This window comes from Bombyx mori, chromosome 26 (assembly GCF_030269925.1).
Source record: "Bombyx mori chromosome 26, ASM3026992v2".
Classification (NCBI taxonomy): domain Eukaryota; kingdom Metazoa; phylum Arthropoda; class Insecta; order Lepidoptera; family Bombycidae; genus Bombyx; species Bombyx mori.
In genome coordinates this window covers 5,591,708-5,663,796 of record NC_085132.1, presented here as the reverse complement: position 1 = coordinate 5,663,796, position 72,089 = coordinate 5,591,708, and the positions used below count along the sequence as shown (strand labels likewise).

The 72,089-nt window shown below is 41.2% G+C and overlaps 4 protein-coding genes across 6 annotated transcripts; all 4 read right to left on the bottom strand.

Moving 5' to 3' along the window:
* Positions 1-32,847: 32,847 nt before the first annotated feature.
* On the bottom strand, positions 32,848-39,409 carry CTL19 (C-type lectin 19). 2 transcript variants are annotated; one of them, XM_062676235.1, is made up of 7 exons: positions 39,255-39,409; positions 38,552-38,734; positions 37,047-37,163; positions 36,580-36,717; positions 35,349-35,543; positions 34,094-34,348; positions 32,848-33,135 (listed from the first exon to the last, which is right to left on the bottom strand). In XM_062676235.1, exons 2-7 carry the CDS (start codon positions 38,601-38,603, stop codon positions 32,948-32,950), a joined length of 945 nt encoding a protein of 314 aa, XP_062532219.1. In that variant the 5' UTR covers positions 38,604-38,734; positions 39,255-39,409; the 3' UTR covers positions 32,848-32,947.
* A 4,536-nt stretch (positions 39,410-43,945) lies between these two features.
* Positions 43,946-50,936, bottom strand: LOC101736745 (macrophage mannose receptor 1). The gene is made up of 6 exons (XM_004922011.5): positions 50,215-50,936; positions 47,991-48,104; positions 47,354-47,488; positions 46,245-46,439; positions 45,652-45,906; positions 43,946-44,235 (listed from the first exon to the last, which is right to left on the bottom strand). Exons 1-6 carry the CDS (start codon positions 50,264-50,266, stop codon positions 44,048-44,050), a joined length of 939 nt encoding a protein of 312 aa, XP_004922068.1. The 5' UTR covers positions 50,267-50,936; the 3' UTR covers positions 43,946-44,047.
* Positions 50,937-51,020: 84 nt separating this feature from the next.
* On the bottom strand, positions 51,021-55,828 carry LOC101736606 (macrophage mannose receptor 1). Of its 2 annotated transcripts, none has more exons than XM_004922010.5 (6): positions 55,690-55,828; positions 53,783-53,896; positions 53,495-53,632; positions 52,443-52,637; positions 51,828-52,082; positions 51,021-51,307 (listed from the first exon to the last, which is right to left on the bottom strand). In XM_004922010.5, exons 1-6 carry the CDS (start codon positions 55,739-55,741, stop codon positions 51,120-51,122), a joined length of 942 nt encoding a protein of 313 aa, XP_004922067.1. In that variant the 5' UTR covers positions 55,742-55,828; the 3' UTR covers positions 51,021-51,119. The 2 variants fall into 2 exon arrangements, with proteins under 2 accessions (XP_004922067.1, XP_062532310.1); XM_062676326.1 differs by having other exon boundaries at positions 51,824-52,082; positions 55,690-55,821.
* Positions 55,829-61,820: 5,992 nt separating this feature from the next.
* LOC119630621 (uncharacterized) lies at positions 61,821-68,536 on the bottom strand. Its single transcript, XM_038020544.1, has 2 exons — positions 63,048-68,536; positions 61,821-62,268 (listed from the first exon to the last, which is right to left on the bottom strand). The coding sequence occupies exons 1-2, from the start codon at positions 68,534-68,536 to the stop codon at positions 61,821-61,823; spliced, it is 5,937 nt and encodes a 1,978-aa protein (XP_037876472.1).
* Between the last annotated feature and the right edge of the window lie 3,553 nt (positions 68,537-72,089).

Genomic DNA, 72,089 nt, shown 5'->3' with positions numbered 1-72,089 from the left:
CGAACACTTAAATCCATCTAAAACTTGAACAAAACAAATTCGCCAACGTAATCTTGCAATAAATTTGCTTAAATAACTTTACACATTGATAAATTGTATTGTGTGTGTGTGCATGTGCGTGTGTGTGTGTGTGTGTGTGTGTGCGTGTGTGTGTGTGCGTGTGTGTGTGTCTTCGTCATGAAATAAGAGTTGATTTATAAAGAATTTTCTCGCATATATTAGTACAGCGGTGAGTTTATCGTAATATGTGAATTTGTGAGTGCTTCATACGATTATCGCTTTCAATTATTCATAAGATTATAGAACTTGGATCAATCGAGTGGTCGAAGTGACAACCCTTCCAGTGATGAAACTAGTAACGGTAATTTATATCGAGCAAAAATATTTTTCAAATATTCCCACGTCGGCTCGTTATCGAGAAACTATGGTTGCGTAAATCAACACTATTTCAGAATGGGTTAATTTAGTAAGAATTTTTTTTGGTAACAAACACCCTAATATTTATATGTTTCTTGGTTCGTATTTTATTCGGTCGCGTGACATTTATCCGATTGAATTTGAAACCTTGTACTTGTACTTTGGTTCTCACATAGCACCGAGTTGAGACTAAAATAGTTATGGGCGAATTAAACGAATTTGTGTATTTTTTATACGCATATAACTAGGTATAACGAGAATCATAACGTTATAGGCAGCTATTGGTTTCAAAATTGACGTTGCCATTTAAGCCTTAGATTTTTTTGTGAATAAACTATATACTTTAACGGCCTTAAAAGATTTTTTTGCCCAATGTTCTAGATACCGAAAATATACGGAACAAGTATAACTAGTGGTGTTGGGGGTAATTTGAGTTCGCGCGGACTCACAAGAGGTTACATCACCTTGTGTGTGTTGCAGCGAAGCAGTAATGTATACCGGTTTGAACTATGCGCTTCTGTAACGTCAGTATGACTATATAGCGGGAGTTTTTTAACGTTCTCGATAGCGTAAAAGTTAACTCAAATTTGGAGATGGAACGTTTGCCTACGTTTGCCGTTAGGAGCGCTGTTGCGAGGGCATACAAAATTGAGTTAACTTTTACGCTATCGAGCACATTAAAAAACGTCGTAGTACAGAGACGTTAGAAACTTAATCAATGAAGGAATTATATTATTTATCGTTGTCTTCTTTAATTCCATTAGAAATATGAATTATTTAGTACGAATACTGCCCTTTATCAAATTTATTTTTATTTTTGTTAATACTGAAACTTAGCGTATTTCTGGAAAGATCTATGCTATAAGCGGCAATCGATAACGACAAAGCAAATTGCACTTAATAAAACTACTTCTACGGTTTAATATCGCGTCTATAATTTACATTATAAATTAACATTAACTAATTTACAAGAGAACTCAAAATTATATATCAATCCACAAGGTCTCTCGGGTACTCAATTCCAAAAACAGCAATAACGGTTTTCGTTCTTTTAATTAGCCAATAAATAATTAAAAAAGATCTTGCGGTTGGTAGAATTTCATAGTTGTATATTTCACCATTGCATCGTTAGGTTGAATGTTTCTGACGTGACTCCAGACTTTGTACGAGCGTCTAGGATAGTGAGAGAGTTTTGATTCAGATTCAAAACTTTAACAATAACTCTTAGATCTTGCATTATACTTTGAAAGGGTTGTTTTGAAAAGGATGATTCATTTTTTATATATTACACAATACTTCTAAACTTTTTTTTATTTTTTTTTATTTTTAATATGTACAACAATGTTCTAAGTCATAATTAATTTATTTATTAAAAAAAAAAGAACACAACATTCCTAACCTAAAAGTGCATGTTATTATCCGCAACACGCTTTGTCAGATTACAGAAATAAAGTTATCAGCAACATGCTTCGTCAAAAAGTACAATACTTACGAGGGCTGCACTAAAAGTATCGGGAATGGAATATTTCCACTGTTCCTGTCATATTAAAATCTTTTTAATTGAAAACTCCTTGGTTTTAAAAATCGAATACCATTTATTTATTTAAAAAAAGATCCTCGGTCTTGTCACGAGGTTTTGTCAAACTTGTTTAGTCGTTGAGAAAATGGAATTGACTCGAGAAAATTCAAGAGCGATGATTTATTATGACTTTCGAAGTGGTTTAACACAAAAACAGTGTGTTGACCGGATGATTTCTGCATTTGGTGATGAAGCCCCATCCAAAACCACAATTTATCGCTGGTTTGCTGAGTTTCAACGTGGACAAGCTCAGTGATGATCCCCGTCAAGGTCGTCCAAAAACTGCAGTCACCCAAGAAAACGTTGATGCTGTGCGTAAGCTGATTGAGGAAGATCGACATGTGACATACCGCGAAATTCAGGCAACTTTAGACATTGGCATGGGTCAAATACAAATAATCTTGCATGAACAATTAGGTGTAAAAAAGTTGTTTTCCCGATGGATACCGCATTCGCTCTGTGAAAAGCAAAAAGCGGCTCGTGTTACTTGGTGCGTCAGAACTCTCGAAAGATTCCACGCAGGATCCTCAAATGCTGTATACAACATTGTATCAGGTGACGAATCCTGGATATACGCATACGAACCCGAAACAAAAAACCAGTCACGAGTTTGGGTGTTCGAAAATGAGTTAAAGCCAACAAAAATTGTTCGTTCACGGAGTGTTGCAAAAAAATGGTGGCCACGTTTGTCTCCAAAACCGGCTATGTTACGACTATTCCTCTTGAGGGATAAAGAACGGTTAATGCAGAATGGTATGCTAGCATTTGTTTGCCACAGGTCGTTTCTGAACTCCGTAAAGAGAACTGCAACCGCCGCATCATCCTCCATCAAGACAATGCGAGTTCTCACACCGCGCACAGAACAAAACGGTCGTCGTGCCGGAGTCGGAGACCGGAGTGGATCCCGGCGATCGTACGCAGGGTGGACTGGGGGCCCTTCCATGCCCTGCGTCGGACTCTCACGGAACCCGTGATCGACCGCACACTATGTTCCGCGCTTTATTCAGGTGTTGTCATGTTTTCACTCCGAACATCCTACCTCACCTTATCCCACTCTCCAAAAAACAAAATGAAAATAAGAAAAAGAAAAAGGGCTATATCGGCGATCCCCTATTCCACATTTAATGTGGATTTCAGCAATGTCAGGGGCCTACATAGCAACCTTGACGCCGTACACCACCACCTTGAGACGGCGCAGCCTGCCCTACTGTTTCTGACGGAGACACAGATATCTGCTCCGGATGATACCTCTTACCTTGAATACCCCGGCTACGTATTGGAGCACAACTTCCTGCGTAAAGCCGGGGTGTGTGTATTCGTCCGGGCTGATGTTTGTTGTCGCCGTCTACGAGGCCTCGAACAACGGGACCTGTCCCTCCTGTGGCTGCGCGTAGATCACGGGGGTTGTACCCGAGTCTACGCGTGCCTGTACAGGTCCCACAGCAGTGATGCAGGTGCAGCTCTGATAGAGCATGTGCAAGAGGGGACTAACCGCGTGCTTGAGCAGTACCCATCTGCGGAGGTGGTGGTTCTTGGAGACTTTAACGCTCACCACCAAGAGTGGTTGGGGTCCAGAACCACTGACCTCCCGGGTCGGACTGCCTACGATTTCGCCTTGGCCTACGGCTTCTCCCAGCTGGTGACACAGCCCACCCGTGTCCCAGATATCGAGGGGCACGAGCCTTCTCTGTTGGACCTTCTGCTGACCACGGATCCGGCCGGATACAGTGTGGTGGTCGACGCTCCGCTTGGATCGTCCGATCACTGCCTTATCCGTGCTGCCGTACCACTCTCTCGTCCTGGTCGTCGAACGACGACCGGGTATCGAAGAGTTTGGCGGTATATGTCAGCAGATTGGGATGGATTGCGTGAATTTTACGCATCCTACCCATGGGGGCGGTTCTGCTTTTCCTCTGCTGATCCTGACGTCTGTGCGGACCGTCTTAAAGACGTGGTGCTCCAGGGGATGGAATTGTTTGTTCCCTCTTCTGAAGTGCCCGTTGGGGGTCGCAGCAGACCCTGGTATAACAATGCCAGCAGGGATGCTGCACACCTCAAGCGGTCCGCATACGTGGCACGGGATGATGCCAGGAGGCGTCGGGATCCTAACATCTCAGAGGAAAGGCGGAAATATAACGCCGCCTCCAGGTCCTACAAGAAGGTAATTGCCAAGGCGAAGTCGGAGCACGTTGCTAGAGTTGGCGAGCGACTAAAGAGCTATCCCTCTGGGAGCCGTGCTTTTTGGTCGCTCGCCAAAGCTGCAGAAGGAAACTTTTGCAGGTCTAGTCTCCCACCACTGCGCAAGTCCGATGACACTCTGGCCCACAGTGCGAAAGAGAAGGCTGACCTTCTGGTCAAACTCTTCGCCTCGAACTCGACTGTGGACGACAGGGGTGCCACACCACCGAATATCCCCCGGTGTGATAGCTCCCTGCCGGAAATCTGCTTCACACAGTGTGCAGTCAGGCGGGAGCTCCGACTCCTGGACGTCCATAAGTCGAGTGGGCCAGACGGCATCCCCGCAGTGGTTCTGAAAAAGTGCGCCCCTGAGCTGACGCCTGCGCTAACGCGTTTGTATCGCCTCTCTTATTGCACTAACAGGGTTCCGTCTTCATGGAAGACCGCCCACGTCCACCCTATCCCCAAGAAGGGTGACCGGTCGGACCCATCGAGCTATAGGCCTATCGCGATAACTTCCTTGCTTTCCAAGGTGATGGAGCGAATAATAAACACACAACTCCTGAAGTATCTTGAAGATCGCCAGCTGATCAGTGACCGACAGTACGGTTTCCGTCACGGTCGTTCAGCTGGCGATCTTCTTGTATACCTTACTCACAGGTGGGCTGAAGCCTTGGAGAGCAAGGGCGAGGCTCTTGCTGTGAGCCTTGATATCGCGAAGGCCTTCGACAGGGTCTGGCATAGGGCGCTTCTGTCGAAGCTACCATCTTACGGAATCCCCGAGGGTCTCTGCAAGTGGATCGCTAGCTTTCTGGATGGGCGGAGCATCACGGTGGTGTAGGACGGTGATTGTTCTGATACCATGACCATTAATGCTGGCGTTCCACAAGGTTCGGTGCTCTCCCCCACGCTTTTCATCCTGTATATCAATGACATGCTGTCTATTGATGGCATGCATTGCTATGCGGATGACAGCACGGGGGATGCGCGATATATCGGCCATCAGAGTCTTTCTCGGAGCGTGGTGCAAGAGAGACGATCAAAACTTGTGTCTGAAGTGGAGAACTCTCTGGGGCGAGTCTCCGAGTGGGGTGAATCGAACTTAGTTCAATTCAACCCGTTGAAGACACAAGTTTGCGCGTTCACTGCGAAGAAGGACCCCTTTGTCATGGCGCCGCAATTCCAAGGAGTATCCCTACAACCTTCCGCGAGCATCGGGATACTTGGGGTCGACATTTCGAGTGATGTCCAATTTCGGAGTCATTTGGAAGGCAAAGCCAAGTTGGCGTCCAAAATGCTGGGAGTCCTCAACAGAGCGAAGCGGTATTTCACGCCTGGACAAAGACTTTTGCTTTATAAAGCACAAGTCCGGCCTCGCGTGGAGTACTGTTCCCATCTCTGGGCCGGGGCTCCCAAATACCAACTTCTTCCATTTGACTCCATACAGAGGAGGGCCGTTCGAATCGTCGATAATCCCATTCTCGCGGATCGTTTGGAACCTTTGGGTCTGCGGAGGGACTTCGGTTCCTTCTGTATTTTGTACCGAATGTTCCATGGGGAGTGCTCTGAGGAATTGTTCGAGATGATACCGGCATCTCGTTTTTACCATCGCACCGCCCGCCACCGGAGTAGAGTTCATCCATACTACCTGGAGCCACTGCGGTCATCGACAGTGCGTTTCCAGAGGTCTTTTCTGCCACGTACCATCCGGCTATGGAATGAGCTCCCCTCCACGGTGTTTCCCGAGCGCTATGACATGTCCTTCTTTAAAAGAGGTTTGTGGAGAGTATTAAGCGATAGGCAGCGGCTTGGCTCTGCCCCTGGCATTGCTGAAGTCCATGAGCGACGGTAACCACTCACCATCAGGTGGGCCGTATGCTCGTCTGCCTACAAGGGCAATAAAAAAAAAAAAACAGTTTTTAGAGCAAGAAAACATAGAATTATTAGACCATCCGCCGTACAGCCCCGACCTAAGCCCTAATGATTTCTATACTTTCCCTAAAATAAAGAATAAATTGCGTGGACAGATATTTTCATCACCTGAAGAAGCTGTGGACGCCTACAAAACGGCCATTTTGGAGACTCCAACTTCCGAATGGAATGGTTGCTTCAATGATTGGTTCCATCGTATGGAAAAATGTGTCAAATTTCGCGGAGAATACTTCGAAAAGCAATTAATACATTTTTAAATAGTAACGTTGTGTCGCTTCGTTAATTCCCGAAATTTTCAGTGCCGCCTAGTACTTTCAGCTGCAAGCGTCGTCATAAGTAACATAAAGGTCCACGCTAACAGCAATGCGCGCGTAGGCATCGGCTAGTCAAACAAGCCACTCTGGATCGCACCCGGCCCGAAAGTACCCATTACGCTAGCAGCATTGCCACGCTGTATGGCAATGGATAATCTCTGAACCAGGTACAACCCAGACCGAGGAACGTGGCCTTGCCCTCTGAGGCGGTGGCCAATTGCGGCAATTAACTTTTTGGCCTCCGAACTCCACACACCCGTCGTTTCCACTGCCACTGGAACAAGCTTCTAAACTATGTGAGTAAATAATAAGACTTTACCTATGAAGTTGGCGTAACAAATACTGGCAATATGAAACGTAATTTAATGAAAAATAATAACATAAAATTAAAAACGTGTGGCTGGCGATAATTCGCAATAAAAATGAATTTTATTTAAAAAACTAGATGACCCGGCAGACTTCGTAGTGCCTCAATCGATAAATAAAAGACCTACACTTTTGTTTACAATAAACTTAAAACCAACAAAAGGAATCCGTCCGACGGGGGATACATCAAAGGGAAAACAAAAAAAACAAAATAGATAGATATATAGATGAACTGCATTTCATTAAGCTCCATTTTTAATTTATTATAGATATTCATAGATTCTATAAATTCGTTACTTTCAATAATAGCATCGCAAGCAGCCAATTGCCATACTATAAAAGAGAAGAATAAGAAATTAAGCATTTAGTTAAACGTAAAATAAAGATGCAGTTCTCAAAAATAAAACTATATTTTCTGCTAAACGACAAAAAACCTTATAGCTTCAACACAAAAGTGAACTTAAATAAATTGGCGAGATTAACAAAGTTTGTTTTAACGTGCGAAACTCAGTCTTGCCTGGAAACATTATCTATATATTAATACATGAAGCAAAAACTTTGTATCCCTTTTTACGAAAATTGCGCGGACAGAGGAGTATGAAATTTTCCATCCTTATAGAGAATATAGAGAAGAAGTGCACAATGCTAATATTTTTTTTAAATAATGCATAAAAGATACATTAAATCAATAAAGAAAACATTACACACACTACATATCATATATTTGACGCACACACGCATGCATACTATTTATTGTCAATCTTTTGTTCTTGACGTATGTTGTCAAATTGAGAATAGATTAAATATTGTTTGCCTTTGTTAATATTTTTTATAGTGTAATCTTGGCGAAATTTGTGATTATAGAAGTATAAAATACAATCATAATAGTGTACAAACTAACAATTCCAATTAATTATAGTCGAATTTCGACTACTGCGGGACCTCTAGTTTTAATAAGTACGCCTTTATTTTCAAGGAACCAACTTCGCTACACACATTTGCTTCTCGCATTCGCCCTGATTAATGTAAGCGAAACAATGATAAATTACAAGGCGACTGTAGCTTATGTTGGTTCGTAGGTTGGTGGTATGCATTAACAGAGGTTTTTTGTGAGAAATATATTTATTTTCTATAGTGGCGTCGGATGACAAAATAAAGGCTTCGTCAAACAGAACGCGTAATTAGCGCGCGTCAGAGCGCTACGCTATGACGCCGAGATGAGATGTACTACTGTGGTAACATACCATCACACAGAGCGCGAGACGGTTTGTTACCATAGTATTACAACACATTTCGGCGTCATAGCGCGTCGTTAGTTTAGCGCTCTGACGCGCGCTAAGTACGCGTTCTGTTTGACGAAGCCTTTAGTGGTTAGGAAGCGCGCGGCGTTCGTTGTTTTGGTAACAGCACTGACTTCGCTCGCCTCAGGTCACCGGTCCGAGGACCCCTCACCTCTCGTTGAATCCCACGCACTCCCTCTTACAAATCTTATTAATTTAAAAACTAAGCTAAAAGTTTTGTTAACTTCTTTTAACGAAACGAATCCACCACACAAACATACACCAAATATAACAGTCACAGCTCCAAACCCATATTCAACGCATCGCTAACAGCGATGTTTTCTTCTTTACTTACTAATTGCGACTGACCCGGTGGTGCAGTGATTAGTGCCCTTAACTGTTGAGCCGAGGGTCGTGGGTTCGATTCTCATATCGGGAAACCATTCGTGTCATGAACTTGAATTTGATTGTTCTGCTTGTTTGTACTAATGTGTTCTATTTAAACCTATTTAAGTATTTATCTTAGTTTCTAGTACCTATAACACTGGGAACCCTAATTTGGGATCGGGTGACCGAGCGTGATTTGTTCTCATTTATTTATTATTATTATGTATAATTTTTGGAACGAAGTCCCTTATCGCGCGTTGTGAAAGGGGGCTAGACGGAAAAAATTCTTACGAAAAGTTGTCACGACACTTTTTATTTTTAGAGATACTACTGCCATCTATCAATTTTTATGGGAACAACTTAGACTGTTGAAATTATGGAATGAGTGCAACAGTTACTAACGCATCTAACATCTGTATTATATTATAATATGAATGTCACACAATATTAATAGAGAAGTAATGAAATGTTTAGCAATTATAAAATTTGGTGAGCCACAAAAAAACAGCATTGAAATCATTTGGTCGGCGTACAAAGATTTTGTTTGCAATTAAAAAAATCAAGCAGCAATCCTTGTTGGAAAGAACAGCAGAAGATTTTTATTATTTATGTATAGTCTTAGTATAATTAATGGCTATAGTGTCTAATGTATAGTCTACATGCTGACGGTCATTATTATTATTCACATAAATAGCTGTTTCTTTGTATATTATTTATATTTATTTTTGATAAATCATTGTGTATAAAATGAAGTTGATGATGTAGTTTTTTTATTGTTATCAATAAAAAATGTATACCCGAATAATTATTTTCTTTATACCTCGAATATAACTTAAAATTAATATTTTTATAATAAGGAAATTCGTTCCTGTCCGGTGTCCCATGACACCACACATCTTTTTTATTCGTTTATGTGCTTCGAAATAAAAATAGAATTGCAAAAACTTTAATATCTTTTTTTAATTTGTCTATAGATCAGCCAAAATTCGGAAAAGGGTTAGCGGCCCATTTGTGATGTGTCAGTACACATCAAAACACCGTGAAAGTTCAAACCGTGAAAAATCATGATTAAATCTCAAGAGTGTTGTAATAAATAAAATGAAAAGGGCACGAAACGGTACAGTGCAACAATTGCAGACCAATAAAAGTAATTTTGTTACATTAGCTGGAATGTTCTCTACTTTATCTTAAAATGTAAGCTCTCAGTCGACAGAAGAAACTCTCCGATTTCTACTTTTATTCCTCCGAGAAATTCTTCATTGGGTTTGATTGTTTTTAAATAAAAACTTAAAATACGAAAAAAGTTAACAATGTTATGTAAATTTTGAGGTTTTTGAAGTTATACTTCTTTAGGCGCGTTATGAAAAATTGATGAGAGTGAAATTTTACGATGCGCGCGCACCGTGACACAAAATTAACAGAAATGAAGTTGCCCACTAAATCGCTCATTACAATAGGTGAACTTTCGCGCATGTACACTCGTAAAAAAAGTGTTATTAGCATTCATTTTTTAGTAATATAAATGACAAAATTATTATTTAATATAATTCATACTAAATATTATTAAATTATAAACGTTAAATATTTATTATTAATTATTTAATATTAAAAAAAAAAGAAATAAATTTAATAAAAATAAAGTATAACTTCTTACGCGCGTACATAAGTACACACACCCTTTTTTTTATTGCTTGGATGGGTGGACGAGCTCACAGCCCACCTGGTGTAAAGTGGTTACTGAAGCCCATAGACATCTACAACGTAAATGCGCCACCCACCTTGAGATATAAGTTCTAGGGTCTCAAGTACAGTTACAACGGCTGCCCCACCCTTTAAACCGAAACGCATTACTGCTTCACGGTCCGTCAGGTGGCCCGTGACCTCGTCCACCCAAAGAAGCATTTTTTTTTTAATATTGTTATATTGCCAACACGATTACCCGTTCGCAGCTATCACAAATAATATTTTGCTGATCTCGTCTGATCGTTGAAATTGAATCTAACAACTTCCTTGTTTTTTTTTTGTTTTTAAGAAAACACCCGTGCCGACATCCGCGTTAAATGTCGCTGTAGGCAGTGACAGCGTGTCAACAAACTCCCCCGGCTCGGGATCCATCAATCATTTAATATTAGTGATTTTATTCCTTCATTTTCACCAGTATACTTGAACCGAACATTGGAACACTTTTAGGTTTTGTCATCTGTTCTTTTGTGAAGCTAAAATGTTATACATGGGACTTTTTGGCGGGAACGCGAGGAGTGAAGTTGTGTGATTTGTTTTATTTTGCTTATCATCTTCATTTCATTTCACTCCATATTATCATTTTTCATAAAAATAAGAATATAAATTAAAATAAGATATGACTTAAAAGTCTTAGTTACCAGGTTATAAAATGACGTAAAAATATTTTAAAAAGTTATATTTCTTTATTGCTGTACATTTAGTAATGAACAATAAAACAATGTTATTAGCATCGCTAACAATAATTACTAAGTTATCTAAAATAAAGTAAATTAAAGAAATACTTCAAAGGCTTATTTAAGTTATGAAGTGATTTTTCTATACTCTCGAAAGGTAATTTTATAAACGTTAGAAAAAAAGAGGTGTTTTAGTGATATTGAAAACGAAAAAACATTTAATGAAATGTACAACGTACGAAGACCGTAACAAAAATTATTTAATTTCAACCAAAAAAAGCAAAACGGTCGGGGTGACTGAACTTTTCAAGTGTCGCGATCGCGGTGCTGAAGCATGAATAATAATTAACGCTTTGGAGAAATAATTCGTAATGGCGAAACTAAGTGAAGAGGCTACTGGATAAGTTCAATCAACTATAAGAGGTGGCTAGGTTCACGTACCGATATCATATAATGAATAACCGAACAAGCCTATCAACAGTATAGAACCTTCTGATCTAAGGCCTTTTAAGCCGCAATTCATGATTACTTCACGCAGCAATAGACCGCCAATACCTACCCACGCCTACTAACTAACTTAATACGATTTAGGTTTTTTGAACTGTTCCAATATTTATTCGAATTTTATAAATGCATTTAGAAATAAAAGTACTTTAAAGGTTACATTTTTAAGACCTGAGTCTCATCTGTGCCCACGAAAACTCGAATCATTCGAAATGTCCGAAATCTTAATATATATAAATTACGTGTCACGTTGTTTGTCCGTGATGGACACCTAAACTACTGAACCGATTTTAACTTTTTTTTTTTTAAATATGTGTTTTGTTCCAGCTTAGGCCATAGGATAGTTTTTATTTCGATTAATGGTCGCAATATTTATTAATTAGCAATAAAATGATTTCTTATATTGATTACTATTATTAATTGTAAGTTTCATAAGTCTAAAATAGATGGCGCCTTAAATCAGTTTTTTCAGACAACTGTAGTACTGTCTGATATTAATATCTCATAGATGGCGCTGTGTTAAAAATACCAACGTTTCACATAAGCTACAATTTAATGTCATGAACACCACGTGTTGCTGAGGCTAAAGTATAAGTGAAATTTCTTTCGTAGTAAACGCAATACAGTGAAATCCAATTATTGTTCTTACTTTGTTCATCATTGTAAATCTAACATTTAAAAAAAAAAAAAAAGACATGCCCGCTGAGTTTCTTGCCAATTCTTCTCAGGACGGAGGCTAATTCTTGTGAATTGGCGGTAGTTCTTTTGACATTCAACAAGTATGTACTTTCATTTATGTTGAATAAAACTTTTTGGATTTGATTTGATTTGATTTGTTAATTTTTGGTATTAGCATAGCCGGCCACGTGTTATTTAGGAACAAAAACCTTAGCCACAGCAACGTGTGGCCGTGTCTGCTAGTAATATTATAGTATAATAAGAGTAAAAAACGCCAGATTATAATGTAAAGGTACTCTTAATTATATCTACCGTTCGCGAAAACGTAAAGAAAATACTGTACATACCTATAGATATCTCTTCTGTGCAAGGATCAAAGACGACACCCTTTTCCAAACAAGTTGAGTAACGCTCAAGCCATTATCTCTAATTTCGTTCTATCATTAATTAATCACAAAACTGTCTCTCGTAGTGAGATTAAAAATAAAATTCTGTTATTACTTTGGGCAAGTCATCGCGGTTGAAGGGTTAGATTTAGTGTTTAAGCGAACTTTTATAAAATGCTTTTACGTGTATAGTTATTCTATTTGAATTGGAGTGACGTATAAAATTTTATCGGTGAAAGCTTATGACGGGCTTAACGTTGATCTTAACGATAATTAGAGTAATATAAAAATTTTAACAAAAAAAAAGTATTGAACAAATTAAAATGATTTTTTTTTATTGCTTAGATGGGTGGAAGAGCTCACAGCCTACCTGGTATTAAGTGGTTACTGGAGCCCATAGACATCTACAACGTAAATGCGCCACCCACCTTGAGACGTCAGTTCTCAGGTCTCAAGTATAGTTAAACGGCTGCCCCACCCTTCAAACCGAAACGCATTACTGCTTCACGGCAGAAATAGGCAGGGTGGTGGTACCTACCCGCGCGGACTCACAAGAAGTCCTACCACCAGTAATTACGCAAATAAACACCGGTGCAACACGAATGCACCGGTCGTCTTATCCTTTAGGCCACGTCGACTGTCATTAATAGAATCAGAAACATTTAAACATTTATTACTGATGATGATAACACAAAAACTACTGGTCAGATCTTGGTAAAATTTAAATGGGACAACATGAAATGCACCGGCTTTAAAATGAAATCGTCAAAATCGGTTAATCTAAAGAAGAGTTCTGACTGGCTTTTGACAGTCGAGCTTATACATTTCTGTGCGTCGTCCCATTTTGATGGGACAACTAAATCAAAAACATTAAATCATATTTCATCTCTTCCAGTCCCAAATTGCTCTCCATTTGTTTTTAATCACCTAACGGCTTGTGATGTTAAGCGGAGCATATTATCTATAACTTCCAATGCAGTTGGAAGTGACTGTGTCGCCCGTAATATGATCCTTCCTATACTGGACCAAATCCTTCCCGTTCTCTGTCATATCCTCAATCACTCATTATCTAGCGGCATCTTTCCAAAGGCTTGGAAAGAAGCACAAATTACACCACTGCCAAAAAAGTCGAATCCTATATCCTTTTCAGAATACCGTCCAATTTCCATTTTACCGTTCCTTTCAAAGGTTTTAGAACGCTTGATTCACAACCAGCTCAATGAGTTTCTTACAAGGAACCAGCTTTTAAACCCTTACCAATCCGGCTTTCGTCCTGGTCATAGCACAGTCACAGCCCTGGTGAATATTACGGATGCCATCAGACTTGGCATGGAGAGTGGGAAACTGACGGTGTTGGCATTGCTGGATTTCAGTAATGCATTTGGCACCGTTGATTTCGACATACTTCTAGCCATCCTTAGCTCCATTAACATATCTCCGACCGTGGTTGATTGGTTTCGAAGTTACCTGTCTGGTCGCCGACAGCGTATTCACTGTGAGGATGCCTATTCTTCATTGTGTGAAACGCACGTAGGTGTACCGCAGGGTGGCGTTTTATCCCCTTTACTTCAGTTCTTACTACTCTACTACTTTACTTCATTCAATTTTTATAAATTCTATTTCTATACATCTTACTTCTTCCTACCACCTGTACGCAGATGATCTACAGATCTATACACAAACTTCTTTGTCAGAACTGACCAACGCGATGAAGACGCTGAATAATGACTTATCAATATTATCCCGTTGGAGTAATTCGTATGGATTGAGGGTGAACCCGTCGAAGACACAGGTCATTGTTGTCGGCAGTTCAAGATTGTGCTCGAAAGTGAAATGGTCGCAGCTTCCGTCTATTTTATTTGATGGCGTACCAATTCCTATCAGCGATACTGTGAAAAATTTAGGAATCTTAATTGATAAAAACCTTTCATGGAACGCTCAGATAAAAGAGGTTAGCCGGAAGGTGTTTGCAACAGCTGGATCTTTGAGACGGTTACGAAATTTTCTTCCAACTGCCATTAAAATTGCGCTTGCACAATCTCTCCTTCTTCCAATTCTTGACTACGCCGATGCCAGCTATACTGATTTAACTGAACAACAACTTGATAAACTTGAGCGGCTACAAAATTTCTGCATAAGATTCATATTTGGTTTACGGAAATATGATCATGTATGTGAATTTCGCACTAAACTCAAGTGGTTACCAATTCGCCTTCGCCGCAATACTCATGTCCTTTCATTACTATACTGTACTCTCTTTAACCCATATATCTCAAAGAACGTTTCGAGTTCCTACGTGATACGCATAATTTTTCCCTGAGATCATCGGATAGCCTGAGACTGAAAATGCCGGCGCATGCATCATCATTCTTTGATCATTCATTCACCGTCCAGGCGGTTCGATTGTGGAATGCTCTGCCGGATGCAGTGAGAAGTGCTCAAACTTTAAACTGTTTTAAAAGAATGGTGAAGGAACACTACTTATCTTCTTAGTGCTGTTTGTTTGCATCATCATTTATTATTTCCATACTGTTGATGTATTATGTGTATGTAAGTATATTAGTATGTATTGTATGTAAGTATGTATATTGGTATATAATTTGTATATAAATATAGGTATATATTCCATATTATATGTAAACGGTATATATTTTGTTTATTGTATGTATATATTTTCTATAATGTATTATCTATAGTACACCGCAACATACCTGCTATATATTTTTTTATATTTTCCAGAATTTCTATAAATTAAACGGTTGTCTGGAAGAGATCGCTTTTAGCGATAAGACCGCCTATTGTACAAATGTATCTGTTTTTTTTAATTGTTTTTTTGAATGTAAATTGTGTTTTGGTGTGCAATAAAGTGTATCTCTCTCTCTCTCTCTTATATCGTCAATGTATGAGACTCGATGACCATTTTGAGGTGAACGCCCAATCCCGAACCCTAAACTGCCAAACCAAAGCTTAAAAAAACAACTCTCCCGTAACGAGAAATAAAAGAAAATTGAAAAAGTAATCCTCAATGAAAATACGAACGGACGAATCCCAGATATTATCATTACTCAAGTGTGCTGCTGAAATATGAATCCTATTTGACTAATGGACCAGTGAACTCCAATACAGCCTCGGATTCCGAATTCATTGACGATAGTGATTGGAATATTGGTGATTCGATTCAAAGTATATAGATATGGTATCGATTAAAAGATGTATTAAATCGTTTGCCACAGATTATAATTAGCAGTCTTTTGAATATGGCGTTGACAAAAGTATAGTATAAGTTTTATATTATTTTAAAGTTGCAGCCATCGCTTATAGACAACAATATAAACAACCATTTCACGATAAATTGTATTTGCTTTATATCATATTTTTTTTTTTTGTTTAGGTAGTTAACAAAATTTATTAAATACTCGTATAGTAGTAATAACGGAAAATTTCAACATACGAATATTTTTAAAGTACCTAATAATCGTGGAGCGTCCGCGTCTCCCGTCACCGCGCTCTAGAGAGACGACCGCCGCCGCGCGGCAGCAAGCACTCGCGGGGCCACGGATGCTGGCTCCGCCAGAACCGAAGACCTTCAGCCTGGACGAGGTCATCAACCGCACCGTCCAGGCTGTAGTAGAAAAGCTGGGCGGGAGGCTAGCGGCTCTCGAGGCGAGAGTGACTGTTTCGGCCGACGTTAGGCAACCGGCGGTGACGGGTGCTTTGGCCACCCGTTCCGCTCCCGTACGGGCTCCGGCCACCAGGTCGGGCCCGGGACGGGATCGAACTAAGCGAGGGGGCGGCGCTAACGCCAAGCCTCCATCACAAGCACCCCAGTCCCGTCCGCTGCCTCCGCCCCCGTCAGACATGGACGAGGGGTGGAACGTGGTGGCCCGGCGGGGTGCCAAAAAGGCCTCACTGGCAGCTCCCCAAATGGGTAGAGCGCCAGTGGCCATGGCGGTTCAGGCTGCACCCCAACAGGGTCGAGCACCTGTAGCCGCCAAGAAAAACAAAAAAACAAAAAAAGGGAAGAAGTCGTCGCGGGCGCCGCGATCAGCGGCAGTGGTTCTAAATTTACTGCCTGCCGCTGAGGCCAAGGGCATCACATATAATGATGTGATGGCCCGGGCGCGTGAAGCAGTCAACCTGGACGAGATTGGGGCGGAGGAGGGCCTCCGCAGCAGGCAGACGGCCAATGGGGCCAAGCTGTTAGAGTGTCCCGGTGCCGATAGTCCCGGCATCGCGGAGCGTCTGGCGGCGAAGCTCCGTATGGTCTTGCCTGAGGAGGAGGTGCGGGTGCACAGGCCGGTAAAAATGGCGGAATTAAGAGTGACCGGCCTGGACGACTGCACCACCAGGGATGAGGTGAGAGCGGCCGTCGCTACCCAGGGCAACTGTGCACCGGAGAATGTAACCGTGGGTGAGCTGCGCCGTGGTTATAACGGGGCCAGCTCAGTGTGGGTGCGTTGCCCGTTGGAGACGGCTGCCTCCCTGGCTGCTCCTCCGCCCGGGGGACCGTCGGGGAATCCGGGCAGGCTGCGCGTGGGCTGGATAGCGGCCCACGTGCGCCTGCTTGAACCACGCGCCTGGCGATGCCTCCGGTGCTTTAGCACCGGACACGGTCTCGCCAGGTGCACTAGCTCGGTTGACCGCAGCGGTCTGTGTTTCCGCTGCGGCCAGCCGGGCCATAAAGCGGCGTCCTGCGCGGCCGCCCCGCACTGCGCTCTGTGCGCTGCGGCCGGGCGCGGGGCTAACCACCGGGCGGGAGGAAAGGCGTGCCTCCCGTCCGGTGATAACACCGAACGCAACCGGCACCGGAAGTCAAAGCGCCGGCAGAGGAGAAAGTTGGCCAGAGGAGCACTGGCCAACGCTGTAATCCCCGCTGCGGCACCGGTGCCGGAGGGTGGGGGCAGCGGTGAAGGGGAGGGAGCGATGGATGTGGTCCAACAGTAATGGACCGCACCTATCGCTTCCTCCAAGGAAACCTGAACCACTCCGCCAGAGCTCAGGACATGCTGTCTCAGAGTATGGCGGAGTGGTCTATAGATGTGGCTGTGGTCGCCGAGCCATATTTCGTTCCCCCGGCAAATGATTGCTGGTTCGGGGACGATGGCGGCCTGGCGGCCATAGCCATAAGAAGAGACGCGGCGATCCCCCCCCTGGCGATGGTGACCAGGGGCCAAGGGTTCGTCGCGGTGCAGTTGGAAGGGACCGTCGTGATCGGGGCGTACTTCTCTCCGAACAGGCCTACTGTCGAGTTCGGGCATTTCCTGGGCGGGATCGGGGCGATTGCTCGCCGCCTCGCTCCCCGTCCAGTGATTCTCGCGGGGGATCTCAATGCGAAGTCTGTCGCATGGGGCTCCCCCCGCTCGGACGCTCGTGGTAGGCTACTGGAGAGGTGGGCGAACGCGGCCGGCCTCTGTTTGTTGAATAGAGGTTCGGTTGCGACGTGCGTGCGGTGGCAGGGCGAGTCTATTGTGGACGTTACGTTCGCAAGCCCGGCCATCGCACGCCGTATCCGCGACTGGAGAGTTTTGGAGGGGGCGGAGACACTGTCAGATCACCGATATATTCGGTTTGATCTCTCCGCCCGCTCCACAGTCGCGGACGTCCACGGGGACCATCCCCGTGGTGCGTCCCGGTCATTCCCCAAGTGGGCACTGAAGCGCCTGAATAAGGAGCTCCTGATGGAAGCCTCTACGGTGGCGGCGTGGGCGCCCATGCGTCCACACCCGGTCGAGGTCGAGGGAGAGGCAGGGTGGTTCCGGGACACGATGCGTCGCATCTGTGATGCGTCGATGCCCCGGATCGGCCCTCGACTTCCTAATCGCCAGGCGTACTGGTGGTCGCCCGAAATTGCGCAACTCCGCGTGGAGTGCGTTCGGGCAAGGCGCGAGTGCGCCAGGCATCGCCGCCGCCGCCTGCCGCGGCGCAACGATCCGATTGCGTTCGCGGCAGCAGAGGCCCGGCTGCACGGCGCATTCCGCGTCGCGCAGAGGGCATTGCAGCTGGCCATCAGAAGAGCCAAGAACCAACACATGGAGGGTCTCTTGGAGACGCTGGATGAGGATCCGTGGGGGCGGCCCTATCATATGGTGCGCAATAAAATGCGCCCATGGGCCCCCCCGATCACGGAGCGTCTCCAGCCTCAGCAGCTGCGGGACATCGTCTCGGTGCTTTTCCCGCAGGAGCGGGAGAGATTTGTCGCTCCCGCTATGGACGCGCCGCCGGACTACGACGGCGAAGTCCCTGCTGAGGTGCCCCATATAACGGGGGCGGAGCTCCGTGTGGCCGTTCGCAAAATGTGCGCGAAGGACACTGCACCCGGGCCGGATGGCGTCCATGGCCGGGTTTGGGCCTTGGCTCTTGGTGCCCTAGGGGACCGACTCTTGAGACTTTACAACTCCTGCCTCGAGTCGGGACGGTTTCCTTCATCGTGGAGGACGGGCAGACTCGTGCTGTTGAGAAAGGAGGGGCGCCCGGCGGATACTGCCGCCGGGTACCGTCCCATCGTGTTGCTGGATGAGGTGGGCAAGCTGCTGGAACGCATTCTGGCAGCCCGCATCATCCAGCATCTGGTCGGGGTGGGACCCGATCTGTCGGCGGAGCAGTATGGCTTCCGAGAGGGCCGCTCAACGGTAGACGCGATCCTTCGCGTGCGGGCCCTCTCGGAGGAGGCCGTCTCCAGGGGTGGGGTGGCTTTGGCGGTGTCGCTCGATATCGCCAATGCGTTTAACACCCTGCCCTGGTCCGTGATAGGGGGGGCGCTGGAACGACATAGAGTGCCCCCCTACCTTCGCCGGCTGGTGGGTTCCTACTTAGAGGACAGATCGGTCACGTGTACCGGACATGGTGGGATCCTGCACCGGTTCCCGGTCGTGCGCGGTGTTCCACAGGGGTCGGTGCTCGGCCCCCTTTTGTGGAATATCGGGTATGACTGGGTGCTGAGAGGTGCCCTCCTCCCGGGCCTGAGCGTAATATGTTACGCGGACGACACGTTGGTCGTGGCCCGGGGGGGGAGTTTTGCTGAGTCTGCCCGTCTTGCTACGGCTGGGGTGGCGCATGTCGTCGGCAAAATTAGGAGATTGGGCCTCGACGTGGCGCTCAGTAAATCCGAGGCCATGTGGTTCCACAGGCCCCGGAGAGTGCCACCTGTCGATGCCCATATCGTGGTTGGAGGCGTCCGTATCGGGGTCGGGGTGCAGTTGAAGTACCTCGGCCTCATTCTGGACAGTCGTTGGACCTTCCGTGCTCACTTTCAGAACCTGGTCCCTCGTTTGTTGGGGGTGGCCGGCGCGCTAAGCCGGCTTCTGCCCAACGTCGGGGGGCCTGACCAGGTGACGCGCCGTCTCTATACGGGGATGGTGCGATCAATGGCCCTATACGGGGCGCCCGTGTGGGGCCAGTCCCTGGCCGTGGGGGTGGCGAAGCTGCTGCAACGGCCGCAACGCACCATCGCGGTCAGGGTCATCCGTGGTTATCGCACCATCTCCTTTGAGGCGGCGTGTGTACTGGCTGGGACGCCGCCTTGGGTTCTGGAAGCGGAGGCGCTCGCCGCTGACTATAGGTGGCGGGCTGAACTTCGTGCCCGGGGCGTGGCGCGTCCCAGCCCCAGTGTGGTCAGAGCACGGAGGGCCCAATCTCGGCGGTCCGTGCTGGAGTCATGGTCCAGACGGCTGGCTGATCCTTCGGCTGGTCGTAGGACCGTCGAGGCGATTCGCCCGGTCCTTGTGGATTGGGTGAATCGTGACAGAGGACGCCTCACTTTCCGGCTTACGCAGGTGCTCACTGGGCATGGTTGTTTCGGTGAGTTCCTGCACCGGATCACAGCCGAGCCGACGGCAGAGTGCCACCATTGTGGTTGCGACTTGGACACGGCAGAGCATACGCTCGTCGCCTGCCCCGCATGGGAGGGGTGGCGCCGTGTCCTCGTCGCAAAAATAGGAACCGACTTGTCGTTGCCGAGTGTTGTGGCATCGATGCTCGGCGACGACGAGTCGTGGAAGGCGATGCTCGACTTCTGCGAGTGCACCATCTCGCAGAAGGAGGCGGCGGGGCGCGTGAGAGACGCACAATCCCGCCGCCGTCGAGCGGGGGCCAGGGAGGCGGATCTCGCCCAAGCCCTGGCCCTCTAAGTGTTTCGGGTCCCCCTCACATGTCGGTCTGGGGACCGGCGAGGGGGGCCTAAGAAGACGACGTGCAAGCTGCTCTGCACGCGTTTTACGCAAGAGCATCCGGGTGATGGAAGGCCGGCTATCCTCGACCCACGCTGGTTCTGGCCCAGCGGGGTATTCCGTAGGGTAACCCACTCTAACCGGCGCCATCTAGGCGGGCTTCGGACAGTCTGCCGACCGAGAGGGCTGGTGGTCGTGGCGCCGACGACCGCCAGTCCGGCGTCCCGAGGGGGAGGGTGATGGGTGATACCCCGCCCAGTATCCCCAGAAAAGGGCGGAAGTCCGGCGATTTCCTCCTGACAAAAAAAAAAAAAAAAAAAAAACCTAATAATCGTACATCTTTCAAAAATTCATTCGTTTTTTTTTGCGTTCATAACTATACCATTTCCGACGTTTAAAATACTGTTAATATTTCTCGGAAACAGACGACAGAGTAACAAAAAATAATTTATTTAGTCATTACTACTAAAGACTGCGGCTATTTGAAGCCTTCCTTGTACTTAACATATTTTGAGATTCAACAACTACTTTAGACTATTATCTATACTAATATTACGAGTGACAAGGGCTAAAATATTTTTTCAAAAAATTAGGGTTTCTTACTTTTAAACTTATTCTTACTAAAACTTTAATAATGTAACCCAAGGTGTAAATTACCTAAAATATTCTTTACATCGCGTGCCCTGCGAAAACTATTGATGATAGAATAAAATAATGTATTACGACTATGTAGAACACATTATTATTTACAAAAAGTGCCGCGACAACATATGTCTAACTATTATAGTTATGTCACATTAAGTATTATTTTATTTAAAAAAATAAAACAACGTCAAACATCGTTGAAATTTTTGTCAAATACCCGAGCGGGGCCGGAGCGGATCGCTAGTATGTTATAAAGACATTTAAGTTGAATAATTATGATCAGTATACATTGCTTGAAATATTCTAAAAAATCCTGTCAAGCTCTTATTGTACTTAGAAATTAACCTCGAGCCAGAAGGAATCGATTCGTCTTACTTTTTATTATTAGCAAGGCAAATCGATCAAATAAATTCCACCCAACCCTAATTTCAACAACGATTAAGTCAGAGTGATTTAATATCTCGTCCGTTAACTTTTATAAACTTTTGCGGAAAAAAAAGCCGTGAAAATTACAAGATTTCTTTTAAAGCCCGGTGTGAAAGGGATTTAGGAGGACGTGTCGCCTGAATTTTTGTCACACGCGACTATTTATAAGGATTACGCACCCGACATATTGACTTGAAAGCAGTAAAATATATGAAAAGATTTTTCTTATTCATTTACCTTTTTGTATTTCTTTGCTGATGTATAGAAAATATGTTTCATCCGTAACGCAGTTATACAATATAAGTACAAGCCAAATAGGCCATCACTTATGTTTAAACAAAATGGCTATACTAATAAAAAGTACTAATTTCAAGAAAACGAGCCACGCTTCTTTTTTATCATTGCTTAGATGGGTGGACGAGCTCCGAGCCCATAGACATCTACAACGTAAATGCGCCACCCACCTTGAGTTATAAGTTTTCAGGTCTCAAGTATAGTTACAACGGCTGCCCTGCCCTTCAGACCGAAACGCATTACTGCTTCACGGCAGAAATAGGCAGGGCGGTGGTACCTACCCACGCGGACTCACAAGAGGTCCTACCACCAGTAAAAATCACTGAGATCATCAATTATTTCATAAGTAACAGAAAGAAACCAATACCCTATAGCATTTTAAATGCATTGTAATGACTCGTGAATTTATAACTCAACTCGTCTATGAACAAGTTAAATGGTGGAAATTATAAATTTTAAAGTAATTCTGGTCTGTACTATTTGTGGCCCTCGATTATTCGATTATAATGCAAAAGTCTATGATTAAATAAAAGTATCAAATTATTTTGATACTTTTATTCAATCATAGACTTTTGCATTATAATACTCGTAAATAACACATGACAATACAATACGGGATTTAATATAAACTCCCAACTGACGTATTTATAGAAATATACTTGAGACCTTAGAACTTATATCTCAAGGTGGGTGGCGCATTTACGTCGTAGATGTCTATGGGCTCCAGTAACCACTTAACACCAAGTGGGCTGTGAGCTCGTCCACCCCTCTAGTAATAAAAAAATTAAAATAAAATAAAGAACATACAAATGTGTATTTACCTACGTAATAAGATTTTGTGTATTTACCTACGTAATAAGATACGCTGTTTTCTGAATCTAAAAAACATTTTACCAAAGCATGTTTACATTTAAAATATGTACATACCTAGTCAGGTCATAAATTCTGTCACATGTTTAATGTAAAATAATTGAAACAAGTTTATTCATTATGTAACCATTCATATACCAAAATGAACTTAATAAAACATAGATTCTTATGACACTAAAGTTTATTCAAAATGACCTCCGTGATTTTGAATACAGGCCTTCAATCTGCGCGGCCAGTCGTCTATTGCAGCACGAACGAGGTCCATGTCAATATCGGCGGCTGCCTTAATCAAGGATGTCATGAGTGACTCCAAATTGGGATGAGGCTTTGAGCACGCCTTTTCCTCCAAGTGTTCCCATATCTTGTAATCTAACGGATTCAAATCTGGACTGGAGGAGGGCCAGTCTTCGTGCCGGATGAAGTCGATTTCACGCACCGCCAGCCAGTCTTGTGTGCTCTTCGCTCTATGAGCTGGCGCCGAATCTTGTTGGAATACCCAGTGCCTGTTATTGAACATGGTATGAGAAACAGGTTCCACAAGGTTCGTCAGGACTGTATTTTGATACACAACTGCGTTCATTTTTACACCTTTCTCACAAAAATGTACCTCTGTTAAGCCCCAATAAGAAACTCCCAACCATACCATGAGCGAGGATGGAAAATGACCTCGTTGGACACGCGGAATACGGTTGCTCGCTTTTTCACTACTGTGTGCGTACACCTTATCATTTTGTTTGTTGTAGCTCTCTTCTACGGTAAAAATTTTTTCATCCGAAAAAAGAATTTCCCGATATTTTTTTCCAGCGTACCGCTTCAACAAAGCGCGGCATCTCTTCAGTCTCAGGTCCATTAGACGAGCATTCAAACGTTGTTCTGTTTTTCTTCGATATGCCCGAAGCCCTAAGTCTTCATTTAACACCCTTTTCACCGTGGTTCTGCTTAACCCCATCTGAAGGGCCAACAGTTTCTGCTTACGTTTGGGATTTCTTTGAATTCGCGCCTTCACAGCTTTTATCACTGCTGGAGTCCTAACAGACCCAGGGCGACCACTTCTTGACCTGTCATCTACACTAGAGTCTTCATTGTATCGTTTGATGGTACGATAAACGAATCTTTTGGTTATATTCAAATTTTTCAGTATGTTAAAAATTTGAATTGGCGCGTAACCGCAACGATGCAACGCAATAACTGCAACACGGTCTTCTTTAAGCGTCCACTCCATATTTAAAAATGAGTAAAATTCTAAAAGTATACATTTTTATTTTCATGAACAATTCGAAATTCGAATTCAATAAACTTTTTTGTGGCCAGCATTCTAAAAGAAAAGTTTTTACTGTGTGACAATACTTATGACCTGACTAGTTACATGTTTAGAATTCATTTCCAAGCTATGTTGACTGCTAGAGGCTGATCGCTGGTGTTAATAACGATGTTTATATACATGCACATAATAATAGTATGAATAATAATAATACTTAGAATGTTTAACGATAAATATTCTTAACACAACACCGGTAGAACCCGGCTAAGCTAATTAAAAAAAACAATTGGTATATCAATCGCATTTTCAATTAAATGAAAATATGTTTCAGAAATACGAAATTATCGTTAAATACCCATTTAACAAGTACTATTTAAACGACAAGTGCTTCGTTTAACTGAACTCATTAATAATTCTTCCTACAACGTTTACAATTAAGGTCCATTTAATCTGTTGTATACAACGCTTAAAAGCAGAGCCGGAAGCAGAATGGTGGGTATAAAAATTAAATAGCCTGCAACATAGAAACTATAATAGAATTATTTTGTCCGTGCAGTTTGGGTCATAAAACATAGCCCGGCTAGGGCGGTGAGCATGTTGCGCGGGCGCAACGCCATTATCGATAAAAACAAATGATATCGAAGGCAGGTACACGGCGGCGGCGTGGTATACGAAGGGTGGTGAGACATTGTTGTGTTATGAGTCATTTGTACTTACTTGCAAATTATAGTACATTATGTCGAAGAGTAATGTGTTTTTATGCATTCGTTCTCTGAATTTCTTTAGTGACACAGTGGCTACTTCTTTGTTTTGTATCAAAACGGCAGAATTTATTCAAAATAATATCTGCACATGTTGTTACCAACAATGTGTTAAAATTTTGCACTAAAATAAGAATAAATCCCGAAAAGTTACAGCGTTAATTTCTGCCGTTCTCGTTAACTTGCTGCGGCGATATATATTTTTTTATTGCCTTTGTAGGCAGACGAGCATACGGCCCACCTGATGGTGAGTGGTTACAGTCGCCCATGGACTTCAGCAATGCCAGGGGCAGAGCCAAGCCGCTGCCTAATAAGTGGCGTAAATGTTCGATTAGCGATTATTTCTTTCATTTTTATCACTAACCCACAAAATGACAAAACTAAATACAATATCGATAACGCTTATCGACAACAATAATGCACATCACTATGCCCGTCCATAAGGCTCGTGAGTGGAAGAGAGAGCGAAATACTCGCTTTACCGCTCTGATTTTTTATGACCCAAACTGCACGGACAAAATAATTCTACTATAGTGATAATAATAAAAACTGGGGAAAAGTCACAAACGGTCATGTGACTCTAAATTAGGATACCCGATACTATGAACTAGAGACTGATATACGTTTAATACTTACTTATATACGTTCAAATATATACATATAAATATATTAGACACCCAGAAAAATATATATATGTCGGAGACGGTCGTTAGTTTAGTAGCTACGAAAGTAGTACGAAACGCAGCACGATTCCCGAGAGATGGCAACACGATTACGGTATCGTCGGAACTCGGCTAACTTCGTGCTACGATAGAGCCTAGCCGATGAAGGCGCGTAGAAGCCGTCACGCTTGCCAACCAGCCTTCTTGAAGAGCGGTGCCTCCGTCCTAAGAACTGTCATATGTTTCGTCTGCTAATCTCGTTCACTTATTCGCTCCTATTATGTCTAACGATGGTATTAATAATTGTAACTTAACCCAACATATTATATATAATTTCCAAATTCAGACTTCGTAATGCAATTCCTTCAGTTTTCATGTGTTAGCATAAACTTATAAACTAACTCCAATAATTCAAAGCGTCTGAAATTATAAACGCGAGATCAGATAATTTTTTATTAAACTACTATCTGACCCGGCAGACTTCGTAGTGCCTCAATCGATAAATAAAAGACCTGAACTTTTGTATAAAATAAAGTTAAAACAAACAAAAGGAATCTGTCCGACGGGGAACACATCAAAGGAAAAACAAAGTTGTTATTTTTATTTAATTCCGAGCATTTTCATATTTATTTGCCTTTTAAACCTTCTCTGGACTGCCACAAATAATTCAAGACAAAAATTAGCCAAATCGATCCAGCCGTTCTCGAGTTTTAGCGAGAATAATGAACAGCAATTCATTTTTATATAAGTATATATAGATAAATGTTTCAGAATTTAGCTACGTATTGTTTGCAAATAATGTTTTGACCCCCAACTACATTTTCTAAATACATCGCAGTAAAGTACTAATTTGGTCGAATACTGATTTATTGCTCGCTTACAATTCGTGTAATTAAAGATAACAATGTTGGTTTGTTTAGTAACAATCAGATTAACAGAATTAAATTTATCATCCAGTTCACAGTGAATATTTAAAAACGTCTCATTTATGTTTTTTTTTTATTGATTAGATGTGTGGACGAGCTCACAGCCCACCTGATATTAAGTGGTTACTGGAGCCCATAGACAGCCGTGAAGCAGTAATGTGTTTCAAACCGAAACGCATTACTGCTTCACGGCAGAAATAGGCAGGGTGGTGGTACCCACCCGCGCGGACTCACAAGAGGTCCTACCACCAGTAAAAGTTGTTTTGTTGTGATTCACAAACAATGAATTTTACAAATCTTTAAGTTTCTATAATTCTTTCTTTCTTTCATTTTTACAATAAATTTTTAGACACGTATTTTTTTTTCAGGAGTACAATCAAGGTGATTTTTCTTGCTGACATAAAAGTAATTTCTGTATTAATTACCGCCACTTTAAAATGTATTATTATGTTTTTAATATCATTCTCGTTCTTCTTCTTATATATCGAAAATATTTCTATAAACATGTATCATCAGGCTCTGGTTCCCATAGTACAGGAAATCTTAGATTGGGGATAGTTTTGTGACTTGCCCACGGTATTTTTATTATTATTATCATTAACTAACTATACTTGAGACCTTAGAATTTATATCACAAATTAGGATTCCCTGTGTTATGGATACTGACTTTTTACTGGTGGTAGGACCTCTCGTGAGTCCGCGCGGCTAGGTACCACCACCCCGCCTATTTCTGCCGTGAAGCAGTAAGTAATGCGTTTCGGTTTGAAAGCTGCGGCAGCCGTTGTAACTATACTGAGATCTTAAAACTTATATCTCAAGGTGGGTGACGCATTTACGTTGTAGATGTCTATGGGCTCCATTAACCACTTAACACCAGGTGGGCTGTGAGCTCGTCCACCCATTTAAGCAATAAAAAAATAAAAGTATAGTTAAAACTAAGTACAAGATATGTATGTTCTAAATAGTAATATTAGTATACCTACCCTATAGACTATGCGTGAATGACACACGAATAAGTTGGTGAAGATTTAGAGCTACAGGTCAATATTACATAATTTCCCAGTCAGTCCAAATACATCTCCAAATCTATCTTTCTAAAACATTATCTCTGTTTTATACTACGGCAACTAAAAGTATACTTGGATTAAAACTCAAATATAATCTATAGCGAATTGATATCCTTGCTTAAGGTAATCTACATTTATATCAAAGCAATAATTCTATTAAAATAGAACTTTCATACATGGTGTTCGGATTATTTGTAAATCACTAAATAAACCGCAGAAATTATATTATTATTTCATTTGATTAATGCAAAAAGATAACCACACTTACTAGTTCGAAAACTAAAGGTTTTTGATTTCATTTATTATAATTATAAGTTTACTAGCCGTGCTCGCCCGCTTCGCTGGGAATTTGAAATTAACATTATTATTTATTGTCATTATTATTAGGGAGTCCAGAACTCATATAAATATTAGCCTATCCATTAAGTGCATGTATTTTCTACATTAATACCAAGTTTCAAGTCAATCGGATGCATGGTTCAGTAGTTATAACGGAACATCCGTAAAAACCACTATAGACTTATTTATACCTATATATTAGTATAGATTTTATGTGCTTATATTAGAGATCACTTCTGTTATATTCTTCGGGCTCTTTGTACAGTTATTTACAGAGCCCTCTTTAATTAAAAACGACAATCCTGCGAATGAAATTACACAAAACGTTTGAACTTCAGTTGTGTTTATAATCAGAATAATTATCTCTGTATACTCTGGCTTTTTATTTTATTATAATTACCTGTTTAGGTTGTGAAAGCCGGACTTATAAGGAAAATCTGTTTGTTTTAAATAGTAAATAGTATATATACCGTGTATGTGTTTGTATATGTATGAAGTATTATTATCGGTTTGGTTATTTTCACATTAAGTTATGCACCTACCACAGGATTCTCTACACCACCCTTGGTTGACTGGTAGAGAATGCCTCAGGCATTAAGTCCGCCATTGTACTTCTGTACATTAAGTTAAATAAATAAAAAAATAGATGCTAACAAAATGACGAGAGTTTAATGGGAGGTTGGAGGGACGTGTTGAGTGACCAAATTTTTTTATGTTTTTATGTCCACATATGCCCTGATATGTGGATATATCTTTTTACTTCTTTTTGAGACAAAATCGAACTCACATCTGATTCAGGCGACGGGACAACGCACAGTCGCCGTCGCGCAACATGTCTCATCAGATCCTCAGGATCCTCTGTCAGCGGTCCTCAAGCGCCGCGCAGACAAGGTCAGAACAGTTCGACGAGCGAATTAACCTATGGACCCAACCAACAGAATCACTCGCCGGATCTTCTCAGAGGGTCGCGATTTCGATCAGATGGTAAATTCTGCGAAGCACTGCTCTTTCCAGTCCTAGTTTAAGCAAATTCCCTTAGGTTGATACGAAAAAATGTGTTTATAGTTGTACCACTTCTAACGTACGAGGCATTCTATTTTTTTAAGTAAGCTAGTAAATAAAAAAACAAATTTAATATTTTTTAATTAAAAAAACAGTTATACAATATGTATTTGTTACTGCGAACACACATTAATGCTTTTAAATTACTGGTCGATTTTAATCACGACGTTAGGGTTTCGTTCAATTTACCTTCAATACAATCAAAAGCTATTTGCGTGTGGGTCGCGGTACCTCGCCCAAAGCTGTTTGTTTAGTATCAAAATTTAATTGGGAAGTCGACTCGGGGCAAAGTGTCAACATATAATAACACAACATATGGTATAATTGGACCTTCGTTACAGTATATTTTACTAGAAGTACAACGATTTTCAACAATTATTTATTGACGTGACAACGTCTTATAATTCGATGGAGCCGGCTGCACGCACGAAAAACATGACTCATGCGGCGTTACTTCCATTTAAGGCTTGAAGTGCAAGCGAGAGCGAGCAACGAGCGACAAAGAGGCACAATCGGCCTCCGCGTTCGGCAGCGTTCGACATCTGTCTCTCTCCTACTTGAGTGAGCGATGCTTCCGCGTGGACAGCTGCTATACAATAATACATTTACATGTTTTCGTCGAAAAGTGAATGTGGTGTCAATTGTCCATATAAAATATCTATCAAACAAATTAAATTAAAATTTTCTTTTGAAAAATGAAACCATTCCATCAGTATTTTCTTATGACGTTGTCACGTTCAACTATCGTCAGTAAAGCAACTTTACAGACAATCGATTTTTTATTGAATAATCACTACGAATGCACTAGTACTTTGTTGATATTGAAATACCTATTAACTCATAATACGATAGAAAGGAATCAAACAAAAATATTATCACGAGCCTATCTTAATACAATTATTTCTTATTTTCCTGCATTTAAGCTGCTTTAGCTTTTGTGAAAGTTCATACAAAATACGAATCAGATTTAAAGCCGCGGTCTCCACGCCGCAACCATAAACGAAAGCGACCAAAACAATGTTGTCGTTGTCGTAATGACTTTCCTATTCTGAATAAACAGACCTGTCATTCTTACTGCTGACCCGAGTGTCGTGAATTTGTTTTGATTCCCAATTCTAGGAAAACATTCCTATGATGAACAGTTTTGTTTGTTCCACCTTTGGGTGCTATTTTTTTTTAAATATATATTTTAACGTATATCGATATGTAGATCAGGCTTTGGTCCCCATAATACAGGGAATTAATTCTAGTTTGTGGCCAGATGAATGTGTGTGAGTTGTCCTCAATTATTTAAAAAAAGGCAACGAGAAGGCTGTCGTAACTCTAAGGCGATGCTTGAATTCTGCGAGTCCATCATCTCCCAGAAGGAGACGGCGGAAAGAGACAGAAAGAACTCTTTCTACTCCGGGCCGAGCCGTTGCCATCAATCCGGGGGCCAGAGGAACCGTGCCGTCCCCTGTATGCGGTGGCCTCCTTCCGGTAAAGGATACGGGGTGACCTGATGGGGTCGAGGCCGTGCCGTACTGCCAGCACTTTAGCACGCCACCCAGGAGTCACAACATAAGAGCACCGATTGACGGGGTATCGCGACCGGCAAGCTCGGTATGGCCCAGCGGGGAACCCCATGACACCAGCGGCACTGCCTTGGCCTGATGGGTGCCGTACCGAGGCCGACGTTCAGGGCCTTCGTTTCACCTCAAAGGCTCCGTCAGCCGGGCGTCCGTGAGGTACCTGTCTGGTAGCAGTGTTGACTGCGGTAACCCCCTTACCCTACCCCGTTTCTGATCTCAGGGGGGATCGAACACTTGGGCGAGAGCTCAGGGGAGTCGTTTATTGGGTAAAGCTGTAAATTCCATACTTTGGGCCCGCGGTCCGCTCCCAACATCTGCGCAACGTCCAGTCCCACGTAGACTACGCGCCAAGGGACCTCGTAGAAGGTAGGGACCCCAGCCCAGAAAAAAAAAGCAGTTGTAATGCAGCCTCTTTTTTAAAGGTAACAATCGAGTATTTGAATACCGAAACCCGCTTGATTCAACAATAAATTACTGACTTCAGCGTAGTAAGTAACCACTCACTATCAGGTAGTTTAATGCTCGCTTAAAATTTGAACAAATTACCCAAAGGTCAGTTACCGAGCAACACGTAAATGTACTCTAATGAAAGCTGTTCATTTTATCAGCTTTAATGCATATACCTCAGGCGAGCTGGATCTCCGTATAATTGTAGAACTTTAGCGATGATCCTTAGCGAGCTTAAATACATAGAATCGTCTTGAAACAGAGTATTTAACAAACAAGTATACCGCCATTAAACTCTTAATCTATTTGTCGAAAAAATAACGGAGATACTGTATAAATTACGTTTTTTATTTTTTTATTTTTTTATTGCTTATGTGTGTGGACGAGCTCACAGCCCACCTGGTGTTAAGTGGTTACTGGAGCCCATAGACATCTACAACGTAAATGCGCCACACACCTTGAGATATAGTTCTAAGGTCTCAGTATTGTCACAACGGCTGCCCCACCCTTCAAACCGAAACGCATTACTGCTTCACGGCAGAAATAGGCGGGGCGGTGGTACCTACCCGTGCGGACTCACAAGAGGTCCTACCACCAGTAATTACGCAAATTATAATTTTGCGGGTTTGATTTTTATTACATGATGGATCCTTCACCGTGGAAGTCAATCGTGAACATTTGTTAAGTACGTATTTCATTAGAAAAATTGGTACCCGCCTGCGGGATTCGAACACCGGTGCATCGCAACAACGAATGCACCGGACGTCTTATCCTTTAGGCCACGACGACTTATAGTCTTTTAATAACTACATCAACGAAAAAAACATTTTCATTGTCTAATTTTCACTTAAGTATTTTCAACGAACAATGTTACAATAATCAATCGCTCTGGACTTTATCGGATTGATTAAATTCGCAAAATGGACTTCAGAATCATTTGGAATTCTAGTGTTACATGAAAGTTAGTTTTTAATTAAATCTCGTAACAATGAATGACTAGGAAACTTAATTGTTTTGGATTAAATTAAGGAAAATTTCCATATTCGAAAACGGTAAATAAATAACTGGAAACAAGTTACGCATACGCCCCAAATTAGGATTCCCTGTGCTATGGGTACCAAACACTGATATATGTACATATTTATATGTGTTTAAATATATACGTATATAGATAATAAAAACCCAGACAAAGAGCAAACAAACCTGCTCAACACACAAATGTTTGCCCGATGTGGGAGTCCCACCAGCGACCCTCGACGCTAAGGTAGCTGGTGGCTTCAGCTTTAGCACTTATCTGATGTGATTCAGTCAAAAGCATTCGATACGTCGAAAATAATATAATGGCAATTATAAACTTGACATTAAGCCGTAAAAGCGGTTTCAATTACGTCTACAACTCGCGAAAACCCGATGAAAATACGCTAGTGATTTCTATACTAGAAATATATTTTTTAATTAGAAGAATATAAATTTAGAAAACTACTAGCTGTACCCGTCCGCTTCGCTGGGCATTTAAAATTAACATTATTATTTCCCCACTAAGATTTTCATCATTAACGCCCCCGCAACTGGTGTAGGGAGTCCAATACTCATATAAATATTAGCCTATCCATTAAGTACATGTATTTTCTACATGGATACCAAGTTTCAATTCCATCGGATGCACGGTTCAGTATTTATAACGGAACATCCGTAAAAACCGCTGTAGATTTATATATTAGTATAGATACAATATTAGGGACTAAAGTTCTTCACTATGTTTACAATTGACAAAATCCATTGAAAATACTAATTGGCCGAACCTTAGTCCGAACAGTTGACATTTAGATTATGCAATAAGAATTCGTCGTGCTCTCAGAGTAAGCAGAACCTAACAAACAGTAATAAATGGAAAAACAATAAAAACCTCATAATACCTATTTAATACGTTTAATTTTTCGTAAATAAATAACATCATTTCATTGTTTTGATCCTTGCAACTAACTCGAAATGTTAACTCGGAATTAGTATCACTCATTTGTCGTCGTGCTCTCGGAGTAAGCTGCGAGGTTCCTTCTCGCAGATAAACGGTGCTGGTCTTCCACACCAAAGGTCGTTGATCAGCGCCGAACGATATATTGAGCCGCAGTATTCACCGCCAGTCGAATTATTCGGTTCACCGGCAGACCACTTGTCGTAGCCGGCCTCTTGTAATGTCTCACCTAGAATTAAAATTGAAATACACTTGTGGCGGTAGCCATCATACAATACAAGATATTTGACAGACGCCTGCTGCGTAGTAGTAAGTTTAATGAGAGTGGGCTGTATTAATTGATATCTTTATTAGTCCATATGTGACAAATTAAAGATATATAAATGTATGAAATATGAAATCAATGCGCCGCCCTTGGCAGCTGGAATTAAACGGGGAAAGTGTCATAGTGGACGTCGCTCGATGACACTTTTGACGTTCCGAATTCAAACACGCCTGAATCTCGCTTGCAACAGTTTCAAGATAGGCATGCATATATACAAGTTCCGAACAACAACACATGGACCGTCGGTCTACCGAGCAATATCACCCGCTCGGCGGAAGATAGGTGGAAGGTACCACAACCCTGCCTATTTCTGCCGTGAAGCAGTAATCCGTTTCGGTTTGAAGCCGGGCAGCCGTTGTAACTATACTGAGACCTTAGAACTTATATCTCAAGGTGAATGGCGCATGTATTATACGTTGTAGATTTCTATGGGTTCCAGTAACCACTTAACACCAGGTAGGCTGTGAGCTCATCTACCCATCTAAGAAAAAAAAGAAAGAAAATATACATATACGAAAATATATATATATATTAGTATGCATAATTATTGATGATAGAGTGTCTTGTGAATCCGCATATTGAGTTACCATCCTCCTGCGAAGCAGCTATGCGCTCCTGTTTAAAGGGCGGTGCAGTCATTTTTACTATATAACTGATACTTTTGTGTCTGGACGAGTGATCACTTCTACGTTATTGAGGGGCTCGAGGAACTACATAACATTAGATGGATCGTGACCCAGTTTACCCGTGTAGGCAATTAAAAAAAACTAAATACTTGCACACCTAATTCAGAAATCAAACCATGCCACGTTCTAAGCATATAGGATAAAAACGAGCGACAACTATTTATGTGATAACAAACCATTAATAGTCAACCATTCTCCGTGCTCATTCCAGTCGTGTAAGCCAATGAAAGCGATATCTTTCCAGAATCTTCCAACCATATGAGAGGCAGGGTTCTTCGCGAAAAGTTCCTTAAGGAACGTAGCCTCTTGTTGGCTGTTGATAATCGTCAGGTATCCTCCCTCGGCTAAGCAGGTCATGTAGGCGCGCGACCACGTGCGAGGAACTTTATGAAATTTGTAACAATTTCCCGTCTCTTTGCTGAGAGTATATTCTGAAATTAAAATACGACTAAATTAAAATGACTGTTTTAATTTAAAACGATGACAGAAAGCAAAAGAAATATTAAAATGAGAAAAAGAAACAAACAGTTCCTCCTTCCCCACGCGCCACAGTACGTTGCAAGGAAGAGGCATTCCACTACTGGAGATATAATCCAAGGAGGGCTGATGGAAGGCGACCTGTGGTATAACTCATGCCGAATTCCTGTGCAGCATAATAAAAGGAATGAGGCCAAGAAATAAGACAGGAAAATTTAAACGAACTGGAATACAGAAAAACTCATCGCTGAAGATGCTCTTTCAATGTATAATAATCTATATATTAATACGTGAAGGAAAAACTTTGTATCCCTTTTTACGAAAATTGCGCGGACGGAGGAGTATGAAATTTCCCACACTTATAGAGAACATAGAGAAGGAGTGCAGAATGTTAATATTTTTTTAAATTATGCCTATAAAATACATTAAATGAATAAAAAAAACATTACACACATTACCGCGAATTTGACGCACACACGCAAGCATATTATTTATTTATTGTCAAACTTTTGTTCTGGACGTCTGTGGTCAAATTGAGAATAGATCAAAATATATTGTTTGCCTTTATTAATATTTTTCTATAGTGTATTCTTGGCGAAATTTGTGATTATATATACTAATATTATAAAGAGGAAAGATTTGTTTGTTTGTTTGTTTCGAATAGGCTCCGAAACTACTGGACCGATTTGAAAAATTCTTTTTCCATTAGAAGCCGACATTGTCCCTGATGAACATAGGCTACTTTTTTTTATTTTTTTTATTTTATTTTTTTGGTTTCATGTGTGTTTTAATGTTTCCGAAGCGAAGCGAGGGCGGGTCGCTAGTAGAAGTATAATAGTCTTTGAAAATAGAATCATAATAGAGTACAAACTTACAATTTCAATTAGTCGAATTTTGACTACTGCGTGACCGCTAGTAAATACTAATATATAATAATAATTAACAAGTACTGACCACTGTCTACACTGCCACAGGAAGACATAGCAACAGTTGAAGTCTTTTTCTTATAGCAAACGTACTGGAACGTATCAGTGCAATTAACATCGGCGAAGCTTCCATCAGGATACATCAGGATACAATTTTCGTCACCTCCAGCATTATCTGGTTCATAATCGGCCCAATCATGAGGAATTTTTGCCAGTAGAACTCCTGATGATAACAAATATCCTTATTATAATATGAACTGCAGCAGTGCCATGTAGTATGATTACACGGAATAGATCTATTCCGTGTATGATTATATCAATTAATTCTTCTGGTGTATACCCAAATATCAACTTCGAACGAGGGTTCAAATAAATTTTGCAAATGGTGTGACAAAAAAACCAGCAGCGTAACGACAAGTTCTTTTATTTGTGCGAGAATGCAGAAAGCAGGTAGAAATCGCCGGCATGGCTTGTTTTATTAACACTATCCCCCCTTCGTTGGCTTTGGCTAGTGGCGTTGGCGGAAGGGGGCGTGTTAACATGGCTTGACGGCATGGCTGGCGGCAGGGCATGGCAGCTGACGTCACGTCCGTTACAAATACTTAACGGTGGACAGCTTCTTTGCTTTGCCTCAGGCACTGCTGATTATTATTGGCGATGGTAAGCACCCACCATCAGATGGGCTTTACGCTCAACTGCCTTCGAAGGTTTTGAAATTGACACAACATCTACCCATTTTGCAGTTTAGCGTGATTTATTTATTTAGGAACTTCGACAGACATTACCCTAATTATTTTTAAACGTGAATTATCCACTTCAGAAACTAAAATGCTTTCCATAAAGTGAAGTGTGCGAAAAAGTCCACAGTTAATTTGTTTTCCTAGACGCAGATTGTTTGACAAATTAACGAGTTCATACTTTTTCTTTTTAATTTTCGAAAAGGAAAGTTCCGAAACTGGATATATTTTATTAAAAAAATAGTAAACCAGTGCGAGCATCAAATTTACTTCACGTAGAGACAAAAAAAATAACTTAAGACTCAGTTGAATTATGGCTGCATTTAAACAAATTTGTACTACACGACTATAATATCAATGATAGTGTCTTCAAAATTTTCATAATAAACGATTGATACAGTTGAAAGACTTTCATTGTGCTAACATTGTCAACGGCGACATTTATCTTTGCTAGACAACTAGGTAGTACTTTAGTTAAAGCTAAATTTAAAAAAATATCAATCTCCATAAAATGTGACAGACCTTCAATTGAACGGAAGTCTCCTCTCGAGAATAACGCATGAATACCAGTGTAGATGCCACACGAACTCTTCTTATTTGTTATCAAAGACAGCATGCTGCTTTTTAAAGCAGCGTCCAGAGGTGAAGCCAATACAGATCCTGTTTGGCAAATACGTTACGTCATAATGAAATTGCATGAAATTTTTGCATGGACTTAGAGATGAAAAATTTATTCAATTAATACTTACTTCATATTGTTGTCAAAATTACGAAGGTCAGGAAAGCCACAGAAATGACAAATATAAAATTAAATAGATAAGTTAATGTGTACATTTATTATTAAAATACAAAAAAAAAGCATTCTTGGTATCATAAAACTATCTTGATTATCAGAAAGAACCATCCACATCATTCTTTTTTTGTTTACATAATAGAGACAAGAAGTATTGTAATTTGTCACATGTAACTAACATATGTAAATAACAAACCTTCCAAATGACATCTTAATCGAGCCTCTTGCCAAATAGCTGGAATCTCCTGAAGCTTCAACCACCCGTTGATATTCCTGAAGTACGTATAGTCATATCGAAACTGTTGGCCGACAACTGTGCATGAAATCAAATTTAAATATTGCTACGCCGGTAAGAGTAACGCCATCTATCACCGAATAGCCGAACAAATATCGAAGGATTTAGTAGCATCTAGAACGCTCGCGAAGTACAGCGCCATCTATTGTCATATAGCGGAAACACATAATACTCAAATTTTTCGGAATATTCTGGACGATTCTAGGGATTTCGTCTCGACTATAAAAGCGTTACAGAGATGGCACGCAGTAATTTTTTTTTTTTGTAATCATCATCATTATTATCAGCCCACGACAATCTTCTGCTGGTCATACGCCTCTCCCAGTCCACACCATTGAGCCCGATCTTCGGCTGTCCCCTTCCATTTCCAGCTACCCCCAATTCTGTCCACGACTTGTAAATTTCGTTTGATTAATGGTTAACACGTAATTTATTTAAATGTCAAATGACGTCACACGTAACACATGAAATCACGGTTGTCTACTTTAAGTTTACGCGGCAATCTAAAAACAATAAGGTATGTCTTGGTAATCGGATAAACATTCAGACTAAGACGAAAAGTTTATGGAACTTGGTACAAATATCTAAAACTATCGAGACCTATGTAACAAAATAGTTCATGAAAATTGAGTCATTAACATTAGACCGTAACCAAATATCAGTATATGGACAGTAAAAGTTATTATTAAATAAAAAATAATGAGTATTTAATTAATTGTTTTCGTTATCCTATTTATTGTCAACCATTTTTATTTTACATATAGCTCCTCTTTACGTAAACTATGAACCTACGCACGTACTCTATTGGTTCACTATGTTTTTCAATTACAGTTTTTTTTTAATACCACTGTATGAAAATAAAAATTTAAAATGTGTCTTTCTAAACAACTATTTAGAGTGCTATTTAATCTGACAGCTTATGTCTCGTTCTTAGTGAATGCGAACACTTTCAAATTGAGTTGAGTATTAGAAAAAATTATTTATTTATTTATTTAAGGATTACCGACAGGGTTTACAGTAAGACATAAAATAACATTGACATGTTTAGAGCAATTGATAACTGCAACTCTAATTATAGGCTCTAAATATATACTAATCACAGCATGCATTACATTAACATATTAATAGAGATTTTACAATACTATAAATAATAATAAAAAATTAAAAACAGAAAGACAACAAGGACAGTAATACCCGAGTACTCAGACCAAGGCCGAGGCTGAGGTTCAACAACAACTTTTTATAATTTTGTTCTCAAATATTGGAAAGGAATCGCCAAATATGTCAAGGTTTTCAACTTTTCTAACTAGATTATTATAAAGGTTAGTTAGACGAGGAGTAGGTGAGTGCTTGCCTTGATTGGTTAAAATTAAATTCATTAAAAAAACATCACTGAAATAACTCACCTGAACAAATAAGAATCAATCCGAAAACAAGACTTTTATTCGCCGCTTTCATATTTACACTACAATAACAAAACTGTTACTGATTATTTTGTATTTTGTTTTTAAACACGATGACGATGACGATTTATCTTTATTATAATGTTAGCGTTGATTGCTAATTAATTATGTTCGTCTATTAAAATGCTACGTTAAAATTAAGCAATTTTTTGCGTAAGGGTTCAGTACGTGAAATTTAATTTTTGTATTCCTTGTAAGACTATTTCCTTAAAACGCTTTAGGTAGGTACTCCAGATGTACCGTATGTAGTCACGAAGTCATTACAATTAAAGAATATTAGTGAGTATAATAATAACGAATGACGACCAAGACCGCTCTGATAAGAGTGATGCGACAAAGAGAAAGAGTGGGTGAGGAATGTATTAAAATCAAACCCACTGGTTTTACTGGTGGTACGACCTCTTGTGAGTTCGTACGGGTAGGTATCACCACCCCGCCTATTTCTGCCGTGAAGCAGTAATGCGTTTCGGTTTGAAGGGTGGGGCAGCCGTTGTAACTATAATGAGACCTTAGAACCAATATCTTAAGGTGGATGGCGCATTTACGTTGTAGATGTCTATGGGCTCCAGTAACCACTTAACACCAGGTGGACTGTGAGCTCGTCCAACCATGTAAGAATAAAAAAAAATGTAGAAAATACATGTACTTAATGGATAGGCTAATATTTATATGAGTATTGGACTCCCTAAGCCAGTTGCGGGGGCTTTAATGATGAGAATCTTTGTGGGGGTGAGAAATAATAATGTTAATTTAAAATGCCCAGCGAAGCGGACCGGTACAGCTAGTAATGTTATAATAATGGATTTAACAAAAATCACTTGCATGCCTGCACCTTAATAAGATACTAGTACGTCTTATCAACGAATGTACCTCGTCCGTGACCCTTCTGCGATTATTATTTTTTTGCTCTTTCTGACGAGTTGAACAAAAAAGTACCGGAGGAAACGTTATCGCCGCTTCCAATGCGAGGGACACGTAATGGGTATTTACTCGTTTACAACACTATTACGGTTCTTCGTTGGTGTAGGTCTGTATTATAAGATAGCACCGTCCAGCCTATTTCTGCCGCGAAGTAATCACATGTTTCGGTTTGAAAGGACAGGCAGGCGTTTGACAATAGAATTGAGACTTCCAACTCAGATCTCAAGGTGGGTGGCGGCATTCAATATAATAACGCGTTTAGGGTGCTGGTGGTGCTGCCCCGCTTTTGTAGCGCATCAGGGATGTTTGCAGACGCGCACATAGATTGTTTTTACGCTACCATGCGTAAGAGGTGTGCATCTCTGGTAAGCAGAGTGAGGGCCAGCTCCAACAGTATCCTGAGCATGATCGCAAGCAGGCTGGACTGTGTATACATGGGTCGCTGTGGTGCCATCTCCCATGGGATGTTACGACAGTAATTCATTGTGATGTAAATATAACTACTAACATAGGTCTAAGTCTTATTAACAACTTATATGAGTCATGGTTACTTGCAATAAAAACATTATTATTATTATTATTTTTTAATTATTTTTTTCTCAGCTTATGCTGGTAATATTTAGTGATATTTACGGACTCGGTCAAGTAAATGTCACGGTTTCTTGGGGTTGGCTAACTATTGCATTATGTGGTTGATCATATTCTATTTGCAGAAACTTTCGTACGATTCTGCACGTGTTTAATATAGCAGCTTTTTGAAGAAGTATGTAGGTGTTCGGTTTTAGGTCAAGGAGCTTCAAACCATGATGTATATGTTTTGGAATAACACCAGTTGTGGACAATACTAGAGGGACAATGTATACTTATTATTATTATTATTATTATTATTATTATTACTAACTTTGTGATGTTTATGACCTTCGCTGACCACTTTACGGCAGATAGACCGTGAAATAGTTAATTCATCTAAGGAGTTAAAAAAATTATAAATTTCACAGTTATTTCTTCTTAGTCGGACAGACTTGTCAGAGTGGAGAGTTTTTTACTTGTGGTAGGACCTCTTGTGAGTCCGCACGGGTAGGTACCACCACTCTGCCTATTTCTGCCGTGAAGCAGTAATGCGTTTTGGTTTGAAGGGTGGGGCAGCCGTGTAACCATACTGAGACCTTAGAACTTATATCGCAAGGTGGGTGGCGCATTTAAGTCATAGATGTCTATGGGCTCCAGTAACCACCTAACAACAGGTGGGATGTGAGCTCGTCCTCCCATCTAAGCAACTGGTTTGTAGGCAAACAGCCTTGTATCCTTCATTATTTCTTAACTACTAAAACACAAGTCAGACTTATGAAACCGCTTACGATCATTTTGCTCACTGGAATAGCTGATCTCCTACTCGGTTGATTCTTTTTAAGATCACAATGTCATTTTCACTGTCGTTGAAGTATGAATCAACAGAAGTTTCAGTTAATAGACGCCAGCTTCTAGACTCCTAAATGTACTTAACGAACTAGTTATCAAATTAATGTGCTCACGATAAGCCATAATATCTACCTAGTCAGGTCATAAGTATTGTCACACAGTAAAAACTTTTGTTTTAGAATGCTGGCCACAAAAAAGTTTATTGAATTCGAATTTCGAATTGTTCATGAAAATAAAAATAGTATACATTTAGAATTTTACTCATTTTTAAATATGGAGTGGACGCTTAAAGAAGACCGTGTTGCAGTTAATGCGTTGCATCGTTGCGGTTACGCGCCAATTCAAATTTTCAACATACTGAAAATTTTGAATATAGCCAAAAGATTCGTTTATCGTACCATCAAACGATACAATGAAGACTCTAGTGTAGATGACAGGTCAAGAAGTGGTCGCCCTCGGTCTTTTAGGACTCCAGCTGTGATAAAAGCTATGAAGGCGCGAATTCAAAGAAATCCCAAACGTAAGCAGAAACTGTTGGCTCTTCAGATGGGGTTAAGCAGAACCACGGTGAAAAGGGTGTTAAATGAAGACTTAGGGCTTCGGGCATATCGAAGAAAAACAGGACATCGTTTGAATGCTCGTCTAATGGACCTGAGACTAAAGAGATGCCGCGCTTTGTTGAAGCGGTACGCGGGAAAAAAATATCGGGAAATTCTTTTTTCGGATGAAAAAATTTTTACCGTAGAAGAGCTACAACAAACAAAATGATAAGGTGTACGCACACAGTAGTGAAGAAGCGGGCAACCATATTCCACGTGTCCAACGAGGTCATTTTCCATCCTTGCTCATGGTATGGTTGGGAGTTTCTTATTGGGGCATAACTGAGGTACATTTTTGTGAGAAAGGTGTAAAAACGAATGCAGTTGTGTATCAAAATACAGTCCTGACGAACCTTGTGGAACCTGTTTCTCATACCATGTTCAATAACAGGCACTGGGTATTCCAACAAGATTCGGCGCCAGCTCATAGAGCGAAGAGCACACAAGACTGGCTGGCGGCGCGTGAAATCGACTTCATCCGGCACGAAGACTGGCCCTCCTCCAGTCCAGATTTGAATCCGTTAGATTACAAGATATGGCAACACTCGGAGGAAAAGGCGTGCTCAAAGCCTCATCCCAATTTGGAGTCACTCAAGACATCCTTGATTAAGGCAGCCGCCGATATTGACATGGACCTCGTTCGTGCTGCGATAGACGACTGGCCGCGCAGATTGAAGGCCTGTATTTAAAATCACGGAGGTCATTTTGAATAAACTTTAGTGTCATAAGAATCTATGTTTTGTTAAGTTCATGTTGGTATATGAATGGTTACATAATGAATAAACTTGTTTCAATTGTTTTACATTAAACATGTGACAGAATTTATGACCTGACTATGTATATATTAATACGGGAAGCAAAAACTTTGTATCCCTTTTTACGAAAATTGCGCGGACGGAGGAGTATGAAATTTTGTACACTTATAGAGAATATAGAGAAGAAGTACACAATGCTAATATTTTTTTAAAATAATGGATAAAAGATACATAGATCAATAAAGAAATCATTACACACACTACATACCATTTATTTGACGCACACACGCATGCATACTATCACGCATACTATTTATTGTCAAACTTTTGTTCTTGACGTCTGTTGTCAAATTGAGAATAGATTAAATATTGTTTGTCTTTGTTAATATTTTTTATAGTGTAGTCATGGCGAAATTTGTGATTATAGAAGTATAAAATAAAATCATAATAGTGTACAAACTTACAATTCCAATTAATTAACAGGTCCCTCTGTCTTGAATCAATTAAAAGAGTCGTAGGTTGTTGGAACGAAGTTCCTTTTTTTTTTAAACTTCGCCGCCAACAAACCGACCACGAAAATACTTTGTGTATTACTAAAAAATTTTACGGTACGTTCAACTTAAACAAAAGTAGATATCAAGTTTAAGTATAAACTTTTCTTAACAAGAACGCAGTCGCTAAAACTAACTAAAGCTAACAGCATTCTTGGAGTCATGTACAGGTGCTACGGAGTACAAATGTATTTAAGTTAGAATACATGAACTGAATTCTGAAGCGCGATATATCTCAAACAAGTCCGTGTGAACGAAGTGGCTCCACAGTCCAAATGTAACTCAGTAAATTAGTTTCTGCGTTGCGTACCTGGGAATACTAAATTGTATTACTGTTTTTCCTGCATGATTAACTTGATGGTTCAATGGTTAGCGTCACTAACTACTAGGCTGAGGGTCATAGATTTTGGCGCGTTGTGAAAGGGGGCTAGACGGAAAAAATTCTTACGAAAAGTTGTCACGACACTTTTTAGATCCGTCATTCTGACCAATCAACGTGTAGGCGCTTATCGCGTGACATTGCTCGTATCCGATTGGTCCGCGTAATGAGTACAGTTTCTCGAGATAGCGTTTCAACAATAGTAATTTAGTTCATAGTATTGTTTTTTTCTTCTTCATAATGCCGTAATTTATTATTATAACTTTAAAAAAAATTACAATTCCTTCAATAATTAATCGAAAGGAACTTCGTTCCATCCGGGTGTCCCTTGACACCTCTGAAGTTTTTTTTATTTTCATTAGTTCTTTGCTACGAATAAATATTTATTCGTAGGTTCTTTGTCTGGCTGTTGAATGTCTAAATTTGTATATATTTAAACGTACTAATATAAGGATGTATAATATATCGTCTCTGCTTACTATATAGGGAGTCGTAGTTTGGATAAAGATTTAAGTATTTAAGTATACTTTAAAAAAATATAATTGTCTATGTTACAAATATGTTGTTACAACTATTTGAGGATGCGAGTGTTTTTGCCCGACAATTCAACCTTTGAGAATATTTTTTATCAAACATTTTGAAATCTAAAGAAGTTTAGTGTTGAAAACAGAACCTAATTAACAATAATAAATGGAAAAACAATAACAATCGCATAATATTAAATACATTTAATTTGTCGTCAATAAATATCATCATTTCATTGTTTTGATCTTTGCAACTAACTCGGAAATGTTAGCTCTGAATTACTATCATTTTTATTTGTCGTCGTGCTCTCGGAGTAAGCTGCGAGGTTCCTTCTCGCAGATAAATGGTGCTGGTCTTTCGCACCAAAGGTCGTTGAATAGAGCCGAGCGGTAGATCGAGCCGCAATATTCACCATTAGAGGAGTTGTTGGGCTCACCACCAGACCATTTCTCGTAACCGGCCTCTTGTAATCTCTCACCTGAAATTGTATAGTACTGTTATGACGGTAAGAGTAACGCCATCTATCGCCGAATAGTCGAACGAATATCGAAGGACCTAGCAGCACCTAGAACGCTCGAGAAGTACAACGCCATCTATTGTTAAATAACGGAAACTACTACTAGAGATGTGTGGAATATTCTCGATAATTCTAGGGATGGGGTATCAGCTATAAAAGCGTTGTTGAGATGGCACGTAGTCAGTCAGTAATCGGAACTACTCGAAGCGAAAGGATCACCTGAAGCGAAGCGGAACAAGTGAATTGAGAGTTTTTGTGTGTTTGTAAAGTGTTTAAGTGTTCTAAGTGTTGAATATAGTTTTGTGTGAATACAGTGAAATTTTATTTATCTTGAACCCCAGCGTGTAACAGTACGAATCAAGAATTTGTGCTTCAATCTTTAAAAATATAATGGACTGACCACTGAAAATGTTGTTAATATTTATAAAGAAAGCATTTGAGTAACATGGCGGCTAAACGAAAAATTCTATTCGAAAAAAATAGAAGGCTCTGACTGCTCTAATCATTTCAGTGCGTTAAGTTCCGTGTGATTACGTTATCAAGATTACTGAGTTTAGTTTCACTATATTGGAATCAAACACAATTTGTACACAGGCTGTCAACTGCTGTGAAATACGACATAGAGAATGTTATTCATTTAAAAGAGCCTATTTTAGAATTTAATGCAATTAAACAAACATGACTTATTAAAAATCAGTCAAATAATTCACGACTTCACAACTAAAATAGATTTAACTAAAAAAATAATTTAATGTAATATAATACATATTAACGCTACTGTTTAGTTTGACCTGTATTTATAATATGTACTACCTAAATGATTTCGAAAAGGAAATGTGAAATCCAATGGTCAAAGCCCCATTCATTAGTCCAACCAGGTCTGGGCTAATCTTGATATTCCTGTCTTCGAAGCTATCCATACTATTGACTATCTGGCTTATTGACGAACTATAGTCAATAGAGGTTACATAAAGGTCACAACCATGAACATTGAGACGAAAGGTACAAAGTCGAGGACGAAAAATTAAAGTACTATACCCTAAAAACAAGTAATTTAACCAAAACATAATACACCTTTAACGTACAACACAGGTTCAAAGTTACAAAATAGTTCAGGTTGCAACAGCCTTCGGGTACCAGATTTCAATTATACTCTCTATTTGTTAACGACTACAACTTGTTCACAACAACAACTGCTCTTTATAGTCCAGATCTCGAATTGAATTGTAACGATACACATGGTTTTGGCCATGACTTTGAATGGAAACCGATTTTGAATTTCAATTTTTTTTGTGTGAAAGTCGATAATTTTAATAAGGAACTCAAGAACTTCTATCACATTTAAAAGTATTCAATAGCACAGAGAAATTCACAAACCATTGATCGTTAGCCATTCGCCGTGCTCATTCCAGTCGTGGAAGCCAATGAAGGCAACATCTTTCCAGAAACTTCCGATCATTTGACCGGCAGGGTTCTTCGCGAAAAGGTCCCTTAGGAACGCGGCTTCCTTATCGTTGTTAATAATCGTGAGGTATCCTCCTTCTGCTGAACAGGCCATGTAGGCACGCGACCAGGTACGAGGAACTTTGTGGAACTTGTAACAATTACCAGTGTCTTTGCTGAGAACATATTCTGTAATTTAAAATGAAGAATTTTTTTTTTAACCAAACAGTTAGCAAAAAAGTGAATAGTACAATCAATATCTCCTCTTAATTCTTATCTTGAATGCTAGTGGAAGGGAGTGAAGTGAGTACTCACACTATACGAGCTGTTACCATAATTGTGTTTCTACCGCAATGTCTTCTGAGGTAAAGGACTGCGTAACTACTATTTTAATCCAATCAAAACTGGTGCTTTATTTTTCACGTAAAGTTTTAACGTTTTGTAGTCACTCCAGTAACACTAGATAAGTTGAATAATATATAATTGATCAACTTTCTGCTTAACAAATGCTTAAGTAAAATACTGACCACTGTCAACGCTTCCACAAGAAGCCATAGCAACAGTTGAAGTCTTTTTCTTATAGCAAACGTATTGGAACGTCTCAGTACAGTTAACGTCGGCGAAGTTTCCATCAGGATTCATGAGGATACAGTTTTCGTCATCTCCGGCATTATCTGGTTCATAATCGGCCCAATCGTGAGGAATATTCGCCAATGGGACCCCTGGTAATGATAGAAAAACACGTTTCTAAATTTCGAATTCGCTATTTTACTTAAATAGGGAGAATTTTTAAAAACAATAGAATATTTCAAACCCTAGTGCTTTTGTGCATAGTGTTTTTTTTACTATTAATATTACGAATATTCAAATTTGTCAACCTTTTGCAGCTAATAGGGAAGATCAACCAGTAACCACTTAGTAATTCCAAAAAAAATTTAAGACTTGACAGTTCTTATTGTTATAGGGAAACGTGCTAGTTAACGAAAGAGACCGCTGAATATAGTCAAAGATATACAGCTGTTGCAATTGTCAGCTCCCTAAAAACCCAACACAGCATTCGGTCGATATTCTATAATTATTGCAGGGGCAGGTGATGGAGTGTCAGAGAAGCTGCTCTTCTTTCCCACACAGACCCTAACATTCAAGCTGCAGCTAAGATGGAGACCTCACACGAATCCTGATCCTGCAAGTCACGGACCTCTATTTCCACCAGCCTGAGGTCAGTAATGAAGACCCAGGACACGTAAGCTACTCTCCACGCGTCTTCTGAAAAAGCAACCGGGAAACGTATTCCCCGACCCAGACTGGTTCTGACCCAGCGGGGTATCCTCGGAGTACAAATTTATGACACTGTCTAGGTAGACTTCGGATAGTCTACCAACCTAGAGGACCAATAGCAGCGGGACATACGTTCCACGCGAAACGCGTCACCTTGCTTCTGGCTTGCCTCGGGTGAGTTCAGTCTCGTTTGAAACACAGGCACTGGTGGTAGATAAATGGATGTTTTAGTTTTAGACATGCCTCTCTATCCCCTCTCCCCCCCCCCCTCTGGCTGAGCGGAAAACCGACTATTCCGGCGAAAAAGCCTGAAATTTTTAATTGATGAAAACGTAAAAAATCTCAAATGTTTGCTTACCTTCAACAGAACGGTAGTCTCCTTTAGAAAATGTCGCATGGATGCCGGTGAATATACCACATGAAGTCTTGTTCTTTATTAGAGATAACATGCCGCTCTTCAACGCATCGTCCAGAGGAGATGCCAAAACGGACCCTATTCGCAAATACGTTTTGACCTTATAATTTTTTTTGTTTTTTTTTTTTTGTATAGATCTTAATTCTTAGTATTGTTACAACGGCTTCCCCACCCTTCAAACCGAAACGCATTACTGCTTCATGACAGAAATAGGCAGGGCGGTGGTACCTACCCGTGCGGACACACAAGAGGTCCTACCACCAGTAATTACGCAAATTTTAATTTTGCGGGTTTCATTTTTATTACACGATGTTATTCCTTCACCGTGGAAGTTAGTCGTGAACAATTGTTAAATACGTATTTCATGAGAAAAATTGGTACCCGCCTGCGGGATTCGAACACCGGTGCATCGCTACTTATGAATACACCGGACGTCTTATCCTTTAGGCCACGAGTATTTCATTATTATTATTGCTTATTTTTACGGTTTCCAAGTTTCGAGAACACTTTACTTGCTCCGTGCAACAAAATCAATTTTGTTATTATTGTGTGTTCTATTATTTTTATTGAAATATTATACCTTCAAGATGACATCTCAATCGAGCCTCCTGCCAGTTAGCCGGGATCTCCTGAAGCTTCAACCACCCGTTGATGTCCCTGAAGTATGTATAGTCATATCGAAACTGTTGACCGTCTAGTGTAGAAAAACAAAACAATAATCATAAATCACATCATGTGTTTATATTTAAATGTGAGTCACGCCTCGTAATGTTTTATTAACATTCATGAAGGGATAAGGAGGAAGGAGGAATGGAGTTATAATAATAAATAATAATTTTCAAGGCATTTACGTTTTTGATGTTTATGGGTTCCGCTAAACACTTAACATCAGGTGGGCCGTGGGCTCGTCCACCCATCGAAGCAAGAAAAAAAAGATATTGTAATAAATCAGATTTGCAACAATTTGCGGAAACAAAATCAGCAGAAAAACAATCGCTTTATTTCTAAGCCACAAAAAATATAAAATAAATAAATAAATAAATATTCACTAACAATCACGCCACGTTAACTGGTCCCGTGATAAGTTCGTAAAGAACTTGTGTTACAGGTACCAGATAACGGAAATAAATGTAAGATTTTTTATTATACACATACATATATTTAATATACATCCATAACCCTGGAAAAGACATTTATATTTACCATACAAATATCTTCCCTTGGCGGGATTCAAACCTGCGACCCCCTTGGGTAGTGACCATGTCACTTACCACTACACCAGACGGCCGTATATAAATATAAGATGATTAAAACATTTTCGATCCTCACAAGTAACCAACTTAATCCCTCACGACCTAAAAGCATTTCGACCGGGGTCCTGCTTCTGTAATTGTTCATTTAATAACTGTGAACAAATCACCATAACCACAGTCACCCGGACACAAATTAGGATTCCCTGTGTTATGGATACTGACTTTTTACTGGTGGTAGGACCTCTCGTGAGTCCACGCGGCTAGGTACTACCACCCCGCCTATTTCTGCCTTGAAGCAGTAATGCGTTTCGGTTTGAAAACTGGGGCAGCCGTTGTAACTATACTGAGATCTTAGAACTTATATCTCAAGGTGGGTGACGCATTTACGTTGTAGATGTCTATGGGCTCCAGTAACTACTTAACACCGGGTGGACTGTGAGCTCGTCCATCCATCTAAGCCAGCCTTTCTCAAAGTGGGCGATAACGCCCCCTTGTGGGCGCTGCAGGCTTAATGGGGGGCGGTAATAGACCCAGAAAAAAATAGGGGCGTTGTGTAGAGGCTTGGGAGGCGATTTGTAATTTCATCTAGGAGAACTCGTAGGCACCAACTGAGCTCTCACTATAGTGGTTTTTAAGTAGGTAGAAAAAATGGGGGCGCTAAAAAATAATTTATTCTCAAAGTGGGCAGTAGACAAAATAAGTTTGAGAACCACTGATCTAAGCAAAAAAATAAAAAATAAAACACACCCGCGTGCGCGAATTTCCTGATCTTCACTTCTCAAGGTATGGTATCGACATTTAGACTACTACCGTAATACCGTGAAAATCGTTGGCTCGTCTGTCGAATAATTAAACTACTTTTACGACTTATTCGCGCTTTTTCATTCTTTATTTTTATTGTCGTCATATATTTGGAACGTTTCAAATACTTTACAGTTTTCACGAATGACATGTCCGTATAAAAATGCGAATTAAAACCGTTAAAGTAATTTTCATTGTACATATGACTCGCGAAAACCGATGAATAATAATACTACATATACTATATCATAATACTATGTATATATTAATAACAATATTTCTAAGTAATTAATTGTTAGACTAATAAGCACTTTATTACGCATGCCGCACGATCGGACCGAAATGAATTATAATATTACTAGCTGACCCAGCAGACTTCGTAGTGCCTCAATCGATAAATAAAAGGCCTAAACTTTTGTATAAAATAAACTTAAAAGAAACAAAAGGAATCCGTCCGACGGGGGACGCATCAAAGGAAAAACAAAATTGCTATTTTTATTTAATTCCGAGCACTTTCATATTTATTTACCTTTTAAACCTTCTCTGGACTTCCACGAGTAATTCAAGACCAAAATTAGCCAAATCGATCCAGCCGTTCTCGAGTTTTAGCGAGACTAACGAACAGCAATTCATTTTTATATATATAGATTGTTAAATAGAAACAGGGCACATCAAAATCTAACTCAAAGAAATTTCTTGTTTAAGAATGAACATAAAAGTACTTCTCAAATACCTATAAAAATTACTCACCCAGATAAGTGACGGCCAGAACCAAAACGAGGCTGGCCACTGCCGCTTTCATGTTTACGCTTCTGTAAAACAACTCAAATTAACAACACCGGGTCATTTGTTTTATATATTCGTGATAATAGTTCGTTATCTGTGCCAATTAATTCACTTGTTATTGAATTCTATATGACCTTCCAATATTACGCTAATAATAACGGGCGCTAGTATGATTTTCTGACGCGACAGTTCAGTACGTCCATAAAAATAGTGAATGAATTTTTCAAAAACTCAAGCTCATTAGGATGAAATTAATTCGGAATTAGTTTCAACAAATTGTGCATTTCATTCGATAAGCGATAGTCACACCGGAGCGTGACCAGGTTTCACTGGTCATTAATAAAAAATAACATAATGAGAATCTGTAGGTTTTATTTGTAGACAAGTATATGGCCCACCTGCTGGTGAACGGTGAACTCTTTTTATAATTGAAGGATTACTGGTGGCCCGGAGGCCTTTCCAGTTTCACCAAGACGGGTTCAGCCAGGAGGAGTGGGATTCGCTAACAACTGCCCGAGCGCCTCCGAAGGAGACCTAACAACTCAAGAGCAACTGCTTCGCGAATGAATCTACCACCGAATCGGAATCGCGACCCGCTGAGAAGATCCGACGAGAAACTTAGCGGGCTTATGCATGGGTTAGGCTGCACGTCGACCTCTTTGTCGAGTTCGACGAGTACGGTTACCGGGGTATTTTGAAGTCTAAAGAAGATTAGTGTTGCAAACAAAACTTAATTAACAATAATAAATGTAAAAACAATAACAATCTCATAATATTAAATACATTTAATTTGTCGTCAATAAATATCATTATTTCGTTATTTTGATCTTTGCAACTAACTCGAAATGCTAACTCGGAATTAGTATTGTTCATTTGTCGTCGTGCTCTCGGAGTAAGCTGCGAGGTTCCTTCTCGCAGATAAACGGTGCCGGCTTTTCGCACCACAGGTCGTTGAGTAGAGCCGAGCGGTAGATAGAGCCGCAATATTCACCAGTCGTCGCGTTACTAGGCTCGCCGCCAGACCATTTCTCGTAACCGGCCTCTTGTAATTTCTCACCTGGAATTGTATAATACGAATCAAGGATTTATGCTTCAATCTTTAAAAACACTCTGGAACATAGTTTTTTTTCGATCGGATCCATTTATGTTTTGGATTGTGATAATATCGTAGACTGACCACTAAAAATTTTGTAAATATTTAAGGACAGCATTTGAGTGATGAAAAATTAAAGTACTTTACCCTAAATATAATTAATTTAACCAAATATTATACACATTTAACGTACAATACAGGTTCAAAGTTACAAAATAGCTCAGGTTGCAACAGCCTTCGGGTACCAGAATTAATTATACTCTCTGTTTGTTAAGGACTACAACTTGTTTACAACAATAACTGCTCTTTATAGTCCAGATCTCGAATTAAATTGTAACGATACACGTGATTTTGGCCATGGCTTTGAGTGGAAACCGATTTTGAATTTCAATCATTTTTGTGTGAAAGTCAATAATTTTAATAAGTAAGTCAAGAACTTCTATCACGTTTAAAAGTATTCAATAGCACAGAGAAATTCACAAACCATTGATCGTTAACCATTCCCCGCGCTCATTCCAGTCGTGGAAGCCAATGAAGGCAACGTCTTTCCAGAAACTTCCGATCATGTGAACGGCAGGGTTCTTCACGAAAAGGTCCCTTAGGAACACGGCCTCCTTCTCGTTGTTAATAATCGTGAGGTATCCGCCTTCAGCTGAACAGGCCATGTAGGCACGCGACCAGGTACGGGGAACTTTGTGGAACTTGTAACAATTACCAGTGTCTTTGCTGAGAACATATTCTGTAATTTCAAATGAAACGGGTTTTAACCAAACAGTTGACAGAAAAGTGAATAGTACAATCAATGTAAGTATATCTTCTCCTAATTCTTTTCTCGAATGCAAGTAGTAGAGTATTGTGGGTACTTGTAAGCCCGTGCGAGCCGTTACCACAATCTTATTTTTACCGCAATGCAATCTATATTCAGATGTAAAGGACCGGGTAACTAATACCATAATGCAATGCAATCGAGACTTGTGCTTTATTTCTGAAGTCTTTTCGTTTTGGTAACCACTCCAATAGCACTAGGTGAGTTGAGAACTCATCTATAACAATATATAATTTGATAAATTTCCTGCTTAACAAATGCTTAAGTACTGACCGCTATCAACACTGCCACAAGAAGCCATAGCAATAGTCGAAGTCTTTTTCTTATAGCAAACGTATTGGAACGTTTCAGTGCAATTAACATCGGCGAAGTTTCCATCAGGGTTCATGAGGATACAGTTTTCGTCACCTCCAGCATTATCTGGTTCATAATCCGCCCAATCGTGAGGAATTTTCGCCAATGGGACACCTGTTAATGATAGGAAAACACGTGTCTAAATTTAGAATCCACCTGTTTATTTGATAGGCACGGATATTTTTTTAAAACAAGAGGATATTTAAAACAGTGTAATACTCGTGGTTTTTTATTACCAATAAAAGATACGAGCCTTCAAATTTGTCAACCTTTTGTAGCTAATGGGAAAGTTCCACCTTTCACTACTTGGTAATTCCAGTAAGTTGTTCCAGTTGCAATTGTCAGCTCCCTAAAGACCCAACTCGGCATTCAATCGTAATCCTATAATTATTACAGAAGCAGGTGACGGAGCCTGAGAGAGACTGCTCTTTTCTCTCCGTACCAACCCGGACAATCGAACCGAAGCTGGGATAGAGACCTCGCCCGAATCCAGATCTCATAAACCCGAGACTTCTCTTTCTATCGGCTTGAGACCAGTAATGGAGAGCCAAGAAAATGACATGTAAGCTACTTTCCACGCGTCTTCTGAAAAAGAATCCGGAAAATGGATGACCGTATTCCCAGACCAGCACTGACTCTGGCCCAGCGGGATGTCCTCGGGGTAGAAATTGACAACACTATCTAAGTAGACTTCGGATAGCCTCACAACTTGCAAAACCAGTGGTTGTGGAGTAATGGGGAGACATATGTAAGTTCCACGCGCAACGAGTCATTTTGTTTCTGGCTTACCCCGGGTGAATTCAGTCTCGTTTGAAGCTTGGGGACTGGTGGATGCACTGGAGACCAACAGGGTGTTTTAGTTTTAGACACGCCCCGCCTATCGCCCCTCGAGGTGAAAACCGACGATTCCGTCGCGAAAGGTTGAAATTTTAAAATAAATATAACGTTTAAAATCTCTAATGTTGGCTTACCTTCAACAGAACGGTAGTCTCCTTTAGAAAATGTCGCATGGATGCCGGTGAATATACCACATGAAGTCTTCTTGTTCTTTATTAGAGATAGCATGCCGCTCTTCAACGCATCGTCCAGAGGAGATGCCAAAACGGACCCTATTCGCAAATACGTTTAAATTACTCATGACCTAATGAATTGCTTATTTTTACGATTTCTAAGTTTCGAGAACAATTTGCTTAAATTGGGCGACAAAATCATTTATTATTATTAATGTGTTCTCTATTATTACGATTGAAATTTTGTACCTTCAAGATGACATCTCAATCGAGCCTCCTGCCAGGTAGCTGGGATCTCTTGAAGCTTCAACCAGCCGTTGATATCCCGCATGTACGTGTAGTCATAACGAAACTGCTGACCATCTACGAGAAAAAAAAATCATAGCTTTATCCATATTCGAAAGTACGCTACGCCAGTTTATGTTTTATTGACGCTCATGGAGGAATAAGGAGGAAGGAGGAATTATATAAGATACTAATATATACATATACTAATAACTATATAAGAATTTGTCAAGGTGGGTGACGACATTTACCTTGCTCATTTTTATGGGCTCCGGTAAATACTACCCAACACCCATCTAAGTAAAAAAAAGGATATTGTATAATAATTAAACCATATTTGCAAAATTTTGCGGAAATAAAAGCACAACCAGCAGAAAAACAATCCCTTTCAAATCAAAACTTCCTGATCTTCACTTCTCAAGGTGTGGTGGCAACATTTTATACAACTACATAACACCGTGAAAATCATTAACTAGTCTATGATACATTTAAAACTGCTTTTACGGCTTAATCGCTCGTTTTTTATTGTCATCATATTATTTGGGACGTTTCGAACACTTTCCGGGTTTCGCAAATGACATGTCCGTATAGAAATTCGCGAAAAACAAAAAACGGTTTTACGGTTACATTGTACATATGACTGTCGAAAACCGATGACTATACTACATATACTATATCATAACATAATACTATTTATTAGTAATAAGATTACTAAGAAATTAATTGTTGAAGAAAATACACTTTACTGCGCATTCCGCACCGTCGGACAATTATAATTAAATAGAAGCACGGTACATAAAAATAAAAAACGTTCAAGAATGAACAAAAAATAACTTTTCAAATGCCTGTAAAAAGACTGACGCAGATTTTTTTTTCTTCAGGTGGAAATCGCCGGATAACCGCCCTCCACTGGGGATGGAGGGCGGAGCATGTCGGAGTCGAACTGACTAAAATCTAATGTCGCTCAACAAACCGCGTCCGAACCTCTCATGAGACAGAGCTTATGAAAAGGCAAAGCCCGCCTAGATTGCGCCGCCTAGAGTGAGTTATCCTACGGAATACCCCGCTGGACCAGGCAAATCGCCTACGACCAGTCGAAGGATCGGCTCGCCGCCTGTACCATGACTCCAGCACGGACCGCCGAGATTGGGCCCTCCGCGCTCCGACCACACTGGGGCTAAGACGCGCCGTACCCCGGGCACGAAGGTAAGCCCGCCACTGATAGTCAGCGGCGAACGCCTCCGCCTCCAAGACCCAAGACGGCATCCCAGCCAGTACACACGCCGCCTCGAAGGAGATGGTGCCATAACCACGGATGACCCTGACCGCGATGGTTCGTTGCAGCCGTTGCAGCAGCTGGAGCAGCGTATAGGGCCATTGATCGCACCACCCCTGTATAGAGACGGCGCGTCCTGGTCAGGCCCCCTGACGTTGGACAGAAGCCGGCTTAACGCGCCAGCCACCCCCAACAAACGTGGGATCAGATTCTGAAAGTGAGCACGGAAGGTTCAACGACTGTCCAGAATGAGGCCGAGGTACTTCAACTACATCTCGACCCCAATGTGGACGCCTCCAACCACGATATGGGCATCGACAGGGGGCGCTCTCTAGGGCCTGTGGAACCACATGGCCTCAGATTTACTGAGCGCCACGTCGAGGCTGAGTTTCCTGATTTTACCGACGACATGCGCCACCCCAGCGGTAGTAAGACGAGCAGACTCAGCAACCCTCAGCACCCAATCATACCCGATATTCCACAAAAGAGGGCCGAGCACCGACCCCTGCGGAACACCGCGCAAGACCGGGAATCGATGCACGATCCCAGTGTCTCCGGTACACGTGACCGATCTGTCCTCCAAGTAGGTACTTACCCAGATAAGCGATGGTCAGAACAAAAACCAGGCTGGCCACTGCCGCTTTCATGTTTACGCTTCTGTAAAACAACTGAAATTAACCACACCGGATCATTTGTTTTATATATTCGTGATAATAGTTCGTTATCTGTGCCAATTAAATCACTTGTTATTCAATTCTATATAACCTTCTAATATTACGCTTATAGCAACGGGCGCTAGTATGATTTTCTGACGCGGGAGTTCAGTACGTCCATAAAAATGGTGAATGAATTTTTCAAAAACTCAATCTCATTAGAATGGAATTAATTCGGAATTAGTTTCAACAAATTGTGCATTTCATTCGATAAGTGATAGTCACACCGGAGCATGACCAGGTTTCACTGGTCATTAATAAAAAATAACATAATGAGATTCTGTAGGCTTAATGATGAGTGGTAACCGTCGCTCATGGACTTCAGGAGTACTGAAGCGCAGTGATCCGAAGACTACAGTTGAGGACTCTCTCCTCTAGCCTCGTTTGAAAATGAACTCAAATGAAAAATGAAATGGAATCAAACCCGCAAAATTATAATTTGCGTAATTACTGGTGGTAGGACCTCTTCTAAGTCCGCGCGGATAGATACCACCACCTTGCCTATTTTCTGCCGTGAAGCAATAATGCGTTTCGGTTTGAAGGGTGGGGCAGCCGTTGTAACTATACTGAGACCTTAGTACTCATATCTCAAGGTGGGTGGCGCATTTACGTTGCAGATGTCTATGGGCTCCAGTAACCACTAAGCACCAGGTAGGCTGTCCACCTATCTAAGCAATAAAAATAAATATTTGTCTTGACAAATTAGTTCGTATTAAATGCTATCAATGTGTTTGCGAGATGTAAATATAATTTTAAGGTGTTTTTGTCTTCACAGATGAAGTATCGAAAACCAACAAGTTAACGAGTGAAATCCACAGCTCTAAGGAACATCGAGAACGCTACCCAAACAAAATAAATTTGACCCCTTTAAAATATACGTATCTCCAAAAATTCTAAATTGAATGGAAATTCACAACTATTTGTGGATCGAAGACAAGCGTATCAGTAGTACTGTTGTTAACTACATAATTTATCGATGGGGACAAGGCCGGGTCACGATAAGGGACCGTCTCTCTCTGTAATCGCACTAAATATCATTTTTCAAGTATATTTTATTTATTTGTTGCTTAGATGGGTGGACGATCTCACGGCCCTCTTCCTCCTCGCGTCGTTTCCTCACTGCTGAGGGTCGTGACGTATTTTGACAGGATTTTAATTCGTTGCAATGTCCCTCCAGCGCCTCCGACCATTGCCCGCATGAAGGGCTTCGTGGAATAGAATCCCTAGTGTAGTGCGCATTTGATCAAACTACCTTGTCGGACTGCGCCCGCGCGGTCTCTTTCCCTCGATCTTCTCCGTCTCTCTAGGCGTTATATGTTTACTGGAGCCCATAGACATCTACAACGTAAATGCCACCACCTACCTTGAGATATGAGTTCTAAAGTCTCAGTTTTTACAATACAACGGCTAACCTACCCTTCAAACCGAAACACATTAGTACTTCACGGCAAAAATAGCCAGGGTGGTGGTACCTACCCTTTGTGAACTCACAAGACGTCCTACCACCAGTAATTACACAAATTATAATTTTCAGCATTTCATTTTTACTATACGATATTATTCCTTCACCGTGGAAGTCAATCGTGAACGTTTGTCAAGTACGTATTTCATTAGAAAAATTAGTACCTACTACCGGACTTGTTATCCTTTAGGCCACGACGACTTACAATAAGTTTAGATGTACATATGTATGTTTTTGTTAGACTGAACAGCCTGCCTGGGTTAAAAGGTTATTACTATGTAAAAGCTGTATTAGTATACAGGTTTATTACAGGAGGGAGTGGAGTTAGTAGGGGTAGAGGTAAGGCGTATTGTACGCCCGCATATGTAAGTACCATGCATTCCAGCTTGAAAGGCGGAACATAATTGAAATCTCGACCTCTTGTCTCATGGTGGATATCGGCATTCACATTGTTGTTGTTGATGTCGATGGGCTAGGGTAATCAATTGACACCAGATGGGCCGTAAGCTTATTCACTCATCTGAGCGATAAAAAAGGGTAGTCACCCTAACATCAGATAGAAATATCATGGTACCCGAGTAGGATGTTTAAATTTGTCGGGAAAACCGACAAAGTATTATTTCCTATCGGGGGAGCAAAAATGCTAAAGTTGGAATGTACTAGAATGACGACTAAACTGAAACACGTAAATGGACCTCTTTGGAATAACACGCCTGTCTGTAATCGATTTTTTTTATGTTTGAGAATTTACTGATGGCCCGGGGGGTTTTCCAGTTTTACCAGGGCAGGTGGGCGAGCAAAGGCTCAGCCAGAAGGGGTGGGATTTGCTAACAGCTACCTGAGCGCATCCAAAGGAGACCTAATAAACTCAAGAGTAGCTGTTTCGCGAATGAATCTACTACCGGATCGTTATACTAGATTTAGGAATTAGGAGTTAAAATTGATGGAACAATAAGTTGAGGATGTCATTTCTGCAGAGGTCTGGCTAGGCCCCAAGAACTGTCGCACCCATAGGCAGCGTTAACTATTTATTATTTAACTATAACCACGTGATCTCCTACATTCGAGATCATTAGAAAAACAAGTGGCTTAATGTGGCCGGAGTCGTTGTACGACTCACGGGGTCACGGTCCTCAGATAGCCGAAAAAAAACATTCAACATTAATAAAAAAATAGCTTTATTCAAAGCTCATTTTCATAATTTTACACCATACCTAATGTTACAAAAACTTTACAAAAAAACTTCAACAAAATAGAATGAGAATATCATCAATGTAGCCGAAGTCTATTAAATATTCGTTATTAAGAATTGTGGGTCTCTATATCGGGCAAGGATTAATAAGACACGTGTTCAGTTATGTGACTAACGTATTGTATGACTAAGGTAACGTAAGGATTACAACCTAACGTGCTACCGACAGCCCGACAATCCCGAGACTGACGTATCATCACTGCAATATAATTATCGCTAACACATACATATTATTATTAGTTGCTATGGGGACATTTGTGGTCCCTAGAAGAATAAACCAAAAACTACTGCTCAGATATTGATAAAATTTTAAATGGCCACCAAACATACAAGAAGCGCTAGCTTTAAAATAAAAAAGAGTCATCAAATTCGGTTCACCTAGAAAAAAGTTCTAAGGTAATACATAAACAGGCTCTAATTGAGGCCCTGCTCATTTTGTTGAAGTCTGTTAAAAAGCGGACAATATTATCCTATGTATCCACATATCCGTATCTATGTATACTGTCTCAACAATGTGTTACAAGGTGTTTCCTTGCGTGCGGACGGTACCACTTATCATCAGGTGGGCCATAAGCTCGTCTGCCTGCAAAGGCAATAAAAAAACAACCTAAAGTCTCACTGACTAAATAGGCTTAGTTTAACTATATTTGTTAAGCCAGTTTCACATGTTGCTCAATAGACCTATTTTTATGATCTTATGTTTTATTTTTTTTATAGTATCAGCAATATTTTTTTTTAGTATCAACATAGTCTGTCAGTTAAATTATACATAGTAACACGTAAAGGGCGTGAAACAAAATATTTTAGTATTATTTCCTAATAGTCTCAATAACGTCAAAGTCTAGGAATTTAAGTTCAATAAATAATAGTTTAAAAAAACTTAAAAAATACGCTTTTTTTACAATAAAATAACTTTTTCTTACACTATCTTTAACTGAAATTTATTTTCTAGTTGGATTTTCTATAGAAGCGTATTTTTTTAGTTTTTTTAAACTATTATTTATTTTTAATTTTTTTTCTTGAATTTCATTTTTTTTCTATTTTTTTTTTAATATTGTATTGTCATCGGTCCGTAATAAGTATGCCAAATTTTGAGTTAATCCGACGTTTTGAAGGACGTCAAAATCATGTTCAAAGATTCCGCTACATTTTTTTTTTTTTTTTTTTTTTTATGATTGAAGCATTACTGGTGGCCTGGAGGCCTTTCCAGTTTCACCAGGACAGGTGGGCGAGCAAAGGCTCAGCCAGGAGGGGTGGGATTTGCTAACAGCTACCCGAGCGCCTCCGAAGGAGACCTAACAACTCAAGAGTAGCTGCTTCGCGAATGAATCTACTACCGGATCGGAATCGCGACCCGCTGAGAAGATCCGGCGAGAAACTCAGCGAGCTGATTCATGGGTTAGGTTGCACGGCGAACTCTTTGTCGAGTTCGACGAGTACGGTTACCGAGGTCCCTAAGCCTGCTCCTAGTGTTAGAGCTGAAGGCGTCTAATGCAAAGGTTATTGGATCTGATGGATCCGTAAGGACATGTCTAGGGCGTCGACGGTGACTGGCTCCTGCATGATCAGGATTCGGGGAGTAGTCAGCGGCGGCTACGATAAGGCGATTATCATGACGCATAGCCTTATCGAAGTACCGTTCCGACGCTGACTTCATGTATTTCTGTATAGATTCGAGGCCCAGGTCGTCGTGTAGGTCAACGTTCCTCACGAACCACGGAGCTCCGACGGCTAACCTGCAAAAGCGGGATTGTAGAGATTGAAGGGTGTCTATGTGTGTGCGGGCCGCGTGAGCGAACACCACACTCGCGTAAGTCATGACGGGCCTTATGCAAGTTTTGTAAAGTGTCACCTTGTTCCGAAGGGACATTTTACTCCGCTTACAGATCATGGGGTAGAGTCTACCGAGAATAAACGCGGCACGGTCACGGACTGATTTTATATGCGGGCGGAATGTCATCGATGCATCCAGGGTAACGCCCAGGTACTTGACCTTCCTGGCCCAGGGTATGGATTGACTAAAGAGAGTAATCGGGGGTGTGAGATTCCTCCTCCTAATACGGGAGGAAATCCGTGTGGAGCTTCCCCTCTGAAATAGCACCGCAGTACTTTTCGCTGGGTTGATGTCTATGCGCCATTTTCGGAACCACTGTCCTAGGGCTAGGGCTGCGCTCTGAAGCTTCTTCGCGATTAGGGACTTGTTTCTACTGGAATAGTAAACAGTCGTGTCGTCGGCGAATAAAGCTAAATGGGTCGGCGGCGACCGGGGAATATCGTTAACGAATAAACTAAATAGGAGGGGTGAGAGGACAGAGCCTTGCGGGACTCCAGCTGTGAGAGGTCGTGGGGAGGAACGGGTTCCCTCGACTCGATATCGAAAAGAGCGGTTCGACAAGAAGTCCCGTATGATGAGCACGAGACTATCCGGCACGCCCATGTTGAATAGTTTGAAAATCAAACCGTTGTGCCAGACTTTGTCGAACGCTTTTGCGACGTCGAAGAAGAGAGCTCCCGTGTATAACGGTTTTGGTCGATTAAGCCCCACAAGAATGTGCTCCGTGAGGCGGTGCACCTGTTGAACGCATGAGTGATTTGTACGGAATCCGAATTGTTCATCGATGAGAATGCCCTTGGATGAGACGAAGTCTCTGAGGCGTTTGTAGAGCAGACGCTCATACAGTTTGCCTAGAGACATGAGGAGGCTGATCGGGCGGTAGCTCGTCGGATGATTTTTTGGTTTACCGGGTTTATGTATGCCGATAACGTCCGCTTCTTTCCACACCGCGGGAAAGATACAGTTCGCCATAGCGGCATTGAAAATAGATGCCAACATCACGATGAGTTGGACGGGTAGAAGTTTAATAACGCGGTTGGATATACCGTCGGAACCGGGAGCCTTGCGAGGACGTAGGTTGTTGGGGTCCAAGGGGAAGTTTTGTTGAGTTCCGAAGAGTAAACTAAGTATGTTGTTTGAGCACCTTTATTATGTCGGTTAAGCACAGATGGTAACGTGTTAACGAGTGCGTGTTGCTAAGTGCACTGCTCTGATAATATAATAAAATAACCTGACACCACAATGACGACGCACGGCGTGTCCACGTATTATTTAGGTATGTACAAACCGTACATCTTGGCAACCCAAAAGAGCAAGAAACAATCGATTAACAATAAATGAAATAGTTCGTAAGCTTAAATAAAAATGTAAAAAATATAAAAGTTAAAAATGTAAAGGTAAAAGTAAAAATATGTATAAAATGACATTTCACAACAAAATTACTTAAAATTTAACTTAATCAAAACTAAAGGCAAAGTTGGTTCCACTGGTGTTTACGCTTCGGGCTGGCTTCGGTGGGAGGCGCGACTTGGGCTTGAACACCATCATCTCGTCGGTCGTGCCGCAGGTGAAATGTTTGAAGTTCGATATCTTCAGTGGGTGCAAGTGGATGGCTCTTCTTTTTCCTTAAGCAGTGGGAATGTTTCCTCACAACCCACACGAGACCAATAACCAGAGCTGCTACTAATAATAAGTATGTAATGACATACTGATGTATGTCACGCGCTGATATGATGGTCGACGGAAAGTGTTTTTCCTGCTCCTTTTGCTCAGCAATCTCTTTAGTGATAATTTTTGTTTCACGTGCTGTAGGCTGGAACAGATTCGGAGTGTAGTTGTATGTTAAATTTACTATTTTGTTTACTGAATTGTCGAACGTTGTACTTGCGATTTCATAATCTAACTTCACACGGCTGTTATAACGATTATGCGCATATATCGTTAAGTCATTAGACTGAAGTACACATCCTTGTGGCAGCGATACTATCCCCGATGACGTCATGGTGTGTGAGAACACGTCACCGTTGCATATGGTGCGTAAAGTACACGTATCGCAGCATATGACGAGCCACTTGTTCGATGCATGTAACTCAAGCCACGCGTCCTTGCATGACGCGTTCTCGACGTCACAGGGCTCGAGGTTTTGATGTGACAGCAGTTTCGCTTCGCATGGAGCTCCGTTGCTATGCATGTCAAAAATAGGTTTATTTGTTTTGCATATAATTTTATCTGAACTTTGTTGGAGACAGCTCTTAAGATCATCTTCATTTAGCGAAATATATATATTTTTCTCCAAGTTTACTGCGATATATTTCGATGAAGTTCGCATATATGCGTAGCTTTCATTGTTTTTCACAGGCAATGGTATCGCCCTGTATAAGTTAAAATCTTCATTAGATACAAGTGGTATATAATATGCATTTCAAAAAGAAAATAGTTTTCGGTGCGACGAGTTCCTTCCCAGTACGTTTTAATGTTGTAATACATAATTAAAGTCCATTCATTGTGTACCATTTGAATTTTACTGATTGCGTCGTAGTAGATAAGGCGCTCGCGTTCTAAGCTAGTAATTTGAGCTCTTAATAGCGCGGACCCATATGATCCAGATATAAATGTAAACATTGTCAGCATCGTAAGTAAAAGACTCGATAATTAATTTCTGCCTTTTTTGTTTTTGCTTTCAAAATTTGACCTTTGTTCCTCCTTAGTTGTGGGATCTCCTTGGTTTTCGATTTCAGAGGCCAACGGTAGAGGTGATAGTTTTGTTACGGGACGTTTGGTTACTCCTGTTCGAGTTTTGATGGTCGTAACTCGGACATATCCGTCAGAACCTGGATGAGTTTCGAGCACCCGCCCTAGGGCCCATTTTCCAGGAGGTAAGTTGTTGTCCTTAACCAATACGATATCGCCGACGTTGATATTTTTCGTAGGTTTGTTCCATTTACTCCGAGTTTGCAGTTGTGTTAGGTACTCGTTGGACCAATTTTTCCAATATTGTTGTAACATTTGTTCTACAAGTTGCCATCGACGACGTACGCCAATGTGAACGTCAGTGTAATCTGATAATGGTAACGTCATTATCGCGCCGCCAGTGATGAAATGGCCGGGTGTTAAACAGTTGTAAAATTCTTCTGGATCTTCAGTAAGAGGACACAAGGGCCTCGAGTTTAAGCAGGCTTCTATTTTTGTTAGTAGCGTTGACATCTCCTCGTAGGTGAGTTTCTGGTCACCTAGCACTCGTCGTAAATGTCGTTTCATGGATTTGACGGCGGCTTCCCACAAACCGCCCGCGCTCGGCCAGGCAGGGGCGTTAGAATGCCACTCGACTTCCAGTTTAGCTAATTCATCAAAAAATTCGGTTGTCATGATTTGTTTGAAGTTTTTGAATTCCTGACCTAGCACTTTTGCCGCGCCGATGAAATTAGTTCCACAATCTGAGTACATATGTTTAGGGGTACCACGCCTTGCGCATAGTCGTTGAAAAGCTGCTATGAATGTTTCAGTGCCGAGATCGGAAACAAGTTCAATATGTACGGCTTTGGTAGCCATACATATGAATATTGCAATGTATCCCTTAGAAGTTTTTACACCTCTGCCTTTGTTTATTTTCAGTTCGATGTAACCAGAGTAGTCAACCCCTGTAAATGTAAAGGGTCGACATGGGGTTACTCTCTGTTGCGGAAGATTACTCATCAGTTGATGGTTGTCGGTTTGTGTGAAACGGTGGCAGCGCACACATTTTCGTAGTTGAGTTTTGACAGCCCTGTTGCCTCCGACGATCCAATATCGCTGTCGTATGTAAGTCAGCGTTAGCCGAGCTCCTCCATGCAGTGTAGTTAAATGGGAATATTCAATCAAAAGTTGCGTTAATCGACCTTTATGTGGTATGATAATTGGGTTTTTCATTTCCGCAGGTAAGTTTGAGTTTTGGAGGCGGCCGCCCACGCGAATTATCTTATCTTCGTCTAAGTAGGGGTTCAGCTTCATAATTGCGCTCCTTTTCGACACATTTTCGTTTTTCAAAAGTTGTTTATATTCTTGATTGAATTGTATTTGTTGTATGTGTTTGATAATATTTTTTCTTGCTGTAGTTAGTTCGGTAGTAGTCAGATACGGGGCCTCAGATTTCCTTTTAGCGCTCATGTTTGTTATGCAACGTAATATCCAAGCAGTAACTCGGAAAACTTTTGTTAATGAACTGCATTTATTTAACAAGGTTGTTATCCAATTATCCTTTTCGTGATTTGACGAAGTCTCTTGATTTTCCTTTTCTTTGCAGCCAATGTTTGTATGGTATGTTTTGTAATTTGCAGTCTCATCTGTTTCAATTTTCTTCAAAAATGCAGGACCTTGAAACCATAAATCGAAGGTCATTAGTTTACTTGGTAGCATGCCTCTCGATGCACAGTCGGCAGGGTTATGCTCTGACTTAATGTAACGCCATTGTGTGGTAGGTATAATCCGTTTGATTTTTGTAACTCGATTGGATATGTAGGCCTCTCTTTTAGCAGTGTCCCCTTGGAGCCACGCGAGAACTACTTGCGAGTCACACCATGCTTGAATTTTCAGATTGTATTCCGATAAAGCCTTCTGAGTTTTTTCCATGAGTTTAGCCAACAGTAAGGCGCCACACAGTTCAAGCCTCGGCAGCGTGGTTTTTTGTGCTATAGGAGCCACCCGTGTGCGGGATACAAGTAGCGTAATTACTGGAACTCCGTTGGAATTTGTCACGCGACTGTATATAACACAAGCGTAAGCTTTCTCGCTTGCATCACAGAAACCAAGTAATTCTATATCTTGTTTTGTTTCGCCAATCCATCGTTTCAAAGTTATGTTACGAATGAAAGGCAATTCTATTTTTAGTTTTTGCCATTCTTTCTCAATATTTTGGGGAATTTCATCGTCCCAATCAATGTTTAGAGTCCAGACTTTTTGAAATAGTAATTTTGCAGTAATGGTCACCGGAGACAGCCATCCCAACGGATCATAAAACTTAGAAATTTCAGACAATAATAGTCTTTTTGTTAGTTGTTTTGTACTTTGCTTCACAGGCCATTTTAGGTGAAATGTGTCGCTGTTAGTGTTCCAGGTAAGTCCTAACGTTTTTGATGTTTCATCAATTTTGAAATCGAAGCTGTTTGTTGTTGAAATTTGCTCTTTAGGTAAGTCTTCTAATAAAGTTGGATAGTTGCTGGACCATTTGCGTAAATTCATCCCCGCACCCTTTAGTAAATCGATTAGGGACCTCTGTAACTCCTTGGCGGTTTCGAATGACCTTTCACCACTAACAAGATCATCTACAAAGAAGTGGTTCTCCAGGACCTCTGCAGCTGCAGTGGGGTACTTATGACCATCATCAATGGCGAGTTGTTTGAGTGTACGTAAGGCTAGCCAAGGAGCGGGTTTGGTACCGTAGGTCACCGTACAAAGTTTATATTCTTGTAAAGGTTGTTCTGGTGAATCTCGCCAGATAATTTTTTGTAGGTGTTGCTGATCATCATTTATCCACACACAACGATACATTTTTTCAATGTCAGCAGTAAAGGCAAATTTGTATGTTCTCCACTTCAAAATAAGCGACTGAATGTCCTTTTGAAGGTTGGGGCCCTTTTCCAAAAGGCTGTTTAAACTGTGACCACTCGATGTTTTTTGAGATGCATTAAAGACTACTCTCAGTTTGGTTGTTGTAGAGCTCTCTTTCAAAACACCGTGATGTGGTAAGTAACAGTCGGCGTATGTTATATGAGGCGACAGTTTCATGTGGCCCAGGTCCGCATATTCTCTGATAAATTCTTTGTACATAGTTGAAAGTTTTTTATTTTTAGCGAGCCGTTTTTCCAGTTGTAAAAATTGTGAGACAGCGATAGGTCTCGATGAACCTAATTTTTCTTTAAGGTCAGGGCGGAGTGGCATCTTCACAATATATTTTCCGTCGGGAGCACGTTGTACTGTTTCCGAATAAAATAGTTCACACTGATCGTCCTTGGAAATATCTTCAGAATTTTGTATTTCTTCGCTCTCCCAGTACTTTGTTAATTCATCAAAGTTCACCAAGGTCACGTGGCAATTAAACGTTTTCATTTTCCCACATAGGATCCATCCTAGATGTGTCTGTTGTGCCACAGGGGATTGACAGCTTCCTTTCAAAACTCCATTGAGTATAATATCTGAATAAACATCGGCACCCAGTAGTAAGTCGATGGGGCGAGAGATGTTGAAGTCAGGATCAGCCAGCTTTAAGTTTTCCAAATGAGGCCAGTTCGATTTTTCGAAAGTAGCATTCGGTAAGTTATTTGTAAGTTTTTTCATTATAAGTGCTTGTATTTCGAAGTCGTATTCAGAGTTTATTGATTTACAAGATAAGTTTAGTTGACCCCTGCAATCACCAGATACTGAACCAACCCCTGAGATGGTAGCAGCGAACCTTTTCCTCGGCAGGCGTAATACCTGAGCAGCATTTTCTGTTATTAAGTTTACTTGCGAGCCCTGATCCAAGAGGGCCCTAAGTTTTACATAAGTGCCATCATAAGCCTTTATTTTCAGTAGAGTTGTAGTTAGTAAAATTTCAGTTTTATCCGATGATAAGTGATTCGAAGCTTGTTGCTGAGAAGAGGAGGCTTGTTGTCCAAAGTTATTTTTACCATTCGCTGGAATTTTCCAGTTCACGTTGTGCAACATGGTATGATGTTTCATGTTACACTCCTTACACGTTTTCGCTGATTTACATTCTTCGTTATTGTGGCTATAGAGACAATTTTTGCAGAGTTTCAATTTCGCAACAGTGTGGTTTCGCTGTGCAGTATCCATGTTAATAAATTTAGCACATTGCATTAAAACATGATTTCCATTACAATTCGGGCATTTTCCATAAGTAGCGTGATAGTTATAAGTTTTCTTAGAGTCATATGTAAAATTTTTTACAGGTTGTTTGTTGTTAGCCGGTTTCCAATGAGATGTTTTTTCGGAAGTGGTATTTTTTACAGATTTTGTTGATTTTGCAGTTTCATATGCCATAAACTTGCACTCCAAAAAATATAAAAAATCTTGCAAGTTTTGTAATTCTCTGTGATCTCGGATGTCGTTCATATAATCATTTAAAGTTGTTGAATCTAATTTTGGTAACATTAAATGCACGATCATTGGATCCCACGTTGCCGTATCCAGCCCGATGTTAGCTATGCCGTTCATGCATTCCTTAATGACGTCATGCATTTTCTTGAGATTGTTAGCGTCGGGTTGATGTATAACAGGGAGACTCATCATTGTGTTGAAAAACGATGAAAATTGTAGACGACGATTATCATACCGTTGCACTAAAATATCCCAGCAGGAGTTGTAGTTTTCAGCACAGACGGATAAATGCTGTACCAGACTTTCTGCTTCCCCCTTCAATTTGGTTTTCAGGTGTTTCATTTTTTGCGCTTTGTTAATTGTTGGGTTGTTATGGATGGTTTCGAGAAACAGGTCCTTAAAAGAGATCCACTTACTGTAGTTTCCGTAAAAATCAGGTAATTCCATTCTCGGTGTCGACTGCTGATAGTGTGCATTCGACCAAATTTTAGATTGAAGTTGTTTTCTCAATTCATCATATTTTTCTTCTATATCTGAGTACATCCGGTAATAGTGATCGTTAGACCCCTTCAGCTGAAAGTCAATTTCCCAGTGCAGTTTGTCGATGGACTCCCACTTCGATTTTAAAATGTTAAAATTATCTTCCAGCTCCCACTTTTCACTAGTTCTAATGATGTCAATTTTAGACAATGCATGACAAATCGCATTAAAATTGCATTCTTGTTTATTTAAAAGTTGTTGTATTTTTTCAGATTTTCCGTCCTCGCAGTCTTGAGTGTAGTCAATAGAAATGTCACTTAAATCAAAATTCACACTATGTTTTTGCTGTTTCAAGTATTTAAGTCTGTTGTTTAAGTCTGTTTTTGTTGCTAGATACATTTCTTTAGTTTTGTTGTAAACGTCTTCAGAGAAATAATGTATAGTTTTGTCTTCCAGTTCCAGTAGTAATAAGGCATTTCTCGCCTCGAAGTCTCTCCACTGTTCTTCCAAAGATGACAAACGTATGTTGAGGTACTCTTCAGTTTTTCGAGACGAAGAATCTTTGCGGTAGTTTGTACACAAAGTCTTGATATTCTCGAAACAAGTTGATTGAAGTTCAAGTTTGTCCATGTTGATGTTATGAAATAATGTGATAGCTCACCAAACTTGGCACGTAGTTGACGGTGACAAGTACAGCTAGGCGTAGTTCACGACACGAAGATCCAATTTTGATAAATTGGTCGTATCCAAATCTCACTATGTTTATGCACTCTTACCCAGTGTGTGCGCCCTTGTCTCAATGCAGCTGGGGATTCTCGCTTGTGAGAGGCCAGCCGAACCGATTCGCCACTGTTGTAAGAGACACAAAAACATGCGAGAATAAGCTCGAAGGACCAAAAAAGATGTTGGGGTCCAAGGGGAAGTTTTGTTGAGTTCCGAAGAGTAAACTAAGTATGTTGTTTGAGCACCTTTATTATGTCGGTTAAGCACAGATGGTAACGTGTTAACGAGTGCGTGTTGCTAAGTGCACTGCTCTGATAATATAATAAAATAACCTGACACCACAATGACGACGCACGGCGTGTCCACGTATTATTTAGGTATGTACAAACCGTACATCTTGGCAACCCAAAAGAGCAAGAAACAATCGATTAACAATAAATGAAATAGTTCGTAAGCTTAAATAAAAATGTAAAAAATATAAAAGTTAAAAATGTAAAGGTAAAAGTAAAAATATGTATAAAATGACATTTCACAACAAAATTACTTAAAATTTAACTTAATCAAAACTAAAGGCAAAGTTGGTTCCACTGGTGTTTACGCTTCGGGCTGGCTTCGGTGGGAGGCGCGACTTGGGCTTGAACACCATCATCTCGTCGGTCGTGCCGCAGGTGAAATGTTTGAAGTTCGATATCTTCAGTGGGTGCAAGTGGATGGCTCTTCTTTTTCCTTAAGCAGTGGGAATGTTTCCTCACAACCCACACGAGACCAATAACCAGAGCTGCTACTAATAATAAGTATGTAATGACATACTGATGTATGTCACGCGCTGATATGATGGTCGACGGAAAGTGTTTTTCCTGCTCCTTTTGCTCAGCAATCTCTTTAGTGATAATTTTTGTTTCACGTGCTGTAGGCTGGAACAGATTCGGAGTGTAGTTGTATGTTAAATTTACTATTTTGTTTACTGAATTGTCGAACGTTGTACTTGCGATTTCATAATCTAACTTCACACGGCTGTTATAACGATTATGCGCATATATCGTTAAGTCATTAGACTGAAGTACACATCCTTGTGGCAGCGATACTATCCCCGATGACGTCATGGTGTGTGAGAACACGTCACCGTTGCATATGGTGCGTAAAGTACACGTATCGCAGCATATGACGAGCCACTTGTTCGATGCATGTAACTCAAGCCACGCGTCCTTGCATGACGCGTTCTCGACGTCACAGGGCTCGAGGTGTTGATGTGGCATTGAAAATAGATGCCAACATCACGATGAGTTGGACGGGTAGAAGTTTAATAACGCGGTTAGATATACAGTCGGAACCGGGAGCCTTGCGAGGACGTAGGTCTTTGATCAAGTCTTTAACTTCCATCGGGGTGACGGGTGGTAACGCATCCGAGGGTGGCAAGGAGGCTCTGCGTTCTACCTCACTGTCTACTAATTCTACATGAACAGGGTCCACGGATTGAGTGCTGGGCGTACACTGGGTTTGCAATGTATCGGCCAGCAGCTCTGCTTTTTCGTCATCATCGAACGCCGCGAGTCGGCCTGAGGGGCCTACGAGGGGGGGCATAGTTACTACCGTATCCGATTTGAGAGTACGAGCTAAGCGGTAGTAAGACCTTTGGGAGGGCGCGAGTCCTTCTAAGAAATCAGACCATCTGGCATCTCGGACTTCGGCGATGCGAGACTTTACGTCGCGTTGTAGGGCACGCATTCGAATACGATTTTCCGCGGTAGGATACCTGTCGTAGGCGCGTATTGAGGCGTTCTTAGCTCTTAGGAGCTCCCTAATATCGTCGGACAATTTGAAGCGGTGAAGGAAGTCCTCCGCTACAACTTGTTTCGATGACCTATCTAATGTCGAGGTGATGTGTGACGTTAAGATGTCTATGGCTTCAGCGGTATCCTGAGGAGACGGGGTAGAGTCCGGGCTAAACGGGAGCGATGGTGGATCAGATTCAGCCAGGCTGACGCCCAGCGTGTGCCAATCCACCACAGTCCTCGTGACGGGAACGGAATCGGGAGCGCGACCGAGCTTCATAACGACGGGACGGTGGTCTGAATCTAACTCTGAAACGACTTCGATCGAGTGTAAGCGCAGAGTTACGTTTTTTAATAACGCTATGTCGAGTATATCCGGGCGATGCGCGATATTTAGCGGGTAGTGAGTCGGGGTTAGCGGAGCGACGATATCGAAGGCGAGATCATCGACTAACGCGTCAAGCCGCCTGCCATTCGGGGTTGTGGTGTGTGAGTTCCACCTGATGTGTTTACAATTTAGGTCGCCCGCCAGAATGACAGAGCTCCCCATGCTGAGCAGCGCCTCGATATCACTGCTTAGAACGATCTTATCCGGTGGAAGATAAACGGACGCGATAACGATCGGCGCGTGTCCCGTCAGTGAGATTCGGCACACTGATGCTTCGATATTAGCGAGCGCGGGAGGATCGAGCGGGACGCAATGCAGGGCTCTTCTATAGTAAATGACGGTACCACCACCACGAGCAGAGAGCCTGTCGTTCCTGACCATGTTATAGTTCGCGATTTTAGGGTCACGGCGCGCGGGCTTAAGTAGGGTCTCCTGCACTAAAAATATATCAATTTGATGGTCACGCAAAAAGTCAGAAACCTGATTACGTTGATTTGCGAGACCGTAAGCGTTAAAAAATCCTATCGTTACGGATAGGGGCTTTACTCTACTTATATACGCCATTGATTACCGGCGGAGTGAGGGGAGGACGTACGTATTTAATGACGCGTATACGTCGGCGTATTCTTGCACAACGGCGATAAAGTGTTGTGCAGTGGAGGCAGCGCGAATGGCGTCGCCCAAAGCGTTAACGCGCTCAAAGTTGATCGACTGAAAGAAGTCGATCGCTAAAGCGAGATTGTCGGACGCGGTCGGAGGGCAAGTCGCGGGAGAGGGACGAGTCGCGGGGGCGGAACGAGTCGCGGGGGTGGGACGAGTCGCGGGGGCGGGACGAATCGCGGAGGAGGGAATTGTAGCCGTGTTCATATACGGCAGCGGTTTCGCCCAGGCCGAGACACTGGGCACCGACGCCGGAACGAACGCTGGCTTAGCCTGCGACACAGAGGGTGCCGAGGCTTTGATGTCTGGGCCGGAAGCTCGGAGGCGGTTTTGGCGGGCGACGCGGCGATTTATTTTCGGGGCTCGGGGGCATCCGCGGTAATTTGCGAGGTGACCCTGTGTTTGACACAGGACGCAGCTAGGCGGCTCCGTCGCGGTTTTTTGGTCGCGAGCGCAGAGGGCCGTGGCGTGATCGCCCAAACACTTAACACATCGGGGGCGCGCGTGACAGTTACGGGAAGAGTGCCCGTACAGTTGACAGTTATGGCACTGGCTAGGATTGCCTTTTTTATGGGGGGCTTCGACGGCGATACCGGAGAGCCTACAGACGGCCTGTGTGTTGAAGATTTTCTTACCCTCG

Excerpts from the sequence above, each read along its gene's own strand:
- LOC119630621 (XM_038020544.1), bottom strand. The coding sequence starts at position 68,536 with ATGGACAAACTTGAACTTCAATCAACTTGTTTCGAGAATATCAAGACT. Across the intron at positions 62,269-63,047 it reads ACAACTAAGGAGGAACAAAG|CCGTGTGAAGTTAGATTATG; the intron begins GTCAAATTTTGA and ends TCGTTATAACAG.
- LOC101736606 (XM_004922010.5), bottom strand. The coding sequence starts at position 55,741 with ATGAAAGCGGCAGTGGCCAGCCTGGTTTTTGTTCTGACCATCGCTTAT. Across the intron at positions 53,897-55,689 it reads TCTGACCATCGCTTATCTGG|ATGGTCAGCAGTTTCGTTAT; the intron begins GTAAGTACCTAC and ends TTTTTCTCGTAG. Across the intron at positions 52,083-52,442 it reads TTGTGGCAGTGTTGATAGCG|AATATGTTCTCAGCAAAGAC; the intron begins GTCAGTACTTAA and ends TTGAAATTACAG.
- CTL19 (XM_062676235.1), bottom strand. The coding sequence starts at position 38,603 with ATGAAAGCGGCGAATAAAAGTCTTGTTTTCGGATTGATTCTTATTTGT. Across the intron at positions 36,718-37,046 it reads ATTAAGATGTCATTTGGAAG|GATCTGTATTGGCTTCACCT; the intron begins GTTTGTTATTTA and ends TTTGCCAAACAG. Across the intron at positions 35,544-36,579 it reads AGACTTCCGTTCAATTGAAG|GAGTTCTACTGGCAAAAATT; the intron begins GTCTGTCACATT and ends TGTTATCATCAG.
- LOC101736745 (XM_004922011.5), bottom strand. The coding sequence starts at position 50,266 with ATGAAAGCGGCAGTGGCCAGCCTCGTTTTGGTTCTGGCCGTCACTTAT. Across the intron at positions 48,105-50,214 it reads TCTGGCCGTCACTTATCTGG|ACGGTCAACAGTTTCGATAT; the intron begins GTGAGTAATTTT and ends TTTCTACACTAG. Across the intron at positions 44,236-45,651 it reads CGAATGGCTAACGATCAATG|GTGAGAGATTACAAGAGGCC; the intron begins GTTTGTGAATTT and ends ATACAATTTCAG.